The sequence below is a fragment of the Zalophus californianus genome, chromosome 11, assembly GCF_009762305.2.
Source record: "Zalophus californianus isolate mZalCal1 chromosome 11, mZalCal1.pri.v2, whole genome shotgun sequence".
Lineage (NCBI taxonomy): Eukaryota > Metazoa > Chordata > Mammalia > Carnivora > Otariidae > Zalophus > Zalophus californianus.
Window position 1 is genome coordinate 38,073,134 of NC_045605.1, and position 60,948 is coordinate 38,134,081.

General features: G+C 42.7%; 1 protein-coding gene across 2 annotated transcripts; it reads right to left on the minus strand.

Moving 5' to 3' along the window:
* Positions 1-16,664: 16,664 nt before the first annotated feature.
* On the minus strand, positions 16,665-60,728 carry PIWIL4 (piwi like RNA-mediated gene silencing 4). Of its 2 annotated transcripts, none has more exons than XM_027580117.1 (20): positions 60,513-60,728; positions 59,183-59,261; positions 56,229-56,360; positions 54,125-54,339; positions 49,219-49,340; positions 47,689-47,769; positions 45,974-46,171; positions 44,147-44,258; positions 39,760-39,883; positions 36,616-36,733; positions 34,055-34,166; positions 31,365-31,549; positions 28,705-28,777; positions 24,752-24,952; positions 23,665-23,768; positions 21,438-21,508; positions 19,893-20,046; positions 18,163-18,288; positions 17,920-18,067; positions 16,665-17,217 (listed from the first exon to the last, which is right to left on the minus strand). In XM_027580117.1, the coding sequence occupies exons 1-20, from the start codon at positions 60,597-60,599 to the stop codon at positions 17,101-17,103; spliced, it is 2,559 nt and encodes an 852-aa protein (XP_027435918.1). In that variant the 5' UTR covers positions 60,600-60,728; the 3' UTR covers positions 16,665-17,100. The 2 variants fall into 2 exon arrangements, with proteins under 2 accessions (XP_027435918.1, XP_027435919.1); XM_027580118.1 differs by having other exon boundaries at positions 60,477-60,728.
* Between the last annotated feature and the right edge of the window lie 220 nt (positions 60,729-60,948).

Genomic DNA, 60,948 nt, shown 5'->3' on the forward strand with positions numbered 1-60,948 from the left:
CGCACACACACACACACACACACACAAACGCACACATGCACATACAACATGCACCAGTTATGACAACCAAAAGTGTCTCCGGACATGGCCAGATCTCCCCTGGGCAGCAAAAGTGCCCCAGTTGAGAAAAATTCCCAGTGCCAAGGACATGCCTGGCACTGTGAACCAAGCAGAACTTTGTTTGGAGGGATGATGAAAGGCTTCCGATATGGATTTTGAAGGATAAAGAGGAATATTCTGTCAGCACTCTCCTCTAGAACTTTCTGTGATCCCGGGAATGTTTTATACCTGCCCCTTCCAACACAGCAGCTACTACCACAATCCAGACCTAATTAGAAAATATGTGACCAAGGAACTGAATTTTTAAATTCCACTTAGTTTTAATTACTTTACATTTAAATTTCAAAGGCCGTAGCTGGCCAGAAGCTGCCATATTGAATAGCACGGTTCTAAGCGCGGACTAGCCCACCCCCATGTAAGCAAGTTTGGGTTTGGATAATTTCCCAGATATGTAGAAACACATTTACATTTCCAGTTTCTCTGACCATTATCCAACTGTAAAGCGATATAGAATGGAATGAAATTAATATTACCAAGCTTCACTGTACAGGGTGATAGAAGAGGCTGATCCCACCCATTGCAAAGCAACCAGGGATACCAGGGCCTAATGGCAGGTGCTAGTGAAATTCTCAGACCTGCCCAATTCAAAAGCAGCCCATCCATCTACTTACCCTTCCATATATTTATCCAAATGACACATATTGAGAGCCTACCGTATGCTTTCACTGAGATAAAAAAAATATGCAGAACAGCCAGAGACTCAATGTATCCATAACTAACAGCAATACTTTGCCAGCCGAGCAAGAACGGAGCTCTGTGCATGGTATGGTGCGTTCAGAGACAGGGGAGCTCGTAAGTCTCGTAAGTGCCTGAGATGGGTAGAGAAAGCTTGTCAGTGGAGCTGGTGCTGAGTCTCACAGTTTGAGAGAGAATTAGCAGAGTCTCTTTCCTAAACTTATCTGAACAGCCACCACACACACACAAAATAATCACCTGGAGGCTTGTTAAAAAATAAATTCTCAAACTTCTTCCCTGGAAATTCCTAGCAGAGAGCTCAGACTTTGCACTTGGAGCAAGCACCTCGGGCAAATCTAGGAAACAGGTGTTAGGAGGATGGGCCCACTAATTCCCAAGTGCGGAGAAGAACAATGTCAGGTCTTGATGATGAGCCTGATGTCTGGCGTGTGTCCATATATCACGCCTGCAATATAAACGTCTGCCTTCAGCTCAGGTCATGATCCCAGGGTCCTGGGATCCAGACCCGCATCGGGCCCCCTGCTCAGCAGGGTGTCTGGTTCTCCCTCGCCCTCTGCCGCTCCCCCTGCTTGTGCTCGCTCGCTCTCTCTGTCAAATAAATAAATAAAATCTTAAAAAGAAATAAAAAGAAAAAAGAGAAACTGAAAGCCATCCACAGTCCCACCATCCAGACCTAACCATTGTCTGCTATTTCTGCTAAATATTTTGCTTGTCTTTCGGGGTTTTTTACACACACAAACACACACACACACTCACACGCTCACACAAAATTGGAATGATTCTGTACCTATTCTGTTTAAATAAGCCTTTTCATTTATGAGTAATTTTAGATTTAAGCAAAAGTTGTGAAGATGGTCAGAAAGTTCCCAGATGCCCTGTGCCCGGTTCCCTATTCTCAATAGCTCCCACAAGTACGGTGCATTTATCACAATGAATGGGTCACTATTGATCATTACTGTTAACAAAATCCCTATTTTATCCAGATTTCCTTAGTTAGGTCCCATCATCCTTCTTCTGCTGGAGGATCAGATCCACGACAGCATATTACGTTCAGCCATCATGTCTCCGTAGGCTCCTTTTGCCTACCCAGTCTTTCTCAGACTTTCCTTGTGTTTTACAAGCCCATCCGTGCTGAGGAGTACTGGCCAGACCTTTTATAGTGTCTTTTAGCTGGGATTTGTTTGATGTTTTTCTCATTACTAGCCTGGAGTTTAAACATGCACAAATCTTCAACCCAGAATTGCCGTTTGTTACCGTTTTTGTGATATTCAATCCATTTTTTAAAAACGAATGGACGTTAGATCCCTGTTCCCGAGCATCTGCATCTACAGCCCCCAAAACATCCTGGCTGCAACAGCCTTAAACTCCGGGTGTAATGCTCCATCTCCACTTTCCCCTTTTTCCACTGTGGACATGTGCATCTGCACAACCAGGCAAATAGATGTTATGTTATGTGTATTTTAAAACTTTTCCATGAATGGCATCACATGCACCTCATTCATGTTTCACTCAGCATCGTTTCTGAGAACCATTCGGGGAGATCTCCACAGACCTAGCAAGCCCCCCTGTCTTTTTTTTTTTTTTTTGGATTATTTATTTATTTATTTGACAGAGAGAGAACAGCGAGAGAGGGAACACAAGCAGGGGGAGCAGGAGAAGCAGGCTTCCCGCCGAGCAGGGAACCCCATGCGGGGCTCGATACCAGATCATGACCTGAGCCAAAGGCAGATGCTTAATGACTGAACCACCCAGGTGCCCCCAGCCCCCCTGTCTTTTAACTTTGTATTCCAGAGTGTGACTACAGTATACGTTACCCATTCCCTTCCAGTGCACACACACCAGAGACTCTCTACGGTGCACGCCTGGAGATAGAACTGCTGGTTTGTAGAGTGTGAACCTTCCGTTACAATCATACCAGTTCATACTCCAGCAGCAACGTTCCCTTCCCCACATTCCCAGCCACAGGTAGTTTAAGCAGACTTTGACATTTTCTCCCAAACTTCTGAATGTGAAATTAAATCTCATTGGTATTTTATTCTTAATTTCCCTTTTAATTAGTTAATGCCCGTGAACTTGAGCATCATCTCATATATTCACTAACGTTTGGTTCCCTTGACTGTGAATTGCTTGTTCTCCACCCCCATCCCCCTGCCACTTTACTATTGGGTCTCTTTTTCTTTTTTTTTTTTTTTTAAATTAATCTGATAGCATTTTTTTTTTACTTATTTTAGGGAATAATCCTTTCCCGTTGTGTTATGCTACAAATACATTGTGCTAGTCTGCTGTTTCTCTTTCAGCATGACTGTTCTCATTTGTCATTCAGAATCTGACATTTTGACATAGTCAAAATTATTATTCTTTTCCTGTATAATTTATGCTGTTTTGTATATTGCTTAAGAAGTTTTTTCCTACCCTAATATCCTAAAAATAGTCCCTGTATTTTCTTCTAGTTGTTGTAAGTTTTTATATGTTTTTAATGTGTAAGTCCTTAATCTACATGAAATTGCCCCCCCCCTTTTTTTTCTGCATAAGATGAAGATCTAATTTTCTCTGTGCAGGAAGCCCAGCTGCCCAGGACCTTTTTATTGAAGTCATTTATCCTTTTCTCTCCGATCTGTAATGCCAGGTCCATTAAATGACAGCGTCCATAGATGCAGTAACCTGTTTTGGAATTTCTAATCTGTTCAACTGATCTTTTATCTATGGATCAGCCAAAGCCACACTATTGTACTTATTTAACTTCATAATAAACTCTCATGCCTAGTAAAATAAGCATTCCCTTCTAGTTATTCTTTTTCAGAATTGCGCTGGATATTTCTGCATTTTTTTCTGCCACATGAATTTTAAAACAACTTTATAAAGTTTTATAGAAAACCGTATGAGGGTTTTTATTGGCATTGCACTAGTGTTATAGATTTATCTGTGGGAAGATTACCATTCTTACCATACTGAACCTTCCTATTCATAAGACAGTTTATTTTTTAAGAACGTATACATTTTCAATACAAGTTTTTGAAATTACCTCAGCAATAATTTTTACTTTTTTTGTTTTATTGACTTTTAGGCATCAAATTACTTTTATTGCTAGATTAGATTTTTTTCAGTGTCTTTGTGTAAATATTAGCTTGTAAGAATGCTGTTTGTTTTGGGGCCCTTGGATGGCTCAGTCAGTTGAGCTTCCGACTCTTGATTTCAACTCAGGTCATGATCTCAGTGTCATGAGATCGAGCCCCACGTCAGGCTCCAAGCTGGGCATGGAGCCTGCTTGGGATTCTCTATCTCTCCCTCTCCCCCTGCCTCTCCCCTCTACCTCGCTCACACTCTCTTTCTCTCTCAAAATAATAATAATGATAATAATAATAATAAAAAAACTGGTCCCATCAAAACAAAGAAAACTCTGTTTTAAAAAAGCAATGTTATTTGCTTTTGGAGGTAGGTTTATAAGATCTATCTTGTTGAATAATTTTATTAGTTCTGTAAAATTTCTTAGATTTTCTAAATAGACAGTTATAGGGGAGCCTGGTGGCTCAGTCAGGTAAGTGTCTGCCTTCAGCTCAGGTCATGATCTCAGGGTCCTGGGATCGAGCCCTGGGTCCTGCTCAGCGGGGAGTCGGCTTCTCCCTCTGCCTCTGCCCCTTCCCCACCCCCACTCATGTGTGTGCTCTCTCTCACTCAAATGAATAAATAAAATCTTTAAAAAAAATAAAAATGAATAGACAATTATGCCATCAAAAAAATGATAATTTGTCTCTTCCTTTTTTAACTTATTTTATTTAAATTCAATTTGTTAACATATAGCATATCATTAGTTTCAGATGTTGAGTTCAGTGATTTATCCATTGCATAGAACACCCAGTGCTCATCACATCACGTGCCCCCTTAATGCCCATCACCCAGTTACCCATCCCCCCACCCCCTCCCCTCCAGCATGTCTCTTCCCTTTTCATCCATGTTTCTCCACTGCCTTGTTGGCAGTACTGATGATAACCATATTATCAGTGTGGTAGTGGGTATCTTTGTCTTGTTCTTGACTTTCCTAGAAAAGTCTCTAAACACTTATTTTAGGATCTTTGATAAAATGTATTAAGATATGATAGAGATTTTTGTTAGATTTTTTTTTAAGTCCCTTCTATTTATACTTTAAGTATTGTTTTAGTAAATCACAGATGAGTTGTAAATTTTCCTGAATGCTTGGTCGAACCTATTGCAGGGATCATGTGGATTGCCTCTTTTAATCTGTTCCTTGGTGAATGATATTGATAGATTGTCTTGCGTTCAAGCTTCTGTGCATTCCTGGGATAAACCTTGGTCTTATTTTGAAAACAACAAGAGTTGGCAAAGATGTGGAGAAAAAGGAACCCTCATGCATTGTTGGGGGGAATGCAAACTGGGGCAGCCACTGTGGAAAACAGTGTGCAAATTCCTCAAAAAATTAAAAATAGAACCATCTTATGGTCCAGTAATTGCACTACTGGGTATTTACCCAAAGAATATGAAAACACTAGTTGAAAGGATACATGCATCCCTATGTTCACTGCAGCATTAAGCTAGCCAACCTGTGGAAGCAACCCAAGTGTCCATTGGTAGATGAATGGATAAAGAAGATTTCGTATATCTATACAATAGGATATTACCCAGCCATAAAAAGGAATGAAATCTTGCCATTTTCAACAACATGGATGGATCTAGAGAGTATAATGCTAAGCGAAGTAAGTCAGGCAAAAATAAATACCATATGGTTTCACTCATATGTGAAATTTAAGAAATAAAACAGCAAACAAAGAGGGGGAAAAGAGTCAAACCAAAAAACAGACTCTTAACTATAGAGAACAGATGGTTCCCAGAGGGGAGGAGGGTGGGGGGAATGGATGAAATAGATGAAAGAGGGCGCCTGGGTGGCTCAGTTGGTTAAGCGACTGCCTTCGGCTCAGGTCATGATCCTGGAGTCCCGGGATCGAGTCCCACATCAGGCTTCCTGCTCAGTAGGGAGTCTGCTTCTCCTTCTGACCCTCCCCTCCTCATGTCCTCTCTCTCAAATAAATAAATAAAATCTTAAAAAAAAAGAAAAGTATGTATCAAAGTGTTGACAGTATATACTTCTGGCTAGTAGTTGTACTGATGTGGTTGTTTTTCTACTTCATCATACTTTTTTGTACCTTCCATATATTCCATAATGTACATCTATTACTTTTATAATGTTTAAATCAAAGATTAAGAAAACTTCTTGAATTGGAAGGAACTTGACTCAGCCATAAAATCTTCAGTTGTAGGGGAGGAGCAAAATGGCGGAGGAGTAGGAGACCTGGATTTCGTCTGGTCCCAGGAATTCAGCTGGATAGGGATCAAACCATTCTGAACCCCTTACGAACTCAACAGGAGATCGAAGAAGGGAGTAGCAACAACTCTCTGAACAGAGAAGCGACCACTTACTGGAAGGTAGGACGTGCGGAGAAGTGAATCCGAGGCGATATTCGGGAGGATAGACGGCGGGGGAGGGGGCCTCCGTCGGCCGCTTCTGGCAAGTGATAGAGCCGCGGAGCACAAAATCGGAACTTTTAGAAGTTGGCTCCGTGGAGGGACGTCGCTCCAGTGGCTAAGCGGGGGGTGGAACCCTCGCGGGACAGTGTGGTCTCAGGACCCTCGGGGTCACAGAAAGACCAGGGGTGCCTGAGTGCAGCAGAGCTCCCAGGTATTGGAGCGGGGAAGCCGGCTGCAGAGACGGAGCCGAGGCGCGGGCTCTCAGCTCAGGGTTGCCATAAACTGTGATCCGCGCCCCATTCGGGCCACTGCTCCTCCAGCAGGGACCCAACAAGCGGCAGATCAGGGGAGACTCCCCTTCCTCCCCCGGGGAGGAGCGGCGCGGGAGCGCCCCGCAGGGATCTGCTGGGTTTGGAGACTCCACACGGGGTCGGGTGCCCGAGATAGAAATGCTTGGTCACAGGCTGGGTGAGCACGGAGTGCAGCTGGAGACCAGGGAGACGGGAGTGATTGACTGCTTTTCTCTGGGGGCGCACTGAGGAGTGGGGCCCCAAGTTCTTGGCTCCTCCAGGTGGAGATTGGGAGGCCACCATTTTCACTCTCGTCCTCCAAAGCTGTACAGAGAGCTTGCAGGGAACAAAAGCTCCTGAGAGCAAACCCAAGCTGATTACTTAGCCCGGACCAGCAAGGGCGGGGCAATTCTGCCTCCAGCAAAGACATTTGGGAACCACGGCAACAGGCCCCTCCCCCAGAAGATCAGTACGAACAGCCAGCCAAGACCAAGTTTACCGATCAACGAGAACGGGAGAACTCCAGCGTTAGGGGAATACTGCACATAGAATTCATGGCTTTTTTACCATGATTCATTAGTTTTTCAAAGTTAATTTTTTTAACTGTCTTTTTTTTTGAATTTTTCTTTTTCCCTTTTTCAACCAACATCTTATCAACCCCTTTTTTAAAAAAACATTTTTATTTTTCATTTTTAGAGTCATATTCTATCCTTTCATAGTAGTTACCCTTATTTTTGGCATATATATATATATATAAGTTGTTCTCTCTTTAAAATTTTGAGATACAGTTTCTTCTAACAGATCAAAATATACCCTAAATCTCTAGTCTATGGCTTTGTTCTAGTCTCCTGCCTGATGACATTCTCTCCCACTTTTTTTCTTTCTTTTTTTTTGAATCCACTTCTTTCTTTTTTCAAACAACTTCTTATCATATCAATTCCTTTTATAAAATTTTTTATAATTTTCATCTTTACAGTCATATTCCATCCCTTCATCGTATCAACGCTTATTTTGTACATATATAAGGGAGCCACTTTCTTCTAACAGACCAAAATACACCCAATATATAGTGTGTGGCACTGATCTATGCACTAGCCTCATCATATTTGATCATATTCTGTTTTTTTTGTTTTGTTCTGTTTTTGTTTGTTTTTATCTTTTTTTTTTCTCTTTCTTTCCCTTTCTTTTCCCCTGGTTTCAGGTCTTTTCTGATTTGTTTAGAGTATATTTTCTGGGGACCTTGTTACCCTGTTAGCATTTTGTTCTCTCATTCATCTATTCTCCTCTGGACAAAATGACAAGATGGAAAAAATCACCTCAACAAAAAGAACAAGAGGTAGTACCCTCTGCCAGAGACCTACTCAATACGGACATTAGTATGATGTCAGACCTAGAGTTCAGAATCATGATTTTAAAGATACTAGCTGGGCTTGAAAAGAGCATGGAAGTTATTAGAGAAACCCTTCCTGGAGAAATAAAAGAACTAAAATCTAACCAAGTCGAAATCAAAAAGACTATTAATGAGGTGCAATAAAAAATGGGGGCACTAACTGCTAGGATAAATGAGGCAGAAGAGAGAATCAGCGATATAGAAGACCAAATGATGGAAAATAAAGAAGGTGAGAAAAAAAGAGATAAACAACTACTGGATCACGAGGGCAGAATTCGAGAGATAAGCGATACCATAAGATGAAACAACATTAGAATAATTGGGATCCCAGAAGAAAGAGAAAGAGGGGCAGAAGGTATATTGGACCAAATTATAACAGAGAACTTCCCTAAGGTGGGGAAGGAAACAGGCATCAAAATCCAGGAAGCACAGAGAACCCCTCTCAAAATCAATAAAAATAGGTCAACACCCCAACATCTAATAGTAAAACTTACGAGTCTCAGAAACAAAGAGAAAATCCTGAAAGCAGCTCGGGAGAAGAGATATGTAACCTATAATGGTACAAACATTAGATTGGCAACAGACCTATCCACAGAGACCTGGTAGGCCAGAAAGGACTGGCATGATATATTCAGAGCACCAAATGAGAAAAATATGCAGCCAAGAATACTATATCCAGCTAGGCTGTCATTGAAAATAGAAGGAGAGATAAAAAGCTTCCGGGACAAATAAAAACTAAAGGAATTTGCAAACACAAAACCATCCCTATAAGAAATATTGAAAGGGGTCCTCTAAGCAAAGAGAGAGCCTAAAAGCAGCATAGACCAGAAAGGAACACAGACAATAAACAGTAACAGTCACCTTACAGGCAATACAATGGCACTAAATTCATATCTTTCAGTAGTTACCCTGAATTTGAATGGGCTAAATGCCCCAATCAAAAGACACAAGCTCTCAGATTGGATTAAAAAACAAGACCCCATCGATATGCTGTCTGCAAGAGACTCACTTTAGACCCAAAGACACCTCCAGATTGAAAGTGAGGGGGTGGAAAACCATTTACCATGCTAATGGACACCAAAAGAAAGCTGGGATGGCAATCCTTATATCAGACAAATTAGATTTTAAACCAAAGACTGTAATAAGTGATGAGGAAGGACACTATATCCTACTTAAAGGGTCTATCCAACAAGAAGATCTAACAATTGTAAATATCTATGCCCCTAACATGGGAGCAGCCAATTATATAAGGCAATTAATAACAAAAGCAAAGAAACACATTGACAACAATACAATAATAGTAGGGGACTTTAACACCCCCCTCACTGAAATGGACAGATCATCTAAGCAAAAGATCAACAAGGAAATAAAGACTTTAAATGACACACTGGACCAAATGGCCTTCACAGACATATTCAGAACATTCTATCCCAAAGCAACGGAATACACATTCTTCTCTAATGCCCATGGAACATTCTCCAGAATAGATCACATCCTAGGTCACAAATCAGGTCTCAACCGGTACCAAAAGATTGGGATTATTCCCTGCATATTTTCAGACCACAATGCTTTGAAACTAGAACTCAATCACAAGAGGAAAGTCAGAAGGAACTCAAATACATGGAGGCTAAAGAGCATCCTACTAAAGAATGAAGGGTCAACCAGGAAATTAAAGAAGAATTAAAAAAATTCATGGAAACAAATGAAAATGAAACACAACTGTTCAAAATCTTTGGGATGCAGCAAAGGCAGTCCTAAGAGGAAAGTATATAGCAATACAAGCCTTTCTCAAGAAACAAGAAAGGTCTCAAATACACAGCCTAACCCTACACCTAAAGGAGCTAGAGAAAAAACAGCAAATAAAGCCTAAACCCAGCAGGAGAAGAGAAATAAGAAAGATCAGAGCAGAAATCAATGAAATAGAAACCAAAAGAACAGTAGTACAGATCAATGAAACGAGGAGCTGGTTCTTTGAAAGAATTAACAAGATTGATAACCCCCTGGCCAGACCTATCAAAAAGAAAAGAGAAATGACCCAAATCAACAAAATCATGAATGAAAGAGGAGAGATCACAACCAACACCAAAGAAATACAAACAATTATAAGAACATATTATAAGCAACTATATGCCAGCAAATTAGATAACCTGGAAAAAAGGGATGCATTCCTAGAGATGTATCAACTACCAAAACTGAACCAGGAAGAAATAGTAAACCTGAACAGACCTATAACCACTAAGGAAATTGAAGCAGTCATCAAAAATCTCCCAACAAACAAAGACCAGGGCCAGATGGCTTCCCAGGGGAATTCTACCAAACATTTAAAGAAGAATTAATAACTATTCTCCTGAAACTGTTCCAAAAAATAGAAATGGAAGGAAAACTTCCAAACTCGTTTTAGGAGGCCACCATTACCTTGATCCCCAAACCAGACAAAGACCCCATCAAAAAGGAGAATTCCAGACCAATATCCTTGATGAACATGGATGCAAAAATTCTCACCAAAATAGTAGCCAATAGGATCCAACAGTACATTAAAAGGATTATTCACCACGACCAAGTGGGATTTATCCCTGGGCTGCAAGGTTGGTTCAACATCCACAAATCAATCAACGTGATACAATACATTAACAAAAGAAAGAACAAGAATCATATGATCCTTTCAGTAGATGCATAAAAAGCATCTGACAAAGTACATCATCCTTTCTTGATCAAAACTCTTCAGAGTATAGGCATAGAGGGTACATCCCTCAATATCATAAAAGCCATCTATGAAACACCTACAGCGAATATCATTCTCAATGGGGAAAAACTGAGAGCTTTGCCCCTGAGGTCAGGAACACGGCAGGATATCCACTATCACCACTGCTATTCAGCATAGTATTAGAAGTCCTAGCCACAGCAATCAGACAACAAAAAGAAATAAAAAGCATCCAAATCAGCAAAGAAGAAGTCAAACTCTCATTGTTTGCAGATGATATGATACTTTATGTGGAAAACCCACAAGACTCCACCCCAAAACTGCTAGAACTCATACAGGAATTCAGTAAAGTGGCAGGATATAAAATCAATGCCCAGAAATCAGTGGCATTCCTATACACCAACAACAAGACAGAAGAGAGAGAAATTAAGGAGTCGATCCCATTTACAATTACACCCAAAACCATAAGATACCTAGGAATAAATCTAACCAAAGAGGCAAAGGATCTGTACTCAGAAAACTATAAAATACTCATGAAAGAAATTGAGGAAGACACAAAGAAATGGAAAAACGTTCCATGCTCATGGATTGGAAGAAAAAATATTGTGAAGATGTCAATGCTACCTAGAGCAATCTACACATTCAATGCAATCCCCATCAAAATACCATCCTCTTTTTTCAAAGAAATAGAACAAATAATCCTCAAATTTGTATGGAACCAGAAAAGACCCCGAATAGCCAGAGGAATGTTGAAAAAGAAAAGCAGAGCTGGCGGCCTCACAATTCCGGACTTCCAGCTCTATTACAAAGCTGTCATCATCAAGACAGTATGGTACTGGCACAAAAACAGACACATAGATCAGTGGAACAGAACAGAGAGCCCAGAAATGGACCCTCAACTCTATGGTCAACTAATCTTTGACAAAGCAGGAAAGAATGTCCAGTGGAAAAAAGACAGTCTCTTCAACAAATGGTGTTGGGAAAATTGGACAGCCACATGCAGAAGAATGAAACTGGACCATTTCCTTACACCACACACAAAAATAGACTCCAAATGGTTGAAAGACCTAAACGTGAGACAGGAGTCCATCAAAATCCTAAAGGAGAACACAGGCAGCAACCTCTTCGACCTCAGCCACAGCAACTTCTTCCTAGAAACATCGCCAAAGGCAAGGGAAGCAAGGGCAAAAATGAACTATTGGGATTTCACCAAGATAAAAAGTTTTTGCACAGCAAAAGAAACAGTCAACAAAACCAAAAGACAACTGACAAAATGGGAGAAGATATTTGCAAATGACATATCAGATAAAGGGCTAGTATCCAATATCTATAAAGAACTTATCAAACTCAACACCCAAAGAACAAATAATCCAATCAAGAAATGGGCAGAAGACATGAACAGACATTTTTCCAAAGAAGACATCCAAATGGCTAACAGACACATGAAAAAGTACTCAACATCATTCAGCATCAGGGAAATCCAAATCAAAACCTCAATGAGATACCACCTCACACCCGTCAGAATGGCTCAAATTAACGTCAGGAAACGACAGATTTTTGGTGGGGATGTGGAGAAAGGGGAACCCTCCTACACTGTTGGTGGGAATGCAAGCTGGTGCAACCACTCCGGAAAACAGTATGGAGGTTCCTCAAAAAGTTGAAAATAGAGCTACCATATGATCCAGCAACTGCACTACTGGGTATTTACCCCAAAGATACAAATGTAGGGATCCGAAGGGGTACATGCACCCTGATGTTTATAGCAGCAATGTCCACAATAGCCAAACTGTGGAAAGAGCCAAGACGTCCATCAACAGATGAATGGATAAAGAAGAGGTGGTATACACACACACACACACACACACACACACACACACACACACATTGGAATATTATGCAGCCATCAAAAGGAATGAGATCTTGCCATTTGCAACAACGTGGATGGAACTGGAGGGTGTTATGCTGAGTGAAATAAGTCAATCAGAGAAACACATGTATCCTATGACCTCACTGATATGAGGAATTCTTAATCTCAAGAAACAAACTGAGGGTTGCTGGAGTGGTGGGGGGTGGGAGGGATGGGGTGGCTGGGTGATGGACATTGGGGAGGGTATGTGCTATGGTGAGTGCTGTGAATTGTGTAAGACTGTTGAATCACAGACCTGTACTTCTGAAACAAATAATACATTATATGTTAAAAAAAAAAAAAAGATTGCAGGAAGGGAAAAATGAAGGGGGTGAAATTGGAGGGGGAGACGAACCATGAGAGATGATGGACTCTGTAAAACAAACTGAGGGTTCTAGAGGGGAGGGGGTGGGAGGATGGGTTAGCCTGGTGATGGGTATTAAAGAGGGCACGTTCTGCATGGAGCATTGGGTGTTATGCACAAACAATGCATCATGGAACACTACATCAAAAACTAATGATGTAATGTATGGTGAGTAGCATAACAATAAAAAAGTTAAAGGAAAAATAAAATAAAATAGAAAAAAAAATCTTCAGTTGCGCTTGGCCTCTCCCCCTTTGAAATGAGTCCCTATCTCATCTTTCTCGTGGGCACTGTTAGGTTATTCCTGGCCAGTGGACACCGGATCAAATTGAAAGCGAAAAGTGCAGGTTCATCTGAGCAACAAAACTCAAACATTTGACAATAGTTCTCAAAAGCAGTTGACATTCCATGTCTGAGATCTTTAAGTGTGTTAGAAAGGTTTAAGAGTAAATTGTCCCATGGAAAATTGCTAACTCAAAGCCCAATATTTAAAAGGTTGGAAGAGCCCCCAAACTACTGGGCAGTTCTCAGAAAGCCCTGGTTTGGTCAAAAAGGAACACTCTAGCAAAGACTGCCCAACAGGGGATTCCCATGCTGGGCAGAAATGGCCCAAACCTAGTACTTCTGCTGAGCTCAGTCAGCGGCTAGGAGCAGCTGGGGGGATCCTGCTTCATCAACACTGTGGTGGACCCTGTCAGCCAGCTAAGGGAGATCTGAGTGGGGCACCTCTTGGATGCCATGGCAATGTATTTAAAGTATACTCTCTTCAAAGTCTCCTTCTCACCGTTGAAATAAAAACAAAACCAAAAAACCTTCTCCATAAAAGAGCAAGTGGTAGGCTGCTTATATAGAGAGAAAATATTGAGCTTTCCCTTAAATGGGATTGTAGAAGAATTCAGAACTTAGAATGTTTCCTAGCACATTATATATACCCGAGTATTTGTCGACTAAATTGTTATTTGATCCTTTTTTTTTTGCGTATAGTTGACACACAATGTGACATTATTTTCAGGTGTCCAACATAGTGATTTGACAAGTTTATACATATGCTTTGCTCACCACAAGTAAAGTTACAATCTGTCCCATTACATCGCTATCACAATATCATTTACTGCCTTCCTTATACTCATTCTGTAACTAGAGGCCTATATCTCCTTCTCCCCTTCACCCATTTTGCCCACCCCCACCCCCAGCAACTATCAGTTTGTTCTCTGTATTTATAGTTCTGATTCTGGTTTTTTGTTTATTTACTTTTTAATTCCATTTATGAGTGGAATCGTATGTCTTTCTCAGCCTGACTTGTCCTTAGCATAATACCCTCTAGATCCTTCCATGTTGTCTCAAATGGCACCTCATCCTTTTTTATGGCTGTGTAATATTCTATTCTGTACATATACACATTTTCTTTATCCATTCATCTACTGATGGACACTTAGGTTGTTTCCATGGCTATTGTTAATAATGCTGCAATAAACATAGGGGTGCATATATTTTGAGTTAGTGTTTTCGTTTCCCTGGGTAAATACCCAATAGTGGAATTACTGGATCCTATGGTATTTCTATGATTCTTTTCCTCTCATGAGGTGTAATAATATGCTGTTCTTAATTAAAGCCAGATACTTTATTTTTTAAAGATTTTATTTATTTATTTGACAGAAAGAGAGCACAAGCAGGGGGAGCAGCAAAGGGAGAGGGAGAAGCAGACTTTCCACTGAGCAGGGAGCCCGATGTGGGGGCTTGATCCCAGGGTCTTGGGACCTGAGCCGAAAGTAGATGTTCATCCGACTGAGCTACCCAGGCGCCCTAAAGCCAGATACTTTAGATTTGATATTTCTAATCCTTATAAAAACCCTACAATTCGGACGTTGTTAGGTGTCTTTACAAGTTGATACACTAAGGCTCAGCAAGGTTAAGTAACTTGACCAGGTCATACAGCTAGTAAGCGGTGGTTCTGGGATTCAAACCTAGCACTGCTCCAGACCAGAAGTCTTCAACCCTGGCTAACCATCTGAATCACCTGCAGAAATTTAAAATATTCAGATGATCAGGCTGCACGTCAGACTGATTAAATCACTATTTCTTGAGGTGGGCCTAGACATTTGTATTTTATTAAAGAGCTTTTACATGTGGGAAGTTCTATCATTTCCAAGGTTGAGCACCACTGATCTATACCACCCCCTTCTCTTATTACAGATTGGGTAACTGAGCCTCAGAGAGGGGAGATTACCGCATTCCACATTCCACAGCCAAAAGTGTCGGACCCAGAGCACAGATGAAGATTTTTCTAATCCCTTGTTGCCCTGTCCAAGATTACTTGACCGTTCTTCCACTCTCTCTGGCACCACGTGGGCAAAGAGGCCAGGCTCTGCCCATATGATGGTTCTTGTGTGCCCCCTGGTGGGATAAAATGGTATGGAGCCACTGTCTTGGGCAGTGCTTCATGGGTAAGAGAGTAAGGAGTTCTCCAGGCCTCTGTATTGCTAATCTAAACGCGGCATGTTGATTTATACAAGGTGGCTGCTAGGTTAGTGGCACTTTATAGCATCCCCGCACTTGGAAAGAAGAAAACAACAACATCAAAACAAAAACACAGCCACTCTGGATTGGTGCAGTGCTTCCCTCCAAAGACTTGTATATCACGCCAACTTGAACTATATGAGACACTTCCTCACATAAAAACTCAGCGAGAAATTTTTAAGATCTTATAGAACCTGTTATTAAGGCAGTAGGCTTATGGTTCATCTCACAGGTTTTGGAGTCAAACATACCTGAGGACAAATTCTAGCTCTACAATTTATTGATCTTATAAACTTGGGTGAGCCACATGGCATCTTTAGTCCTGTTTTATCACCTGTGAAATGGTCATTCTAGATGATAAGATGAGCAGCCAGCAAAGGAGACAGAGGGAGAATGAGGGACTGATACAGTAGAAGAAAAACCGGGAAAGTGTGTCATCCTAGAGGCCACTCAAGTGTCGCGGATGGAGGAAATGACCAGCCGGGTCAGATGCTGGGATCCCTTAGGAAGGCAAGGCCCGAGAACGGACAATCCAGTTTAGCAAAGAGGAGGTCATTAGTGACCTTGACAAAAGCCACGTTGCTGTAGTGGGTGTGGTTAATTCTGATTGGAGTAAGGAATTTGATAGATGAAGCATCGACTATTCTCTGAGAAGTTTTTCTATAAAGAGGAGCCAAGAAATGGGGTGGTCACTGGAGGAGGAAGTAGTTTCGTCTTTAGGATGGGAGGACTAACAGCCTATGGGTGGTGATACCAGGGATGATCCAGGGTGAGGGAAGAAGGGCTGCTGCAGGAGGGAGAGGAAGAATTCCAGGAGCAGCTCCCTTCCTAGGTCAGCGGGAGCGGGATTTGGTACCCGCACGAGCAGAGACATGGTTCATTTGTGATGACAGGGGCGGCGCGGGGGGGGGGGGGGGGCTCCGCACACAGTTGCCCTGCGGTGGGGGGAGGGGACAGGGCCTGGGCCAGCTCTCTTCTTGTGGAATCCGTTTTCTCAGTGCCGTGGGAAGCAAGGTCATCAGTGAGAGCACCTGCTTTTAAGTGAAATTAAGTACCTTCATGAGAGCAGGTGGTATGTTCCGATTTAGAAATATCACTCCGAGTGGTGGTGGTGTGGTTTAGCGGGTAAGTCTGTGCTGAAAACCAATCATGAGGTTTGCATGTAGCTTCAACTGAAATCCAAACAATGGTAAACACATATACGATGCTCTGAATTTTCTTTATTTTCTAATAACTATTTGAACCACGCTACAAAACGTTCTACAATATTATCTAACAAAACTTCCGCGAAATTTAGGGTGGAAATTAGACCCCATTTCCCTACCATCAAAAACATCTTGCAAACACTTATTTTCTTAGAGGATACTCAGCTTTGTGGAATTACTTACAGATGATGGTACCTTTTAATTCCATCTACCAGCATGAGAATTAACTGCGAGCAGAAAACTCTTCAAAATAAAACACTATACATTTCTCTTGAACCATTTCAGATGAAGCTGTGTTGGGTGTTTTTCCAAAAGTTACAAGTAAGCTCAGTCTCCTTTCCCCGGTCACAGGCTCGCACTTGTGGCAGGTTCACACAAAATCCACCCACTACTCCTCAGACTGCTCATCTAGGGACGCCCGTGGTTCCCGTCATCACAGGTAGAAGAGAGAGTTGGCTAATTCCAGACTCGGTTCTTTGTGAACGCTCTGCGCCACCAGGAAGGTCAGCTTGTGCGCGTACTGACACGGGGCTGGGATACTGATTAAGCCCTGAGGAGAAAACGTATTGACAGCAATTAAGAGGTTAACCTGTTCTTCAAAATAATCTATGTTCCTGAGTTTTAGCCTCTGCTAATTCCATACACAGTCGAAGGCATTCGCGAGTAGACTTAACTAAACCCAGTCGACAAAGGGCAACCGCATCACGGGGAGTACAGGCTCAGCGGGCGAGATGGGGCCAAGGGCCAGTCTGGCTCCAACCAGCTGGGAGCCGTCACACTTAGCGCTAAGTTTCCTGTGACTTGAGGCTCCAAGGGGCTCAGAACAAACCTTGGCCTCGGACTTTGAGAGCAGCCCTGGGCTTCGTGCACGGAAACACAGAACAGACACGTCCTTACGTTCCCACCAGACACAGTGTCTGAGCTGGCTTCGATTTCCTCAACTGCAACTTGGAAATAACACGACCCCGATTTCCTCCCCGGCTTGCATAAGAGAATGCATAGAATAAAGTCCCCTGGAAATGATAAATACTAATGTTCTAAGTAATAATAATAACGTTAACAGTTATCGCTGCTTCGTTTCTATGACAGACTGGGTTTCTCCCACTGTGGACTCAGAACTCATTCATTCATTCATTCCTGCATGCATGCATGCATGCATTCCTCCTTCGTGAAGTCAGGCGCTGTGCTGGGGGAGTTGGGTGACTTCACCGGGCAGGAGCACTGAGCGTCGGCGTCCCACAGCGTCACTCACCGGCCAGTTGTAGTACACGTGGCACAGTTTGAAGGTGAGTCTCTGCATGTGGTCAGGCTTCAGGCCATTGTCGTCATAGATGACGTTGTAGTGGGTGGGAGTAATCGTTCCCCGGCCGGCAGCCTGACTGATCAAGTAGAAGTCGTACCTGGGGGAAAACCGGCAGGAATGTGAGAAAGAGGCCCGACTCGAAGAACACACAGCGAACGTTTCATTGAAAACCGGCTTTCGAACACAACATGCCATTCAGGGCGCGTGGCTTCTGAGTCCACCACGGTGCCAAGCGGCGGGTTCTGCAATGACCGGTTCACTTCGGTGAAGAACCGCGGCGCGCACTTCTTCCTGACCACAATCACCGACAGTTTGGCGCTTGGAACCAGAAAGGCGAAAAGTGAGATGCAGAGAACCAAAACCAAGCTTGCAGCTTTCTATTCATCTTTCTTGGCAATTTCTAGATAAAATAATTCACTCATTAGAAAAACACTGCAAAAATGAAGAAAGTCAAAATTACCCCCAACCTCAACTCCCCCAACCCCCTGCACCGAGATACACAGAGTCTTCAAAATTAGAGATTCTTATTTGTGGCAAAAGTATGGCAGGTCCACTCACCTGGCTGGTTTATATCACTTGAACAGGACAGTGGGGAATGGTTAGTAAGGCAATGAGCTCCAACTAGCACTTCTAAAGGAAGATTTTCCAGAATTTTCCATGGAGACAAAAGATTTCCTTTTTTCCATTAGCAATAGTCCTATTTCACCTTCACCCTTCCTCTCAATTTCTGAATAGCAAGAGACCCACAAGTTCCTCTTACTCCTCAATCATCACTCCTGAATCCTGCAGGACACACGCCTGGGAGGACGGATGGATGGACCAAATGTACATTTGGGCCAAATGTTGAATGACCAAGGATTAAAGTCAGGATTTGGTAAAACCAAGTCCAAATACTGGCCATCTTTCCCAAAGGAACCTCTGGGATGCAAAGACTATGGGGAAATCTCACTTTAAGCATTTTATTTAAAAAATAATTATTGTTTAGAATATTGAAACTTTTAAAAGTTGATGCCATATTGCAAGAAAACTCCTTAGCTCTGTCAGCTGCTAAATGTGTTCCTGCTAGCCCTAAATTGAATGCTTGTGATTCTGAATAGACACAGTCACCTGAGGTCAGTGGGGAGGGAGAGATTTGGGCTGTGAGGGTCTGGATGCAGCTGCAGGCGACACTGCCCCCAAGCCATTATGCTCTCCGTCCTCGCTGACAGTCCCTGATGAGATCCAGGCTCAGCTCCTCCGTGGCTCACGGCGGCAATTTTGATTGCCGGTGGTGCTGACGGTGTCACCCAACAGACGAATGCGGTGCTCTGCTTGGAGTAAGATGCTCTCCGAATATTTTAAGAAGCCAATTAAGATTATCATCCTCCCCCGTTTGTCAGTTCTAATATTTTCCTTGCACCTGACACTTGACACACTCACTGAGGAAAATGTACCGCACCACTGAATCTAGAAACGTGGCGACGGAGCAAGGTGTTTAGGGTGGTCTGATCATCGGCAGCCCAGCTGGACCTGCCCTCCACTGCTTTCAGCACCTCCCACCGACCTTAGCCACACACCAGGGCCTGCACTTGAGGGGCTTTAGCCCTGGCTGTTGATTTGGGCCTTGAATTTCAAACCACAGCTTGTTCAGTCCCGCGGCTTATCAATATGCATGAAGCATCTTCCCCGCCAGCAGCCCCGTGGCCTTCCTGCTGAATCTCCGCGTGAGCTGTTTTGCGGGACACCTGCCTTCCTCCAGGTACCCCCACCCGGGCTCACCCCACCCTATTCACGGAAGAGCAACCTGACTATGCTCCAAAGCCAGGGGAAATCTAACCATCCGACTGTACCCACAGGAAGCAAACACAGAGCCATACTCATTTTAATAGTTATAATCAATGTGCTATCATCGCGAGTGTGGGGAAAGAATGGTAATTGAATACCTGGTATTTGAACTTGCTTCTGTCACACTGCTCAGCAGCTGCGGAACTTCGTATTCAATCAGTGTTTTCAGCTGACCGTCCCCTACCCCATCCCGGTACACCACTATGCGCGCAGGCGGAGCATGGTTGTGCTTGCACCATCTGTTGAGTGCTCCTGCAGAATGTGTTGTTGGTGAGAAGAGAATGGCTCATCCGATGCCAACAAAGAATAACATCCTCTTAGAGTTCAATGTTTTAAGAGAAGTCCGTTACTACGGACCACTATAAAAGAGGGTAATTCCTAACTTGAGTTGTAACTGCAATAATATAAAAGCGGGTAACTTTAGGGAACATTTGGCATCTCAGCTATTTGAGGAATCATAATGGTTTCTATGGTATAACATCTTCCTAAACTGAGCATACACCTCTGTAGTGACATTTTAATATTTAAGCAATAAATGAAGTCATGCAATAGACATACAAATTCCCAAAACCAAATTAATACTAATTTAGTTCCTCCGAGTCTTTTTTAAATGCTATCAATAGATACAGACTGGATAATTTCATGTCATTTTCTTCTCCGAGCATAATTACGAAGACATAAGGAAAGGACATGGCCGCCCCTCTGAAAGCATCTCTTACCATGGACTCACCCAATTCGCTTCTGAGTTGCACCGACAATGCGAATTCTGAGAACATTTCCACCCACTCCAACCAGAAACCGCCCCAAGACAGAGACCTGACAGTAACTCCTACTCAACACAAACTTTTCACAACTACTTAGAAAAAGGATCAAGTTCTGAAGTGAGGGCAAAATAATATAATACTTATTTTCATGTATATTTTGGGCAATTGTTTTAGAAGAGTTTATTGTCTGGGAAATTCATTTTAGTTCAATAGAAGATGATCATATAGGTAAGGCCATAACCAACACATATCACCAAATTCACTTTTTTAGGAAACAATATTTACAACCTCCCCCCGTCCCCGAAGTTTATAGATGGGAAAATGTGCATCAGGAGAGGAAGTGAACTGGAGCTGCACTGCGAGGGAGCGCCAAAGCCAGACCCCGACCAGGGCTGGGGAGCAGACAGGGACGGGAGCTCCAGATGCTCTTCCCACCGCATCCCACCCTGAAGAAGGCGCCCTTCCTCGCCTGCCTTCTTTCCCATCTTCTCCTGTTATGCCGCACTTCATCTGCCATCATTCCTATCCTGGCCCCAAAGGCTTCCTTCCTAGTTCTAGACCTCACACCACTCTGTCACAATCCTTGTTCCTCTGGGGTAGATTCCTTTGGTCTTTGCACTGCTTGCCAGAGCCACTAGCAGCTACAAAGTAGCTTCCTCTTGGCTTTCTGTTTATCACACACAGATGACACATGTAGATTCTACAGCATCTGTGAGCAGGGGGCACAGGACACAGCGTTGGGAATCTCCCACCAGGTGACAGTCGCCTCAGGCAGGCTTAGGGCATCTGCTTCCACCGGCTGGTCTGCTATGGGCACCCAGACTCTGGGTCAGAAAGAATAGTGCTCAGAGCCCACCCCCACCGCCATACTTTGAGTACCAGTCATGAAAACTTTTAAGCAATCTGCAACATCGGTTGTTGTTCTCTGGAGGATACAGCGAGAAAACCACCTAAAGTGAGAAAAACACAAAAGTGAAGTTCAAATTCCAAACATCTTCTATAAACATGCATGAGGATTAAATGAAGAAACAGAACAACCTAAGTGTCCACTGACGGAAGAATGGATAAAGATGACGTGACACACTCGTGTGTGAGCCTGCACACGCGCGCGCACACACAAAATACTATTTAGCCACACAAAAGAATAAAATCTTGTTATTTGTGATGACATGGATGGACCTTGAGGACATTAGGCTAAGTGAAGTAAGTCAGAGAAAGACAAGTACTGTATGATCTCACTTGTATGTGAAATTAAGAAGAGAAAAAAAAAGCTAGATACGGAAGCAGACCAGTGTTTGCCAGAGGCAGGGGGTGGGAGTGGGGGCCTTGGGTGAAGGAGATTGAAGGATACAAACTTCCTGATAGAAAATAAGTCAGTCTTGAGGATGTAATGAACAGCATGGTGAGCACAGTTAATAACACTTGCTGCACATTTGAAAGTTGCTGAAGAGTAAATCTTAAAGTCCTCATCACAAGAAAAATGAATGTTATGACTATGTATGTGATGATGTTAACTAGACTTACTGTGGTGATCATTTTGCAATATGTACAAATATTCAATCAGTAGCTTGAACACTGAAACTGATATAATGTTGTATGTCATTATACCTCAAACAGAATAAAAAGAAACAGACATTATGAGTAGTACTTAATGCTCACGATTTTGTATATGCTATTTGAGCACAATTATATTAAAAACCTCCCCTCCCCAAAAGAAATTTATTAGTAAGAGAAACTAAAGCATGGTGCTGGCATCAGACATAGTTGGGTTCAAATCCTGGCTGGCATACTCACCAGCCATGTGAACCTAAGCCTTGGTTTCTTCATCTGTACCAAGGAAATACGCAAGGTGGTAAGGTAGTTACTACCTCATAAGGTTGTAAAAATTAAATTAGATAATATATATAAAGGATTTAGCACAGTACTTGGCACAAAACAAGCAATAATAAATAGAAGCCACTACATTATTATTATTACAAAGGAATTTATTAGTTTAGCAGATCTACTTTCAAAATATTCAAAGATTTCTCAAGCATAAACTTCGACTCCTATCAATGAGCCTTTTGGACTTGAAATCTGAACATGATTCACTTATTTAAATTTCAGAAGTTCTCCTGCTTAAGTCATTAATTAAATAAAAGCACTTGGAAAATGAAAGTCATGGCTTAGTGGTTAAGTATGCATCGACATTATTATATAACCAATAATGACACAATTAGGAATGTGGCTAACAAACTGGAAATCCCTTATCTGCTTGATTAATGAAGTGACAAATGGGATCTCATACAACCTGGAATGAATTACTGCTACTTTTCCTGTTTCTCACCACCCCAAATATACACCTTACCACAAATTTAATGGAGTAAATCAAATCTTACACCCAGGAATAAAATAGTCACAAACAGTGCCTGCAGCCTCAAAACACACTGCTTACATGCAAATAGTGAAACAATCCTAAGAACTACAATTTATTAAGTACTATGAGTCAATATTTAATGTGTTACCCCTGAACCTTGCTTATGTTTTCAACAGCTGCATGAACAACTACATCAACTCTCTGCAAGTGTTAATAACAACAAGCATGTATGGAGCATATTGAGGCTGTGTTTTAAGCACTTCATCTTAGGTAATTTCCATACATGCCCTATGAAATAGGCATCATTGTCATCCCTGTTTTACAGGTAACTACAAGTGAGGCACAGCAAGCTTAAATAGCCAGATGTCAGACACAGAATAAGTAAGAGGCAGATCAAGATACAAATCCAAGCAATCTGAATCCAAAGTTCAGCTGCTTGACATAATGTATGTAAAGTTCCTAGTATAGTACCCAAAACAGCGCAGATGTATAGAAAACAAATTCGTAAGAATTTCCATCACCCATCATTTTGGGAATGTGATAGGTATACGAGTGACAGCTTGTCCTGATGTATGCATAAATACAGGTTTTTCATAAGGCTACATATTATCTTAATATTATCAATCAATCTATGACTAAAGTTTCATATTTTTAAAATGAGTGAGGAATACAAACTGTTTCCTGCTCTATGGTTTTTAGCTAAACCACAAACAATAATTAGAGAATATGTTGGGGTAATTGTAAAAGTACCTGGTGATTCCGGGGTTAATACTGGCCACAAATCCAACCACCACCATTCCCTTGCTGAATTCATCTTTACAGACATCGATACCGACCACCATCAGGGACTTTAACTGTGAAAGTAAATTTTTCATGTTTTAATGGAATGGGGCATCATTTCCCCAAACGATGATTTAATATCTTTTGAACTTTTAAATGAACTTTTAAAAAAAACCGTCCTTAAGTTATTAAACTGTTTAAGTGAAGCTATATACCAGCGAGACCAAGGGCCTGAGGAAGCAGGCTATTAAAACAGAAAGCAAAGAGACTAAAAGATGGAGGGTTGCCTGTGGTGCACACTTTGCCTCAGAGCCCCACTGTAGTGGCTACCATCCTTTGGGGAGATGGACCCGTGCCATCGGTGGCTGGAGAGGTTCCAGGCGAGTGGTCAGTCATTTATCGGCGCCTCTGGGCTGTGGGGATCTGAAGGGGAAGTCCATTCCCCATTCTTCAGATGTCTAGGGCACCCTCACGGCTCAGTGGCTCTGCACCCCCTGGAGGCAGCTGAGGCTCCCCGCCTACATCCTGCTGATGGAAATGTAAGGGAACGGACAACATTCCCTCACTTCTCATCCCCTCCCCTCCTTCCTCCTTCCACAGTGGCCAATAGTTCAGGAAGAGGAGGACTTTCTCAGTTCCCACCACAGGTCAAGATCAGAGCTCTGCCAGCCGCCCGAGCCCCGGGGAGGCCCCTCCCGGGTGCGGAGCTCCTCTGGGGGCCAGCAGCTGCTGAAAGCTGATAAAAGCAGAGACCCTGGGGCACAGATTTCCTGTAGCAGCAGGGCGGCCCCAGATCAAGGCCCTCCAAGTCTCTGCCAACCCAGATTCTCGGTCACGAAACATGCTGTTAACAGCTCACCCGAAGCTCCCGGACAACGGGAACCACACCTCAGCTTCTGGATGGTGTCCCGAGTCACACCGGAACCCAGAGCCCACAGACGGCAGACCCAACAAACAAAACAAACACTTCTGGGATCATGGGAAAATATCTCCCATTTGTTAAATTAATGAAAGGACTGACTGATTGCTAAAAGGAAAAGAGTGACAGACTGCTCACAGGGATCTCGACAGCCCACAGCTCGCCTCCGAGTTTGCAGGCCATTTGCATGGCGATCCTGGTGGCGATGCTCATCATCATTCCCTGTTTATTCAAGGTCCGAGTGAGCACACACTGGCTTGGCACTGGGCAGACGGAGCTCAGATATTTTTTAATGGAATCATAGTAGCTCTTCTGATTAGAAGGCAGGATACACATTACCTAAAAGGAAAAAAAAGAAGAGAAATGTCAATTTACTTATGCTTAGAAGCAGCTTTACAAAAACTGAGGGGCACCTCGGTCGGTTAAACGCCCGACTCTTGATTTTGGCTTAGGTCATGCATGATTCTCAGGGTTGTGAGATCGAGCCCCGAAGTCAGGCTCCACCCTAGGCTCCAAGGCTGCTTAAGATTCTCTCTCTCCCTCCCCCTCTGCCCCTCCCCCCAACCTCGCGCATGTGTGCTCTCTCAAAAAAATAAATGCATGGATTCTCCAAATATCTCTTGCCCTTAAATTCTGAAGAGGCAAATATTAACATGCCTAAAGTTGTCTTAAATGGCCCCTAACCACTGACAATTGGTCAAAGCCATTTGAAACGCCCTTTTATCAGGCACCTGCTTTGCAGTCCCGCTCCAAAGCTACCCATCCCTCTTGGCTTTCCCTGCCGCACATCTCTTCTGATTTGATTCTGTTAGGCTCCCCAAATTCCCTCCTAACCTAGCTCCTCCTCCAGCTCCCTCCCTGCCCCCTTATTGGCCCTTTCCTGTGGCTCCGCAGCTCTCACTCCCCACCATCTCCTCCCCCAGCCTGACCCACACATAGGCCAAGTGGAGGATCAGCTTACAAAGTGGTCTTTTCTAGGTACTAGACAACCAAAATAAAGAAACAAACAAATATTTGTTTGTTTACTTCAACTCTAGAGTAGGGATATGGGGGGGAGGGAAAATAAGGAGAAAGAAGCTTCAGGTCCCCAGGTATTTTTCACCGCCCCTATTTCTTATCAGGTGTTTCTCTCCAAAGGGCCTCTCCTGGCCTACCTGCATCTTCTTTCCATCTTTTAGCCAAATTATAGAAAAGACAGGCACTGTCATGATTAGCAGAGGACAAATAAAGTGATTTTCCACCTACAGATCTGTTCAAAATATCATAGTGTCAAGGGCTAAAATTTTTACACTTAGTTATATAAAATAGGGACATATATTTGTCAGCAAAATCCTCTTAGAAGTCTTCCTTCCATCCTATGAATTTGGGGCCAAGCCAGGTAGGTGACAGAACAAGGCAGTGGTCCAACGGGGCGTGGGGCCAAGAGAAGGTGGGAGACAAGTGAGATGGGTTGCCTACGAGGGGATGGGGGGGTAGGCGAATAACAGGAGCCATGCTTCCCCCATTAGAGAAGGGAGGTACAAACGTGGACGTGGGGAACACATCCCTGCGCTGTTGGATTGGAACTGGAGGTGTGAACATGTTTTTAACATATACATAGACACACACGGTAATACCATACATGTAAGTGTGTATGTATCTACAGTCGACCCTTGAACAACACAAGTTTAAACTGTGCAAGTGCATTTGTATGCAGACTTTTTGATAAATATAGTCCAGTACCGTAAATGTATCTCCTCTTCCTTACGATTTTCTTAATAACATTTTCTTTTCTCTAGCTTACTTTATTGTAAGAATACAGTATATGGTATATATAAAATACAAAATATGTGTTAATCGACTATGTTATAGGGCTTCCAGTCAACAGTCAGCTAAGGAATTAAATTTGGTGGGAGTCCAAAGTCATACGGGGATTTTTGGCTGTGCAGGGGTCTGTACCCCTAACTGTCACATTGTTCAAGGGTCAACTCTTTATGAGTACACATAGACACATGCTACAAATATTCCTAGCTTTGCCCATTGAGAAAGCCAGGGAGCAGTGACACCCCAGTAACAAATGAGCACACCCAGTTGACCAGATTTTGACTTCTAAATACTGTTCTCTACCAAAAGGCGTCACGGCTCATTGGAGAAATATCTAATTCCCGGGCTGGGCAGCAAAACTTCAAGATTAACTTGGAATACCTTATTGTGCCAGACAGTAAGGAAGTGTCCCAAAAAAGATGGGGACATGTCAAAAAGACACAGAAACCAATCTGAATGGGTCTCCCACTAACAAAATTAGGAACAATTTCAGCATCAAAATAAATAACAGTAGTAATAGGTGATAAGCTGGTAAATAAAATAGGAAACCATGAATCCATAGTGATATAAATAAATGAACAAAGAAATGGGGAGAAGAGAAAGCTCTTCCTTGTAACCTAATGCTACCTACTAAATGTAGAAGGAAATACAATGCTACATACTAAATGTATGAAATTAGAAAGCCACCATTTGGCAATCACCATAGTAATAATGGGTTCAGATTAAGAGTCATCAATGGATTCTGAAACTAGCAGGTAAAAGTTTGATGAGAAACAGGATATTTACATAGTCTCAAAGTATCTCTCTGCAAAAAACAAAAACAAAAACACCTGATTAATTACAAAGAGAAGAGTAGATGTATAACACAGAAACTTGGCAGATACCACCTTAATTAATGGGGTACCTCCCAGTAGGATGTATCAAGAAAACAGGATCATTGCTGTTAATACTCCTGCCGAAAGTGCATAACCTGAATTGAATTATAAAACATTAGACAAACCCAAATTAAGGGACATTATATAAAATAACTGATCTATAACTCTTCAAAACTGAAAGGTCATCAAAACTGTGGAACTGTTCCAGATTGAAGGAGGGTCTAAAGAGACAGGACAATGAAGTGCAATGCACCAGATCTTTTTACTAGAGAGGACATTTTGAGGACAAGTGGAGAAATGTGAATGGAGTCTGTGGATTAGCCGGTCTTACTGTTTCCTGCTTTTGATGGTCGTCCTATGGTCCTGCAAGAGAGTGACCTTGCTTGTAGAGAATATGCAGTAAGTATTCAAGGGCAATAGGGCATCATGTCTGTAACCTACTCTCAAATGGTTCAGGGGAAAAGATGACAGACAGATATAGGAAGGAAGGAAATGATAAAATGTCAACAATTGGAGAATCTGGGTGACCGGTATATAGGAGTTCTTTGTACAATTCTTGCGATCTTTCATTAAGTTTTATTTTGTTTTTAAGGGGAAAAAAGTGCTCTTAGGGTCAGAATTCCCTTCGTTTAATATATCATCCCCACGGGCTTTTGTGTCTGACTAAAAGAGAAACAGACATGGCTAAGCTGCTTTGCGGGAGATGCGGAGAGGCATGCTGGGAGTCCGAACGCATGTGCTAGGGAGTAAGACACTGCAGTGCAGTGAGAGGCTGGGGCCTGGGAGAAGAGGAAGCATTTCCAAGAAATAAGAAAGGCTGAGAGATTTCCAAGAACAAGGATGTCAATTTTAACTTGTCTGCATTGTTGGGGTGTGCTCTAATCATGCCTTGGCCCCAAACCCTCCACCAAGCCAGCTACACCCATGCACACACACAATGTTTTGGGAAATGAGGCAGTTGTGGGGGCTGATGCAGCGCAGGGGGAATGGCACTCAGGAAAGAGGCGAGAACCCAGAGGAAGCCACCATAGGTGACACGGAAAAACCCAAACCTTCCAAGAACCCACTGAAACACTAGGGGCCCCAGCATTTATGGGATACGATGGGAGTCACTTTATCTTAAATCTTAAATAAAAGATGACCCCCCAGCAAGTTAAAAATATGTAGACATCCAAGAGGATGAGATAGGGGTAAAAACAAGTATTTAAAAATTAATATTAGAAATATGAAAGGAAATAAAATATTGATTAAAATACTAAGATTAATACTTTCTTGGGTTCTTGGGGAAATGCACAGCCAGTTGCAAACATATCATGGGAGAATGTGCTCACATTCCTTCTTCCAAGGAAAGAAGACTGTTAGATATAAAGAAAAAAAAATTATACATCAAAACAAAAATTATCCTATACTTACCAACTGAACGTTAGGATCAACATACTTCTGTAGAGCTTTAAGGAACGCAGCTGGATTTTCTTGTACTTTTATGCTACATAAAAAGATTAATTTTGAGGATATATAATTCCCTTTTTAGTAACACATAATCATACAAAGTTAAAAATAAGACAGCTTTTTATAATCCCACTACAAGATACACCAAAACACTTGCTAATCAATTTTCTTAGCTTAAAAATAGTCTGGTGGAAAATGCAATTTTCTCAATTGTATATAATCCCTACAATTAATAATTCTGTTGTTCAAAATGAGGTTAAAAGTGAGCTTTTGAAATCACAAGTCTCAATACCATGTGTCTGAAACTGGTTCGAGTTAAAGTGGGATTAAGATTTCTATAATACTGAATCTCTGTAAGAACTTTAGAAGTCTCAAAAATCATCAGATGAATGAGACCAGTTTACTCAGCTAATCTGAATGGTTCAGACTAAAAGATTTTTTTTCCTTAGTGACTGCTTGTTTGGAGCCTGGAATATTTAGCCTGTATCAATCAGTCAGCAAGTACTTATCTGTTCTGTGCTTACATTATGTTAGGGGCCAGGAGCTACAGAAGTAATTCCCACACAGAGGACTTCATAGATAGTTTATGTAGAATCAGCTTCTGAGAGGTGTATAGGATTGGACTGTCCTAATGCCCAGTGGCCTTTTAAAACTTGCCCAGCAGGTGGCAGGACCACTGTTCCCTGCTCACTGATTCTAACTGAGCTCCAAGAATGGCCCGCAGCTCTGTTAAAACAACTAAATGTTCCTGACTTTTCCAAATCAATCTCTTGCATGCAGGCTCAGCAGCCATCTTACTGTACATTCTTTCCAAACTCGTCAGGCAAATGTTTCAGATAGGAGGAACTACGCATATAAATCCAACAGGTAAGGGGCGCCTGGGTGGCTCGGTCAGTTAAACACCAGGCTCTTGATTCCGGCTCAGGTCATGATCTTAGGGTCGTGAGATCTAGCCCCACACTGGGCTCTGCGCTGAGCAAGGGGCCTGCTGAAGATTCTCTCTCCCTCTGCCCACCCCTCCCTCCCCACTCTCCCACTCTCCCTGTCTCTGAAGGAAGGAAGGAAGGAAGGAAGAAAGGAAGGAAGGAAGGAAGGAAGGAAGGAAGGAAGGAAGGAGGAAGGGAGGGAGGGAGGGAAGGAAGGAAGGAAGGAAGGAAGGAAGGAAGGAAGGGAAAGAAAAAGAAAGAAGAAAAAAGAAAAGAAAAGAAAAGAAAAAAGAAAAGAAAAAAGAAAGAAAGAAAGAAAGAAAGAAAGAAAGAAAGAAAGAAAGAAAGAAAGAAAGAAAGAAAGAAAGAAAGAAAGAAGGGAAATGGATACTTCATGGGAAAGATAAAAGGATGGAATAAAATATGGCCTTTCAAATAAAACAGGCTAAGAACAGAACACGGCACGGGCTTGTGCGTAGAATTCACGTAAGAAAGAGCTTGCACCGTCATCCCAGGGTCTGTGACTTGGGCTTGTTTCATTCATCTTTTCCTGCTTTTTTAGCTCCTGGGTTAAGAGAAATTAGAGCAGGTGAAACTGAAACCAGGTGATTTGTTAACAGATGTGGTAAGAGATGCATTCTAAACTACAGCGTAAAATGAGACTTTGGGGACATCTTTGGTTTTCAACAATGCTTGTACTGCTGATGTAATTAATTAGTAACCACGTGTTTAAAGAATAACTTCCCACCTTGCCAATTAGGACATTTGCCCCTCCACAATAACAGCAACAAAAAGAGTATGCATTCCTCATATCAAGCTCAATAAAACCAGGCATGACCAATTTTATTGCTTTTCTAAAGCAAACAATATCCAATTTTGAGTAATTGTGTATGTAGAGATCCCTTACTAAACTGAAAGCAATTTATCTTTCACATCCCCAACAAATGGCATAGCATCTAGTATATAGTAGACAATAAATGTTCAAAGACTAAATGCCCAGAAACTAAATAATCTTCTATTACAGTAACGGAATCAGAAAAGCTTATTTCAGATCTATTTTTACATTAAATCTTCTAAAAGGGTATTTATTTGAGAAAGAGAATGAGTGGGATACAGGGGCAGAGGGAGAGGGAGAGAAAAACTCAAGCAGGCTCCATGCCCAGCGCAGAGCCCAATGTGGGGCTCGATCTCATGACTCTGAGATCACAACCTGAACCGAAACCAAGAGTCAGACGCTTAATCGACTATACCACCCAGGTGCCCCTCTTTCTTACATTAAATTTTAAAGCATAAAATCTATCAAATAAGTCAGGAAATGCAACTTTTATATTTTTCAATATCCTGTTTCCTATTAAGTTTTATAAACAACTGATATGAAAGAATTAAGGAAAAAAAATTAATGGATTTATTAAGGATTTATGGCCCAACTAGTACTGAAAAGATCTTGGGGGTAACGAGACTATTGCCTAAAGAACTATGAAAAGAGTTTTACAAAGACCAACATAAAATATATTTTAACTGTATAAAACTTCAGTCACTACAAAATCTATCTACTTATAACTATTTTCTTGGTACTTTATATTAGGAAACTTTACTGAGATAAAGCTTTTATAGCTACATCAGCCATCGTTTCTGATCTTCTAACTAAACCAAATTAATAGATGAAAACAGTTGGGATGATTTTCTGTGTATTCTCACATTTTGGGGTAGTCCACATTAAATCCCATGGAACCTCCAACTCTCCTCAAGCAGTGCAGAAAATCCTCGGTCACATTTTCATCTCTGTTGCTACATATAACCAACCATTTATTCAAAGACCGTGCACTTAAAATCTTGCAATTCCGCATATCCTTGGACCACTCAGCAGCAGATCCAGGTTGACACTGAAAAAAATAATGATCATGAAAGAGTTGAACACATTTATTCAGAGAGCAGTTAAGATTGTGCTAAGATGGTCCACATTTGTTGTAAGAGACCTATTTAGTACAGTTTGCTATTCACAGACTTAAAACACTGATCCAAGCACTCCACATCTGGACAGACTACGTGGGCTTCCTGGAAGGGGAGGCATCTGAGCATCACTACAGGTCAGCCACTCTCTGACTGCAGACGGGTGGGCAAATCCCTTTACCTTGTGGGCCTCTGCTGTGTGCAAAGAAAGGTGTCTGGTTCAAAGATCTCTAGGTTCCCTTCTAGCTCTAAGATCGATGCCCTTTAATACAAATGCCTCAGGCAAGTGGGCTGTCTAATTTGGTCTCCTTAGACATAAAGCTATCCGAAAGAAAATGCTGACTGTTGATACTCCAGGTTATCCAACTACAACTCACAAACACTACAGGGCAGTTAAGAACATACCATATGCCAGGAGTAGCTATGTCTAGGAACAAAGATGAGGCCAGGGCACAACCACCTTTCTCATTCTTGGATGGTCCCTCCCCCGCCCCTCCCCCCAAGTGACCAGGAAAACTAAGCTCCCTGCACTGAAGAGTGGAGATTTTAGATTGGTTACTAGCCTTCTGCTTATTTCCACAGACCAGAATTGGATGGAAACGTCCTTGGTATAGTGAGCCAGGAAGAGCCACTGTTAGAATTGAAAAGGACCACACTGTAATCGAATCCCTTGCTGCTCAGCATGGCTATCTACTGAGAGCTTGTCAGAAATGCAGAGTTCTGGGCCCCATCCCAGACCCACTGGATCGGAATCTGCATGTTAACATGTTCCCTGTCATTCATCAGAACATGAACATTCAAGAAGTATTACAATCCCCTTGTTTTACAGACTCCAAAGCTATGGCTGAGAGACATTATGGAGTCAGTTGGTACCAGTGACAGATTTAGATCAGTCTTCCTGACATTGCAATCAAGACCATTGTACTTTCCACCAACACTCTGAAATCCAACCACAGGCACCCTCATAATGCCCTGTCATTAGGTGGCCAGGCAGGGTCAGTTCCGAAGCAACCTTAAAGAACGAAGGGGAAAGTTTAGCCCTCCATCAACGGTTCTCTCTGGAGTCACGGTTCATTCTTTCCATTACAACCAGCATGAGGAGCACCTCCACTCGTACTTGTTATGGGCTGGTGGAAGACCCGGGACAACTGCCCAAGACACTCTGAGGCCTGTCACCTTTAGTCTACTCAGTTCTTAGAACCCAAGTTCAGAAAAGCAAGCATTGGTCCAGAAGCCCATGACCACCGCTAGGGGGCGGGTTCTCCCATTTTAGCGCCCCTTCTCTTAAGAAGACCTGTTTCCATGCTAAAGAAATGCAACAAAATAGCTCTGAGAAATATGATTTTGCTTACAGAGATGCTGAGACAGATCATATTAAATATTTAAATCCTACTTCATATGTGGAACTGAAACTGAGCTTCTCTTTATTGACTCCTGACCAAAATCTTAATGGGGCCTACTTTTTGGTACTTTATAAACTTTGGTTCTGTTTTGTTTTTAAAAGTAGTTTTTCCTCAGCTTCTCCAGTGAGGGTTTTGGTAACTTGGATAGATTATAGAAATGATGAAAAATTCCCATGCCACCAACACGAAACTTCCGTCGCTCAGTTACATTCGTTCAGACATGTCAGCTTATTATATCAGAGAAAGATGAGAAGAGGGCCTTTAAAAATGAAATATATAACTGGCTTTAAAAACGAGCAAAACAGAGGGGAAAGGAGAAAGATAATGCCATTTTTGCACAAAATAGGTTCATTTCTTCAACTGAAGCGTGAAAGAGGTGTCTCTTCAGGTTTCAGAAGCCCCTCTCCCTGGGGATGGGCTGGGGATGGGCTCTGGGTGCATTCCTTCATGTTGATGCCAACCGAGCAGCATTTTACTTTGGAGGGAAAGAAAGAACCCTGGTATCAGGAAACATAGTCTATTGGAATTAACTCTCACCAATTAAAACATTTTCTCAGGTACTATGGATTGTGTGTGTGTGTGTGTGTGTGTGTGTGTGTGTGTGTGTGTGTGAGAGAGAGAGAGAGAGAGAGAACTACAACACCTAATAATAGGTGGGCGTGTTTGAAATGTCATAGCTTGAAATGCCATTTTTCTAATTCATCATTAAATGAGAAACTAAACCACACTGACCTAAATCAGGTCCAGTGGGTGCTAAGTCCTCACAAGTACACTCAGATTGAAAAGGAAAACAAAGGGGACCTCAAGGTTTAGGACCTTTAGGAAGGACATGGACATGGAGAAACCAAATGACCATTAGAAGACCACTAGTCACTCTTGCATATGGTCAAACGTACACATATTCAAGCAAATACTTTACATGGACATGGAGAAACCAAATGACTATTAGAAGACCACTAGTCACTCTTGCATATGGTCAAACGTACACATATTCAAGCAAATACTTTTAAATGAAAACAGAATCACAGTACTTACTACACGGTCTTGCATTAATATTTTTTCTGAAGGCAAAACCCGCCCAGTCAGAGACATCTGGCAACCAAAATGCAGCCCCCAGGTCTCCAGTTCAAAACGAGCATCCTTGTTTCTGTTGATAGAGTTGAGTTTTAAATCATTAATCATTTTCTGAAGACTTTAAACCATTAGAGAGAGAATTATAACTTACTGAATTATTCAGAGACTAATTTATTTTTTTTAGGATTCCTGACTTCTATTTCTACTCACCATCTTTTTCCCCTGCTCAAACGAATGATGGGACAACTGAACCCATTTGGGACATGCAGAGATGGAGAAGGTTTCCAGTGTGGTGCCTTGGTCGGCAAAATGGGCCTATGAGCCAGACAGACCGGGGTTTAACTCCTAGTGCCGACATTTCATAACACGTAACCTTGAGTAAGATCAAATCCTTTAAGCTATGGTTTCCTTACTGGTAAAATGTAGGGATAATAATCCTAGCTACTTCAGAGGGTTGATGGAAAGATTAAGCTGACATGGAAACTGCTACCACAGTTTGTGTGCTCAATAAATGTTAGTCATTTTTCCCAACAGTAAACGTGTTAATAAAGAGATATTATGGAGACTCTGCATGTGGAGATGTCTTCCGGGAATATCTGAATTAGCTGGCTTAGGAGTGGTGTGCTCAATAGATGTTAGTCATTTTTCCCAATAATAAACGTGTTAATAAAGAGATATTATGGAGACTCCGCATGTGGAGATGTCTTCCGGGAATATCTGAATTAGTTGGCTTAGGAGTGGATGAAAGATGACAAAGGAAGGGAACATATGGACTTGGGCTTCCGAAGGTTCATAGGAGAGACAGGGCAGGAGGAAGATCGTGAAGAGAAGATTAGTGTCAGTAGTAATCACTGATTTATATTTGTATGGTACTCTTAAGTTTATAACTTAGTAAACCTTGATCATAGTTGATGTGTAATCTCATTGGATTACGATATATGGTCATCTCTAGTAAGCTGTCAGTTCCTTCAGGAAAGCAAGCATGTCGACTTTGCCTCCTGGCCTCCATTATGGTAGCTGGCACACGGGGAGCCAGGCACTCACTAGAGAGACTGACGAGACCCGTGCTTTACTGCGCAAAGCTTCCCCTCTCTCTTTAGGGGAGCTCAAACCTCTTTACACGGACTCTCTGCAACAGCTCGTTATTTCCATCTAGTAATGCTCTGTCTGGTCCGGTCACACGGAATACTTTGAATTAATTATTTTGCTTCAGATACTATCTGCTCAAGATGAGACGGGTGAAGTGATCACAGGTCAAGAAACTGGGTTGAAGTGAATGGGATTCCTGAAAGGTGGCAAGGAGAGGCGTCAGGAAGAGTCATCCACAGCCCAGAATAAGGGGGAGAGAACCAGGAAATGTCTCAAGTAGGCGTTAAGTCTGGGAAATGTCCAGGATAAATGACATAAAGTGTAGCCATAAAATGGAAAACTATGAGTCCATGAGCATAACAGAGATGCACATTTAACATGTGGAAATATTCAAGAAAAAGCAAGCTACAAAACATGATGTACGGTACTATGCCATTTTCCTAAAAAGAACATGATTATACATGATTATATGCATTTGACAATATCTGAGACAATATACACCATTCAATTATGATTCATTCATGCATGAGACAAATATTTACTGAGTATACATACACATGCATTTCTTTCTGTTTATGTAAGTTTCCAAATGTGTCCTCCAAATTTTTTATCTTTAAAGAAAAAAGACCATTCTACGATGTTGTCCAGCAAAATATAAAGCAACCCACGTATGTAATTTTTAAATTTTCTAATAGCCGCATTAAAAAAGTAGAAATTGTCAAGTAAAATTATTTTGAAAATATATGTTCTTTAACCCAGTAAATTCAAAATGTGACCATTTCAAGATACTAACCACACTTCAAGGCACTAACCACATTTCCCATGTCCGATAGTTACACGGGGCTAGAGCACTGGACAGTGAAGTTTTAGTACGTCAGAAGGAAGAACCAAGAGCAGCTCAGTATCAGCATTCCGGGTGACATCAAACTGTCAGAATGAGGACAGGAATTCAGTGTGGGGGTAGATGGGCTAAACCAAAGGGCGCAAAGGTATTCCTAAGTTTAAGGACTACACAGTAGAATTTTTCTAATAATCAGTGTGCTGAGGCCACTATATTAAGATCTGAACATTCTCGACCCCGAATATGGGGGGCTTGGTGTGGTTGTGTTTTGTTTTTTAAACTACAACCCTTTTCTTCATTCAGTTGTTTATCCAAAACCTCCATGTATTAAAACAGAGGAGAGCAGGGTCATCTAGTTGAAGCCAGATGGTACTTTGGCCAGCATGGGCTCCAACCACCTCCGCGCAGTCTGTGGTCCTGAGGCATCAGGGATGAACCTCTGGCTCTGGACTACACAATCCAAAAGTGCCTTGCTCTGAGTCAGTAGCAAAGAGGCATTCCATCAAGGAATGAAACATTCTGTAGACGATCCAACTCCATAAACCAGGCCTTAGGCAGGATACACTCTGGCCCCAGCAAAGCAACCCAGTACCTCTGAATGTCGTCAGCAAGCCTGGCCAGGCGCTGCTGCCTTCCCAAAGGGCTGAGGCGTGTTTCTTCAGCCACGGCCTTCATCAGCTGGAAGTCAGAGGTTGCCTGGCGGGTCAGCCCTATTAATGGAAATGAAAACAAGGGGGAAAATGAACAGCATGCAATGTAACCCAGCCCAGCTCAGGCAGATTTTAAGCTTTGCACTTAAATTGACTCAGATCTAGCATATGGATAGCACTGTCCCAATAAAATGCAAGCCACTCATGTCATTCTAAATTTTCTGGCAACCACATTTAAAAAAACCAAAATGAGGGGCACCTGGGTGACTCAGTCAGTTAAGCATCCGACTCTTGATCTCAGCTCAGGTCATGATCTCAGGGTCGTGAGATGGAGCCCCGCATCTAGCTCTGTGCAGCGTCTGCTTGAGATTCTCTCCCTCTCCCTCTGCCCCTCCCCCTGCTCACTTTCTCTCACTCTCTAAAATAAATAGATCTTCTTTAAAAAAGCCAAAAAGAAACAAGAAGTTATTTGAATAATATATTACTTAATATATCTAAAATGCTATCATTTCAACATAAAATCAATATTAAAAAATTAATGAGCTATTTTCCTTGTTTTTTTCACACTAAGTCTTAGAAATCCAGTTTGTATTTTACACTCACAGCCCTCCCCACATTTTGAGGGCTCAATAAACGCACAGAGCCAGTGGCTACCGTACAGGACTGTGCAGATCCAGAATATCAGAATACCATTAAGAATGAGCATCCCTCCCTTCAAGAATTATATCCTTATTAATTTTTCTAATTATGAAATAAATATATACACACTGATAACAAAATGTAAAAGTCCTCCTTGCTTAGTCCCAGCTTATTAATCAAATGAACATGATTAAAAGTGCTCGAGACAGTTACTCAGATTCTACTGTACAGTTAGAATTACCTTCTAGAAAGAACTCATGCAAAAAGAAAACAAGGATCATTTTGGCACCACACAATGTACCTGAAGAAAATCAAAGTCCTGTTGCTTCCTATACTAGTGAAGCTCAAAAATGCTGGAGAGAAGCTTGGTTTAATATAATCCAGTAATTCCACTAGTAGGTATTTACCCAAAGAAAGGGAAAACACTAATTCAAAAACATATATGCACCCCTATGTTTATTGCAGCATTATTTACAACAGTCAAAATATGGAAGCAAATATCCATCAACAGATGAATGGCTAAAGAAGATGTGATACACACACACACACACACACACACACATATATATACATGCATATATATATACACACACACATACATACACAATGGAATATTATTCAGCCATAGAAAAGAATGATATATTGCCATCTGTAACAACATGGATGGAGCTACAGAGTATAATGCCAAGTGAATTAAGTCAGACTGAGAAAAACAAATACCATATGATTTCACACATACGTAGAATTTAAGAAACAAAACAAAACAAACAAAAAAACAAAGAAAAAAAAGAGACAAACAAAAGGACAGACTCCTAAATATAAGGAACAAACTGGTGGTTGCCAAAGGGGAGGTGGGGGATGGGTGAAACAGGTGAAGGGGATTAAGAGCACACTCATCATGATGTGCACTGAGCAATGCATAGAACCATGGAATCACTGCATCGTACACCTGAAACTAATATAACACTGTATGTTAACTGTACTGGGATTAAAAAGATAAATTAATAAATTTTTTGGAAAGAATATTCAGGCACAGGGAACAGCTAATGCAAAGGCCCTGAGGTAACAGCACACATGGTGTTACCATTTTTAAACTACTCCTGAATTAGAAAAGTTTAACCTGGAGAACTTATCTCTTATTAAATTACTAGCACCTCTAGAGTCTCTCCCAAATAAAGTAACTCAAACTGGTTCTTTGGCTACTCCCTTTTAGCTCAATCTAATTAGATAACACCATTGGAAAGGTTTCTGGTTCCAAGCTCCACCGACTCCCTAGAAGCCCCTTGCTTATTCTGGGATAAGAAGTACCATAAGAAAGAAATTAAGATCTGAAGTTGGACAGGTAAAAGTTAATCCTCACTTCTGAGGCGCCTGGGTGGCTGAGTCAGTTACCCTCTGCCTTCAGCTCAGGTCATGATCCTAGACTCCTGGGATCGAGCCCCACATCAGGTTCCCTGCTCAGCGGCGAGTCTGCTTCTCCCTCTCCCTCTGCCCCTGCTCCCCTTCATGTCTATGTCTCTCTCTTCTCTCTCTCTCTCTCTCTCTCTCTCTCGCTCACTCTCCCTCTGCCCCCACCCCCGCTCATTCTCTCTCTCTCTTACTCTCTCTCTCAAATAAATAAGTAAAATCTTTCTTAAAAATCCTAAATTCTGCCTATTAAAAGGCATAGGACTAAGAGCAAGCTGGAAGCTTTGGCTCCCTCAACTATAAAATGGAGACAGTAATTATACCTAAATCATAGGAGTTTTCATAAAGATTACATGGAAGTTAAATAGAATAGTGTGTGTCAAAATAATAATAATAATAAATAATTGGGGAAGTAAGAAACTTTGGGAGGTGAAGGATAGGTCTACGACCTTGATGAGGATGATGTTTTTCTAAGTGTACACTTACCTCAAACTCGTCCAGTTGTATTCATTAAATATGTACAGCTTTCATTAGGTATTTTTTTCTTTACTAAGTAGGCCCCGCACCCTGTATGGAGCCCAACACAGGGCTCAAACTCACAATCCTGAGAACATGACCTGAGCTGATACTAAGAGTCAGATGCTTAACCCCCACTGAGCACCCGGGCTCCCCTAAATATGCACAGCTTTCGACATGTCAATCATTACCTCAATTACGTGGTTTCAAATACATAAATAAAGAAGTGAAGAGTGCACGTTAAAAAAAAAAGAGAGAAGCTTCGTTTTAGGAACATCTCTGGGGGCCTATTTTATGTCAAAGTAACAAATGGAAAACATGAAATAAGGAAAACGTATCACTCTTCCTGTGCCAAACGACCCCCAAAGCGCTCTCTGTCCTCCCACTTCCTCTGTCAAACACATCACTTCACAAGCCCACCTGCATGGGTTAAATGAATGCTCTGGCACCCCGAAAGCTGGGGGAGGTTCTGCCGCGCCTGGGATCAAGAGCCTGACCGCTAGAGTGTAAAGCATAAACGTTACCTGTTAGAAAGCAGAGCTCGGGGATCAGGTGGGCCACCCGAACCTCAGGGTTGTCATTTCTCTTGCTTTTCAGCAGACTCACAAGCACTGGCTGGTTTAGGTTGGATAAAGTAATATCATATTGCTACAGGATGCAAGATTAATGAGGGAAAAGTTAATATAGAAACACTGTAAAATGAGCATCCTCGCTTATAAGCAACAAGCTAATCCCAAAATGAACAGATGAGCAAATCTCCTCAATAAAGAAAAGAAAAATCCCTACCAATCCCTACGGTTACCCACTCATTTCTACTTCCTTCCCAGGACTCATCTTTCATTTCTCAGGGTCTTTTTTATGATTTTAATGATTAGCCTTTATAATGCAACACTTTTTAAAAAGAAAAAGAAAAAAAGATTATTTCCTTGCTTCCTCCCAGGTCCAAATCTCCTCCAGCCGGCTCTGTACGTAAAAGGCCCCCCCTGGAGCTGAGTCAGTGTCAGCATCCCCACTACTGATGACTGAGGCGGACTGCTCCGTGCATAACCAACCTGCTCCGGGCATCTGTCTTCATTCTGAAAATCTCTAAAATTGGAGGCAAGAGTTATATTGAGTCACCTCCACTTCCCAAAAAAGCATGACTGCCCTGATTTCCAGAACTGCGTGATGTTATTAGGGAAGCAGCTCTGAAAGTCTGACGAATGTAAATCTGGTCCTTGGCTCTTCTACTTCATTGGACTGTGACACTGGGGAAGCTTCTTACCTTTCCTCAGGCATGAAATGAGGGGGACAGTAGCTCAGAGGCGTCTGACATAAACCACTAGCATGGCGTCTGATTTATAATGAGCCCTCTGCTGTTCATCCCCATCCCACCCCCCTTGAATTTCCACATTCTCACCTTGCCAAAAGTTCATTTCCTTTCCAACAGCAAAGGTTCCAATTAACACTCATTTCCAGTATAATTAACTCAACATTCATGACAGAACAACTGGAATTATAATTTACAAAATGTCTGGGCACTATGTGATGCTGACATCAATAATTATAATTAAGGAAGCGAGAAGTGAGAGTTTCTCCATTCAATAAGGACTTCTAGTCATTAAAATAAAAAACAGTTCAGGAAATTGCAGTTTGAAGGGCTGATTGCAACTAATGCTCCAGCTAAAAAGCTTGGGGAAGTCTTCATCGAAGGAGAGTTTTTATACATGACTTCATTAATTCAGTACACATCTCGTGTGTACCTCTTGTCGTGTTCCAGGAGCTTTTGGACACAAGGATGAGAGGTACAGCCCTACCTTACACATAACTACACTCTCTGCGAAGCAAAGGAGATGAGGAGCACCAATAATGATATGCTAAGCACTTGTGTTTTTCCTCATTTAATCTTAACGCCACACCTATGAGTCAGATACTATCATCATCCCCTCCACAGATGAGGAAACCCACGAGAAATTAAACAACTTTCCCGAGGTCCCATAACTGGAAATTAGTACAGCCAGGATTTATCCCATAAGACTTGGGAACTTCTGCTTGTTCACCATTCAGTACTGGGTGCCTGGGGAGGAAGGTGGGGGTGGCAGTGAAACAATTTATAGCTGGTAAATCAGGAAAGGCTTCGTGAAGGAGGCAGAGTCCAAAAGAGCACCTTGAAGAAAACATGGGAGTATAAAGAGTCCCGGTAGCAAAGCTGGGACATGTTACAGAAAGAGGGTATTGTATTCACCCTGGGACACGGCCAAAAATTCTGTCCCCTAAGCTATATCATAAAGTAAACTTTACTCTCTCCCTTGTCCTAATTTTCTTAGCATTTGAAAATGTTTTTCACAAGATAAAATAGGGAAATATAAAGGCTAATATCAAGATGTCCACTGTGAGAGTTGACTACGTAGTAATTTAGTGTTCCTTCCTTGAGACAGAGAGGAAGACATTCTAGAATTGGCACAATTTCTTTTTTTCTCCCTAATTACAATAAACATGCAGTGAACCATAACTCATTACAAAGTGAGTGGGATTTTACCATGGATTCCCTTTTCAGAATGTCACAGATCCTAAAAATACCTCTGTTCAAAGAACACATTTACCCAGGCAAGAAAGAAACCGATATGTTCAACAAACTTGGTGTTTAATAAACAAACACTTATGGAGCACATTATGCACAAGATGCTTTGGTAGGCACTATTCATCAGGGGTTAGCCAAACACCATCCCTCTTCTGCAAGGCAGACATTCTAGAAGCAACGTGCAATGTGTGGAACAAGTGCTCAGAGAAGAGAATGGCTAGCTCTTCTGTGAATGTGACAGGAAGCAAGGTCAGAGAGGACTTCACAAATGAGGTGACATTTGACCTCAAAGCTAGGGCATCAGCTGGTGCTGAAGGGGAAAGGTGTGAAAGTGTGGGCTGGTGCAGATGTCTAGCAAACATGAGCACAGGCTAAGAAACGCTTAGCGACAGCGAGTGGATGGGGGGACAGCAGCATGGGGTGCCTGGTGGCAAGGCGGGGAGAGACGAGGCTAAAAGGTGAGCCAGGATCAAAGGGTGTGATGCTAGAGGTGAAGAAGGGGAGGCTAGGAAAAGAGGGGCGGGTCTCCTCCATGTAGCCAGTGCTCACCGTGTGCAAGTACCCCGCTAAAAGGTCTGTAGGCATGGTCACCTCACTCAGGTGTTTGCGCTGCACCACAAAGGCAGATCAGTGGCTCCCTTTTACATAGGACACTCCCAAGTTTAGTGCTTTTCTCCAGGTCACACGGCCAGTGCCAGGACTACCTTATTCCATTGCTAATGCTCTTAACCACCCTTCTGGGCGGCATTTCAGGAGGATCCCTCTGGTGGCAGTGAGGATGATGGTCACAGTGCAGACAGAGCTGGGGCAAGGACACCAAAAAGGCGTGACCAAAATCCCCCAGATGGGAATCGGTGAGGTGTCCTGTATTCCTGCAGTGGTGATAGGGCTGGGGAAGAGGGACGGGTTCCAGGGAGAATCCAAGCACAAAGGAGGCAGATGAGAACAAAAGAGGCTGAACTCCCAAGGAGAAATGGGAGTGGGAAAGAGAATGAATTCAGTATGAATGATGCTAATCTGAGATGCCTGCAGGTCATTCATGCAAATGTGGCCTGAAAATGGAGATGAGTCTATAATTTAGGAATGAGGGCAAGGCAAAAATACTCTGTTTGAGAGGTCTCGAGATAAGATCAGATCTATATGAGGGAGTCATAGTGAATAACAGTATTTACCAGGTGGGGAAAAGGAAGGGGAAACAGCTCAGGAGGCTGAGACTGAAACAAAATCTGGCAGAGAGCCACCAGGGGAGCTGCTCCAGCCAGGTGGGGGGGGTCATTGGTGTCAAGTGCCACCAAAAGCCCCTCAGAATAAGAATGGTAGCTGAATTTGACCTTCAGAGAGCTATTTCCATAGCAGCAGACCAGATGCCAGACTACGGAGGTTTCAGGGAGAATAACAGAAGAGGTGCTTGGAGCTAATGAAGATGACCTTCCAAAGAAATCAGCTAAGGAGAGGGGGTTAAAAGCTTTTCTGGAAGGTGTAGAAAGGAAGAGTTCTTGCTATGTGTTTGTTTTTGTTTTTGAAAACATCTGTGAGATTTTGGAGACTGAAATACGACTGTACGTTAAAGAGAAGGAGCCTCTGGAAGGAACTGCGGATGGAAGGTGGAGGCAGAGGTAATGGTGACAAGTCGTGAAGCCAGCTCCCAGAGGCAAATATTTGAGTCCCTGCTATGTGCAAGGCGCTGTGCTAGCCCCGAGTATACCGAAATAAAGAGCTCCAAGTTCAGGAGGGAAATCAGAACATTCACATCCTGCCCGTGATAATGTGATGCCACCAACCGCAGGAAGGGGCCCCTGGGGAGAGCGCCAACGGGCTCCCTTAAGAGTTGACAGCTGAGCTGTGGATGGAAGGGTGGTCAGTGACTGGCTGGCTGTGCAGGGGTGCCCAAGAGGAGGAAGGAGCGTGAACGGGAATGCACAGGGGAGTAACTGACCCAAGGAACCAGAAACGGGAAGCACAGCAGAGCGTACAAAGGAAACCCAAGTGGTAAGAGGAGGTTCAGGAGGCAGGGAGTGGCCAGATCATAAAGGGGCTCTGCCTGGGAGTTCAGATCCAGCTTCTAAAGCACTAGAGAGTCGCAGAAATATTTTAAGCAGGGAGGGACATTATCAGATATGCTTTGAAGGGAAATTCCTCAGACTACAGGAAGAAGGACAACAGGAGACAGGATGAGGGTCTGAGCCAAGCCAGGGAAGGTGCGGGCGGAGGGGAAGGGACAAGTCAAAGAATGATGTCAGAAACAGACTCAGACTGACAGTTTGGGGGACTTGTTAGGTTTGGAAAGGAACGGGGAGACTTCTCTAAGCAAAGAGGAAGAGAGATGAGAGTAAAATAAAAAAAAGTCCAACCTGTTTATAGTAATCCACGTAGGTGACCTCAGTGCCGTCCTGCTTCTGAAAGGTGTGAGTGGGCTTCACCGACCAGTCAATGTCATCGATGCGATAGGTTTTGTTATTGTATCTGGGAAACGCAAGGACATCTTTAAACGTTTTTCCCAAATCATACAAGACAAAGTGGCTATTTCACTACAGTTATAATTCAAAGTATTAGACCCCAGAATTTCAGAAATTACAACAATAATACACGAATAGTCATTTTTTTAATGACCAGCTTTTAACTGAGAAAAGCATTCATTAACTCTTCAGTATACAGGAAAACCTCCACATTCCAACAAAACTGGTGAGAAAGTCATTAGACCACAATCTTTCTCACTGAGACACTTTAACTTCATTATAACATTATTCTTCTATGTTCAAAGGCTGAAGGATTGCTCAAAATTTTCCCATCAGCTTCTGGTGCCATTCAGAGTTTTTCAGCTCCCAGATAGTTGTTCTGATAAAAAGGACCCAAACAAGGGGCGCCTGGGTGGTTCAGTCGGTTAAACGTTCAACTCTTGACCTTGGCTCAGGTCATGATCTCAGTGTCCTGGGATCGAGCCCCGCATCAGGCTCTGCACTCAGTGGAGAGTCCGCTTGGGGATTCTCTCTCTCCATATCCCTCTCCCTGTCCCCCTGCCCCACTCCGGCTCTTTCTCTCTCAAATGAATAAATAAATCTAAAAAAAAAAAAAAAAAAAGAAAGAAAGAAAGAAAGAAAGAAAGAAAGAAAGAAAGAAAAGCACCCAAAGAAGACTGATCAACCCTGCAATCTGAGTATCCCACTTAATCTCCCATCTGGGGCTGGCCCTTAGTGAAACTGCAAAGTAGGCTGGATAAAATCATTCTAAGCTCTATTTTCCCCTACGGCACTGTGTGGCCTGCAATATTCTCACACGCTGCCCCAGCCTTGGGACAGAAACCTCCTTGTCAGGTTTCTCCTAGGTTCTGGGTACTTTGCAAGGTTACTTTGGAACAGTGTGATATGCTAATTCATGACCATCTGGACCGTGGGACACGAGGGTGGCCTTCTCATCCAGGATAGTGCGCAATTCAACCAGTCCCACCTCCCTGCTGTATAACCCAGAAAAACAACTTTAAGTGGAAATTCCAAACCAGATTAGGAGAAGGCTAGCATGTCCTCTAAAAGACCTATCTGTGGACTAGCCACAGTATATGGTGAGCTTTCTGGTACTCAGGAAGTAACCTAATTTGTGTTTAATTCAGTTCAATGTGCACTGTGGGCAAATTATATATAGACAAGTCTAAGGACCGGAAAGGTCTCAGCCTTAAAGATCTCATACTCTACAGATAAGAAGAGCCGTGGACCTAATGTTCTCACCTGTGATGTGATAAAACAAAATAAAATGGCTATAAAGAGGGGGCTGTGAGCCATCAGAACAGCACAGGGGAGGGAACTGAGTACTTCCAACTGAGTGGACAGGCAAAGGCTCCAGAAAAGCAGTAAGGTTTGAGCTGGATTTTGTCAAGTAGAAATTTAAAAGTCAGAATTCGGGGTGGAAAATCCCAACAGAGGCACTGAAGCAGCAAAATGCAAACTACTGGGGGTGGGGGAGGGGTGCAGCAAGAGATAACGCAGGACCATGTCAGATGGTGGAGGGTCCCCAGAGGCCACTCCTGGAAGTCTGAACTCTAATCAACAGAGAACGGCCAGGTCTAAACAGGTGAGTAAACTGATCAGGTCTGTGCTCAGGACAACGCCCCGATGCTATTCCTGTTCCCAAAGAGCATAAAGAATGCATTCCATAGGGAAAAGTTTTTTAAAAATGCATGCTTTTACCTTGTTAGGACAATGAGCCCAAGGAGCTGTTTTTCACACGTCTGGGTAAAGCAGGACATACCAGTTTCCTGGCAGATACCAGTCATGAATTCTAGAACAGTCTCATTCCGGAGTATTTTATAACTCACATCAGCAGTAAAGAGGAGCCTGCTTTCAAACTGTGACACAGAAATTGCAAACCCAGGCCAAAGGGACAACCTTCAAATAAGCAAATATTTAAAAACACATATTTTAAATGTCATATCATAAAACAATTATTATTTTTACATGCTGATTTTACATTCTAATTTTCCAGATTTTATGAAACAATTTTTCTTTAGTCTGATTTCTTCCACTTGCTGATTAAAACTTTAGTTATTTCTAGCTGGAGTGCCTTTAAACATACATTTGTGATAAACACATTCCCACAGAGCAGCATGTCTCCACCTTGGCACTACTGAAATTTTGTAGGTACTTAATGTGCGCTCTAGATCGTTCTCTGTTAGGAGCTATCCTGTGCCTTGTAGGATGTCTGGCAGCACCCCTGGCCTCTACCCCCCAGATGCTAGTAGCAGCCTCCAAGCTGTGACAACCAGAAACACTTAGAGACATTGGCCAAATGTACCCTAGGGGGGCAAAACTGCCCTTGGTGGAGAATCACAGCTGTAAGATTGATAAGTTTATACAGTGAACTATGCCAGCATGAAAACCTCTAGGTTCAGAAAAGCACACAGACTCACTGGCGTAGACAGTGCAGAGACTTCATGAGAGTAAGAAATAATCTAAATGGTATCATGTACAAACACACAAGGGAAACTGTAGCAGAGGCTACAGCCCCTTTTCACATTTAGGGCTATCACGGGACTGAAGCCCTGCATAAGAAAAACTTATGGAAATGACATGAAAGAAAGGGCAAATTTTTTTTTTTTTAATTGTGTCAGTTTATTTTGTGGACTTCATTCAGGGTGCCACTGAGCCAGCCTTTAGGACAAGCATATGCACTGGCGTCAAGTCCAGCTCACAAGAACTTCTCATCCAGGTCGGGGGATGAGGGACAAAGATGAACCAGATGCTTTATACAGACCCCTGTGACACACTCACTTACCATATGGAAACCCTACCATTTTCCCCCTACCTGGCAGAAGGCTAAACAGCCTACCCCTCATTTTCTATCTTTTATGCACTCCTTCCTTTGTTTACCTATCTGTCTTTGGGTTACCATTTGCCTCTCCTGTCTTTAGCTTGACCACATATTTTGGAAAGCTAACAACCCATCCTAGACACAACTGGTGGCTTTCCCTGAAGCATCTACTTCCCATTTAGAGTGGAAATTCCAGTTTCGTTTAGTTGACTTGTTTGTCTGGCCTCTGCTTACCCAACATCAACCATCTTTGGCTGTGCTAATTTCCCGTCAGCAAGAAAACAGAGTTTCAACTAAGTGGTATAACATCATCCTTATTTTGCTTTCATTATTACTTGTCACACACACAGAAAACACAGTTTCTGAACTCCTTCTAGGATTTATGGTAATGATCTAGCACACTAATAGAAGAAAACAGGCTGCTAGCTTCACACTGACGTTCTCCATTCTATAAAAACTTGAAAATTAAAAAAATCCATTACTTTTCATAACACAGAGGCTCTCATAGGAGGCATAATGGTATAAGATTGCATTGTAAATTATGTTCTTCACATTATAACAACTTCAGAGTAACAGAAAATATAAATAAACCTACTTGTGCTGGGGAATTTCCACTGATTCAGAAGGTTTATAGAAGTTCCGTCCAATTTGGTACATGGCCAACTTTTTTAAGATCCTGCAAGTATACGTTTTTTTTTAAATCTTTGGTCAACATCAGGTAATAACAGTGTAATTCTAAGTTTGTCCCCATGCTGAACATCTGATAAAAATATGTCGAAACTATAGAACTCTCATTCTTCTAGCACTGGAAGGTTTAGATGCTAAATATACATATGAGCATATACGTAAGAACTATGACTTCTTTCTATTCGAGAACGATACAACTGAAATTATTTTTGTCTGTTTGCACTTAACTGCAATGATCAATACATGGTCACAATATGACTGTGGTTGTCACATTCTGGTTAGCATGGATGGGGTGAGGCAAGCCATGGCTGAAGGTTCTTCCTGGCCTCTTCCCTGTTTTGAGATGGGGAGGCTTTTTCTAATGAGGCTACATAGCATGGCTGCCTCTTCAGCAGCTAATCCTGGCCACCTCTGGAACTGGACACATCACTGATCTGAGGCTGCCCACTGCATGAGGGAAGTGCAAGCATTTCAAGTCAGGAAACACAGATAACCACCGCATGATTTTGGCTACCAAATGTCATTGAGCCTCAGCCTCCATATCTGATGATATTGAATATGATCTAAAGCTACTTAGCAAGACTTCTGACTAGAATTAAGAAATAACATATCTGGGGGCGGGGGTGGATTCCTTTTATGTGTCCTACAGAGCAAAACCCAAACCCCCTGCCTTCCTCCTGTGCAGAGGCCGTTATTGAGGAAAAGGCTGGCATCGAAAGTTTATATCATCTTGCTGGTCCACACTAGTAGTGTGGAAAATACTGGTTTACGAGCCTCTGTGTTCCCACTGGTCATCAGGGAAGCGTGCTAAAAATGTGGATTTCAGGCCCCACTCTTGAAATTCTCTTTACTAGGTCCAGTGAGGTGCTAGGAAATCTGCATTTTATGGAGTTCCACCCAACAACCCGCGGATGATCCTGAGGCAAGTGATCCCCACATCAGTTTGAAGGACACCGGGCAGTGTAGTCACAACCTTCCTTCTGCCCCAGGGGTTCATGTGGCAAGGGGGTGAGGGTGGGCGGCAAGGGCAGAGAGCAGCTGGTGAGGCTAGGAAAGTAAAAAATCTTTCAGCTGACCAACCCAGACATACCTGATTTTTCAGTCTGGGTGGAGGGTGGGAGAGGGTACAGAACGAGAAGAGAAAGAAAAGGCAGCCCTGCCCCACTCCCCCCACCCCTGCTACCATTGAGACAGCACAACCCTTGAGTTCTTTGTCCCAACTCAGAGAGCACTGGATGACGAGGCAGGAGCCCGTGAGAGGCTGTGAGGGACTGCGGGGCACATCACCGCACGGCTGCGTGAAAGCATGGGGAAACTGCCCTGCAGACAACACTGCTGCAGGCACATGGCCCACAAGATGTTCGAGATTTGTCATACGCAGGCCCTGTACTGAACGGCATCGCTAGCCTCAACGAAAGAGACGTGTGAAGCGCCTCACTTTCTGAAGATGATATTGAAGACCTGGATGCACACGGGGGACCTTGCTGGCAGCTCTCTTGTCAGAGTGATAGTCATCTTCACAGTCTTGCCTCTCGAAGTTTCACTTGACAGTTCTGTGACCTGGGAAAAGAGGTATTTAATGTGCACTCTAGATTTATCCTCGAGTGTGAAGAGTTAGAGATGATACAGCCATCACAATTTAATATGCATTAACAAAACAAAACTGCAGGTGTTAGTATGTAACAATCTAATCACATTACACTTGGAGGGTTTTCCTATCTTGCTAATCCTAGAAAAGTAACACATCTCTCTCCTAACTTCTTTCTTTCCTTTTTTTTTTTTTTTTTTTTTAGGATTTTATTTATTTGAGAGATATAGAAGGTGAGTGAGAGAGAGAGTGCAAGCAGGTGGAGCAGCAGAGGCAGAGAGAGAAGCAGGCTCCCCGAGGCTCGATCCCAGAACTCTGGGATCATGACCTGAGCCCAAGGCAGACGTTTAACCTACTGAGCCACCCAGGAGCCCCTCTCTTCTCTAACTTCTTAATGGAGAATCAAAATCAGATTTAGGGTACAGAGACTCGATCCAAAGATAAAGTGTTTCTTGACCTTATTTAGCTGAGGGGGGGCGGGCAAGGTCACAAATTACTTTGAGAGTCTGATAAAAAGTTATAGGCATTATCCCAAGAAAACTTCACATACGTATATACCACAACGATTTACCCATTTTCAGGGGGTTCACGGACACCCTGAAGCCTATTAGTGGAGCGTCCAGCCCATTCTGGGTTCTTGGATTCCAGAGGACAGCCTCTCAAAAGTTTATTCATAAAGAGAAAAGCAGAAGGGTGCACGGGTAGCTCAGCTGGTTAAGCGTCTAACTCCTGATTTTGACTCAGGTCATGATCTCAGCGTCCTGGGATGGAGCCCCGAGAGGGACTCCATGCTCAGCAGGGAGTCTCCTTGAGGAATCTCTCTCCCTCTGCCCCTCCCTCCACTCACGCATGGGGGCACACTCTCTTTCTCTGTCAAATAAATAAATCCTCCTAAAAAAACCAGAAAAGCAGAGAAGAAGAGAGGAAGGAAGTTAAGGAGAGGGGATTTGCAAGAGGGCAAGTAAACGTGGGGAAAGTGGGGAGAAATCAGTAGACATTAAAACAGACAGGAATTCTGTTTTATTAAATTTTGAAAGGTCTAGAGAAATTTGTAGGTTTCTTATAATCTGGAACAATGTTCTAACAATAGAATGAATGCATGAATAGGTTCCTATACCAGCTGCCCAATGAAATCTGAAGCTTGTTAGACCAGACAGGACTTGGTCCAGGCTTTCGGAACAAAAGAATGATCAAATCAGACAATAAAAATCATGACCAAGGATTTTTCAGAAGGGTAAGGAATCAGAAGAGGCCAGTTCATTAGCAAGTACTTATGTATTTCATCCCTACTTTCTGTAAAGTGTAATTGTAATCACTTTCAAGTTGAACCAAAAATGTAGGGCAGGAATGGCTCATTGCATGCAAACAGAGAGAAATGGGTCCTTCCACAAGGTGATTTCTTACTCAAATTGTGAGAAATTCAGAGGTGGATAGCTGTAGGAAGAGCTCATCACCATCTGGGAGAAGTCTAGCAGGCAAAAGAGGTGAGATGCTTTCAAACTGCTGTAGGGATTTCAGGACAAAGGCTTTAGAGAACAAATGACACTGGGCTGAGGGGGTGGTGTGCACGTGGCAGCAGCGGTCCAGGACCTGCATTCCTAACAGCCATCTGAGCAAACTCTTCAGGGCTCCCCGTGCCTCCCCCACCCGACGCCAAATCCTCTTGGGTTCCTGTGTCTGTTACTGCCCCCCAGCCCCCGCCCTGGCGCACCTCCAGTCCCAGGCTGCTAGCATCAGTGTGCTTTCACTTCTCAACCCACCAGCTACCTCACTGTCGTTTGGTTGGCAAGCCTTAGCATTTCTACACCAGCAGTATCTTTAATCCATTTCCGTGGTTCCAGGTATTTGCCACAGGGCTTAAGAGGACATGACTGGGAATCGGACAAACCCTGGTCCTCTGCCTCTTGAAGGCTGTGTGATACAGAACAGGCCCCTTCATTCCTTAAGACCTTTCCCCATCTCTAAAATGGGAGGAAGTGTCACATAAGTCGCGGCGTTGTGAAGATTAAAGGGGATAATTCACTGATCTCGTCCTTATCCACAGCACATGCACTCAGCAAGGTCAAACAAATTGCAGCGCTTTGTCCCTCGGTTCAAGCCCCTCTGACATCCTGCCCAGATGGTTCCAGGGGCGCGTTATTAATCTTTCCATTTTCTCCTGTCAACCATTCAGTAGGATGTGATCAGAGTAACTGTAATCTAACACAGCTCTCCTGGAAGCACTTTCTCAGAGGCTTCAGTGGTTTGTGGAGGACGTCCTATTCCCCAGCAGCACATTTAAGATTCTCCCTACCTTTGGAGCTGCAACTTCCATTCCTTCCTGGCTAAACCTGAACGATCAGAAGTTTCTAAGATACACGCCCCTCGCCTTCTATCATTGTACCTTTGCTCCTTCCCGTGCTCTTGTCTAGGAATCCCTCCTCTCCTCATCATCGCCTTCATTGACCCAAATCCTACCTGAAGAGCCTGTATCAGCTCCCACTGAAGTATCCTGCTAGGCAGGATCTTTCCTTTCGTCAAGCTCTGTATGAAGACCTGGGACAAGATACTTAACCTCTAAGGCTCCAGGGGTGATGAGAGAATCAAGTGAGCTCACACCTATGAAGAGCCTGGCAGAGTACGGTACTCAAGAAATGTAATCTTGTGCTGTATTCATTTGTAAATAACTTTGCACTGTATTTAGTAGTAAATAACTTTAGTACTGAGTTGAAATGTTTTGACAAGGGCCTTGTTTCCTCCATGATGGTAGCACCTTGGCAGTCAACCACAGGCTCTTTGTAAGTGCAGAATGAATGCATACGAGTGGCAACTAGATGTGACCAGTAAGGGCAAGCCGCGTGGTGGCCACAGATACACAGACGGGGTCTACAAGACTAGTGGACGGCCAGGAAGCAGCAGAATAAGACTTCTAGAACTGCACTTTGGAGGGCTGCAATCAATGTATTAGTGGAGGGGCTTTCTCAACAACAATAAGGATCCTACAAAGTGTGTAGAGGATGGACGGGAGTGCAGGATTAAGCCTGAGTGATACTAAGACCAGAATAAAAAGATAAGCATAGTAACATGTTTGTTGGGACACTATTTCTTTTTACTATTTCTATCTCACCGTCACTGGGTAGGAAGGACATATGTCCACAAAGTATAAGACAATACTCTTGCAGAAACCTAGTATCACCTGTGTCTGAGAAATAAAGGCAACAGGCCTGATTTGTCTCACTACATTTTGTTTTGTTTGTTTTTAAAGATTTATTTTTTTATTTATTCGAGAGAAAGAGAACACGCAGAGAAGAAGCAAGTTCTCTGCTGAGCAGGAAGCCCAATGCGGAGCTCGATCCCAGGACCCTGGGATCATGACCTGAGCCAAAGGCAGTTGCTTAACCAACTAAGTCACCCAGATGCCCCATTATCTAACTGGGTTTTTACAATCTCTGCTCTTTACTCACCTGCCTCTTCATTAGATTCCATCCCTAAGGTGCATACTACATGCTCATTTTGAATGAGAAACAAATAATATGATTATTCTGAGCATCTGTAGAGTAAAATTTCTCCATTTTGGTTAGGTACAATTGAAGTAAACTGGACCACTCAAGGGGATGTATAATATTAACATATTTAATTTACTGTTACTGCAGATGTATCTGCAAGAACAAGACGATCTTTAATGATAACAATACACCTGAAATATAGCATTTAAGTATGAGAGGTACAATATTAGCATGCTATCGATGACTGGTCATAGGACACAATACTGAAGGATCGATAAGGACTTATGATGAATTAAAATGTTTCTAAATTTACAGATCCAGATTTTCCAAGCCCCTAAATTTAAGCTTATGGTATGATTTTTAAATTCCATATCCAGAGAAAATAATCACTCAAGCGGCTCCTATAAATCTCAGACTCTCATAAAAAGACAAAGGCCCCAAGAGTGCTCAGAAATGCATTTCTTGAGGAAATTCACAGAGATTTATGTTGAGTCAAGAAATTTAAATTTATGCCTGAACTAGAGGATTAAGCTTTCTCAGGGATAGAAGCATAAAGTTTTAATTCAATGCTCTATTTTAATTTTTTATAAAGAAACTGGTTCTTTTTTCCTTGTAGTAATTTAATACTGCCTTAGAACAAAGCATATGATAAAAACATCAGTAACAATATCTTTATTTTAGGATTGAAAATGTTGAGGGTATAAAAACATGGATAAAGGCATATGAATCATGCAACTGCCATACTCAGCGATCACACCATTAAAAAATATCCTTAGGATTGATATCAATAACCCATATTTCATATGATGAAAGAAATGACAGTTTTCAAATCAAAGATTGATATAAAGTTATTTGGACACACAGGTACAACTGTGCAGGAGCAAAAGAAAAGGAGAGCAAATTTAAGGCTCTGAAGCCATAGGCTAAATGGTGTTTCTTAAAGTCTTGCCTATTTTGGGAAAAGTTTAAAAAAGATGCCTATTTCAAGGACACTTTGCCTTAAAAAAAAAAAGTAGTAGTTGAAAAAGCAGTGTTTGTATTACAGCTCTTATTTGTAAAATGCCACATCATCAGCTTCTTAATTAAGAAATCAATTACTGATGAGGTCTTAATTAACAAGTCTTTCTGCTCTCAGGCCTGGGAACAGGCAAGGGGAAAGGAGTGAGACACTCATTCCAACTGTTACAACCATGAGCTAACCTCTTAACTACACCCAAATGAGTGTAAGTACACACATGTGTATGCAGGGATAAAAATTAACCATACTGTACCTTTTCTTCCAGTTTTTGCGAGAGAAAAAGGATGACGCCATCAAATGCTTTTGCTTTGTTGGAAAGTTCCTTATGACTATAAAGCAAAGCAATTCTCAGCCTTCTAGATTCTATATCTGGGACATATGCCACATGATATTGGTATAGCTGCCAGTCCTGGGGCAAATCTAAACTAAAGAGATTTGTGACCAGTTTCACAGGTACTCCACTGGAACCTGAGAAGGCAAATAAAAAAAAAACATTTTTTAACCAAAATAAAATCACACAATGTTAATATTAATCACATCATTTAAAATTTTTATTTGCCTATGCATAGTTGTTGCTGTAAAGCAAGGATTCTTGTTCAGTGACACAAGACAGGCTCTAATAACCTGTAGCCTGATAACCTTATGGAATCCTACAAACACACATTTAGGAATTAAAAAGGGATCATGTGATCATGTGTAAAGCAGGCCTCATAGGAACATAAGAGAAGACACTGACATTCTTGTCCTTGATAGAAGAGAAGCCTCAGAATTCAATTACCATAGGACTCCTCCCAAAGCCTACCTTCCAGCTCTGAGTCTGTGCAATTAAAAAAATGGCTCAACTAATATTTTCAAATGCTGCTCTTAGATTATAAAGACACTGTCCAGTTCTTACCATGAGCACAGCCCCTAGCCCCTTGGAAATGCAGATAATCAAAAGTGAACCATACTTCTGAAAACTCTGAAATAGTTCAATCAGGGAAAATGGAACGCCCTCAGAGACTGAGAGGAGAACAGGGAGAGAGAAAGATATTACACGTATCTTTCATGCATAAAAACAGACAAGGCTTCTGGGCTTGTCTGCTGCAGACACGGGGAGGCTATGTGTGCTTCCAAAAATTCCGTCCCCTACAGAATTTATTCACCTCTTCAAAGTCTACCAGACAAATTCAGAGGTGGCCTCGATATGGTTGTTCAGTGCTCAAGATGGCATAAGCTCCCTCCAGGATAGGATCTAGGAGGGCACAAAGGAGGTACTTCTGACTTCTTCTTGCAGGGAATCATCCAGTGTTTGTCTGACAGAAAAGACTTCTACTAAATGGGCACTATTTTGCTTCCTTTCATGAAGGAGGTGGAAACACGAGCCCCCAAGGTTGTGAGAAAGAAAAAGAGCATCATGTGTGTTAATATTTCCTCAGTTTCTATGTATGGTAGACATCTGTTAGGAGCAAGGAATTCTTGTGCTATTTTAATTAAAGAAAAGCTTCCTTTTGCTCTCCTGTATCCTGGAAAAAGGCAACATATTTTAGCTGTTCATATTCATGGACAAAGAGCAGTCAGCCCAGAATGTCAGAGCTGGCAAGACCCTTGGAAATCACCTACACCAGTGTTTGCACACTGTAATCATGACCCATTAGTGCTGAAGTTAGGAAAATATATGAGATGACCCAACACATTTTATACAATGACTAGAATGCAACAGAACCGACCAGAGTGACTTGCACATAGTAAGTGCAAGCACTGTTTCATAAAACTTTGTTTCAATTTTGTGTGTTAGTGTGTGTATGGTAGATAACAATATATCTATTCCTTATTTTTTGCATGGTTGCAGAAAGTTTGAAGAAAATTGATCTGTATCAGGGAGTCTTTCTCAACTCTTAGGAGGGTGTCACAAAGCCTTTCAAGAATCTAATGAAAACAACAGACCTACCTTCTTGAAAATGCATATGCCCGTAATTCTGGGTGCAATTTCAGGGGTGACCTTGGAAACTGGGTTAAAAATTCCAAAAACAGACTATATCTTTCTTTTTACAGCTGAAGTCCAGAGACTTTATTATTTCCCATATAGGAAAAGTATTGGAAAAGAAAGAGAGCATCTCTTTCAACCCCTACCCCAAGTGTAAGGAGAAAATCTTTTCAACAAGTTACATGTTTGGGGGAAATATTCTTACTTCTACAAATAAAGGAGAGAATTAAGGCTAAAAAACTAGTGTCTAATAATGCCTTGAACATAACAGATATTCAATAAATGTCTTTTAAGTCAATATATAAACTTGTTTATTTTAGATCTAGAAATTAAAATTCCTTAAGCAAGATTTGGTAACATTAAAAAAGTAAGTAACATGAAGACTACGTACCTCTTTTGCAATCTCTCACGTGGGCCAATTTCTCTCTAGTACAGACACTCAGATCCGTGAAGTCCCATCTGATTTTCCCACCTCTTTCAATGAAAGTACATCCCGCATCACCAGAAGGTATAACATCTTCACCTAAAATGTGAAGAGAATGCCATAACATCTCATGTTTCATGCTAATGATACTGTTTACAACTACTCTAACAAAACTGCATCTCTAACCAAAGCTCAGATTTTTGTGGCTTTAATTAAAACTGGCCCATACTGCTGAAAACAATCATGACTATACAGAAGTCTTCAGCCTAAAAATTGAAAATTGTAAAGGAAGCATGGTACATTTTGTTAGAAATAACAAACTATGAATTCTACCTCATAATATTTTTGTATAGTCTGATTCTCCTCTTGGTTAAAGAGAAAAAGCCCTATCCCCTATGCCCTGCTCCACATTCATGTATGGAGGGTAGCTCTCCCCCCTTCCGCTCTTGCATAATACCCTGAAGACTCACAGACAAAGATAGTCCACACCAATTTCTCTACAGATTGGGGCTGAATCTCTTACCTCTCTCAATCACGAGAAGAGAACTGCCCAGAACACTGATATTAGTTTTTATGCTAGATAATTCCTTTGAAGATGAAAGCCAGCATTTCACCTTGGGGCATATTACTTACTGTTAGGTTCTGGCAAATATGAAAGTAAAATCTGTTTCCAAATACACATTTTTTGTTTAAACAAGTACAGAGATGTTGGTTTTTTGGATACAACTTTGGCACTTTTGAAGATAATGTGAAAATAAGAAAAGTACAGAATATTACTACAAAGCAAGTGTAGTAATAATATTACTATGAAGTAATAGTATGACCAATCTCTAACACTCTGACTTGACCTCTGTCCTTTGATACAGCCACTGCAACTCCCTCAAATGACACCATCACTTGCTCCAAACTGCTGTTCAGACCCTTTCAGTGGAGTCTGAGTCTCCCAGCAAGGTCACAAAATTTAAAAATGTTTAAAAAATTATTCTTACTAGATTATCCATATCACCCACTGCTTTTGGTTTCAAAAGATGTTGGGTGGTTTCTAAAAAAGCAATCTACCATAAGATGGTAGTTGCCAGGGGGCACCTGGGTGGCTCAGTCGGTTAAGCGTCTGCCTTTGGCTCAGGTCGTGATCCCAGGGTCCTGAGATTGAGCATGTTAGGCTCCCTGCTCAGGAGGAAGTCTGCCTCTCTCTCTCCGTCTGCCACTCCCCCTGCTTGTGTTCTCTCTCACGGGCTCCCTCTCAAATAACTAAACTCTTAAAAAAAAAAAAAAAAAAAAAGATGGTAGCTGCCAGGGGTTAGAGGGATGTGTTATTGTTTAATGAGTACAGGGTTTCAGTTTTGTAAGATAAAAAAAGTCCTAGAGATGATGGCGTGAGTTGGTGGTGTTAGTTGCACAACAATGTGAATGTCCTTAATACCAACAGACTATACAATTGAAAATGGTTAATATGGGGCGCCTGGGTGGCTCAGATGGTTAAGCGCCTGCCTTCGGCTCAGGTCATGATCCCAGGGTCCTGAGATCGAGTCCCGCATCGGGCTCCCTGCTCAGTGCAGAGCCTGCTTCTCCCTCTCCCTCTGCCATTCCCTCTGCTGTGCTCTTCTGTCTATCTCTCTGTCAAATAAATAAATAAAAAATCTTTAAAAAAAAAGAAAATGGTTAATATGGTAAATTTTATATTATGTATATTTTACTATATTTTTTAAAAATAAATAAAAATTCAATCTCCAACCCTTGCTAGTCACAAGAATGTGCAGCAGACATGGAATGCAAGTCCCAAGAGAAGCTGGACTAGGCTGTGCGTGGTGGCAGTAGTGCTGGACCTGATGCACGGCCTCTCAGAGCAGGTGTTCTGAGAGACCACATGCACTTCTGTGAGCTCAGATCACAGAGGGTGCTTGAGGAGAGTTAGAAAAACCCCGGTGGACAATAAGAGAGCCCAGCAGACGATGGTGGAAGGACTGATGATCCACAGAGTCTGGGAGAACCTAAGTGCTTAGAGCTTACATCACTTAACTTCATAGTCAGAGCAAGGGAGATGGCTAACAGGTTTCAGCAGTGGTTACTGGGTGAACTATGTGTCCCCCAAATTCATATGTTGAAGATCTAACCCCTCATATCTCAGAATGTGACTATATTTGGAGATGGGGTCTTTAATAAGGTAATTAAGCTAAAATGAGGTCATTCGCATGAGCCCTAATCCAATTTGACTTGTGTCCTTATAAGAAGAGATGAAGTCACAGACCAATACAGAGGGAAGACCATGTTATGACACAGAGAGAAGACAGCCATCTATAAGCCCTGGAGAAAGGCCTCAGAAGAAACCAACCCTGTGGACACCTTGATCTTGGACTTCCAGCCTTCAGAATTATGAAACACCACATTTCTGTTGTTTAAGCCACCCAGTCTATGGTACTTTGTCATGGCAGCCCTAGCAAACCAGGGTACGGGGAAGGCCAACCCACACTGCGATAGCAGCCACTTGCGGTAGCATGTGGACACGTATCCTGAGTCCAAATCTGGATTTGCAGTGAAGACACCTACCATCAGGTGGTGGGGACAAAAGAAGAGAGCATGGCAGCTGGGGTGCCAGGTTTCTACTACCCCTGCAGGGTGGGGCACTGACACTTTCATGCCATAAAGAATTTCTGAACATTTTTCAAAATTATTCAGTGAACAGACAAAATCAGAAGACTGGATTCCTGGTGCCTGTGGATGCCCAACTGCCAAGCAGTATCAGCAAATGCAGTGGCAGACTGTGTTTGGGAATCCCAAAGAAACCTCACACACATGGGGAATCCTCCAAGAAGAGGTAAATGGGATGCTCAAGAAGTGACCCTGCTGCTGTAAAGCTTAGCAGTCACTCCTGATCCATCCGGATGGAATGGAACGGAATGAACAGACAGAACTGCACTTACATTTCTCAGACATCCTGCTTGTTCCCACGAAGCCACTGGTAGACGATGCTTCACTGTTGCCAAGATCAACAGATGCAGGCTAAAATGGGGGGGGGGGGTGTAAAGCTTAGTTAGATTTAAGTCATAAACCAAAAGGTTATCACAAAATAAGAACGGTATCATGTCCTAAGTCATCGGACTACCCTGAGCTAATGTTAAGAGGTAAAATGCTTACAAGATGATGGGAAGAGACTGCCCATTCTAGAAAAAAAAGGATAAGGAGCAGCTATAGTTTTCCCCCATTTATCAAACTTTAATTTTGACTGTGAGCCAGATATAGCTGTTACTCCTGGAGGTGTAAAGAGGTAGAGTTACGATTCTCATGCCCAGGGAGCTCATCAGAGGGAAGGCGGTAGAGATGAACACAGACCTCATGCTTCTGCTGCCTCCAGACATGGGGTCTCCGATGTAAACACGTTTGTAGCAAGAAAATAAATTGAGCCCAGGGGACTTGGGCCACCAGCTCAGGTGATAACTCTCCTGAATAAATGGGTCCCAAATTAGTTCGTGAAACAGACCAAGCGAACCATTAATATTTCCTCTTTTCACAGTAACTACTTCTCTTTGCTCAAGAAGTATATGTTGGCCTGCTAAAAAATGCATGAAATCAAGAGAAAACAATGACATGAAAATAAAGGCACAATGACCACAGCCTACTCACTTGAGAACTTTTGGTCTAAGAGACCGCTCCAAATCCTGATAGGTAGGAGTAACATCACTCAAACGTTGCTGATTTGCCAGCCAATTTAATTTAATCTTGTCTAAGTGTAGCCAGGAGCCCTACCCACCGTGGTTGGTCAAGAAACAGCGGGTGACTCTAAACCACATCTGTGTTTGAGATTACTTATGCGAGTGTATGAATTAGCGAGACAAATCGCATTTGAGCATATGCCCTACAATGGTACAACAGTTCTTTCCAGGAGACTTAAAACAGAGTCAAGTAATTAAACTCTCAGAAAGCAGAAGGGAACGACGCACTTGCCTCCAATCTCCAGGACTCTTCACCGGCCTATCTTACTCGATAAGCCCCCCAGAAGGGAAAAAGGTGAGAAACCCTGGGAAGACCCGAAGCCGAGCGGCAAGGTACCCCACTATTCCCCCCTAAGAGAGGAAGAGGTAAAAGCAGAGGAAGGCGGTGTGCGTGAAGGCCACGGAGGAGGAGACCGAGGCCCTGCGGGCCACGTGTCCTACACACCGAGGCCGAGGGCGACGGGGAGGCCGAGGGCGACGGGGAGGCCGAGGGCGACTGGGAGGCCGAGGGCGAGGGCGAGGCCGAGGGCGAGGGCGAGGCCGAGGGCGGCGCCAGTGCGCGCCCGGCTCCCGCGGCGCTGGGGCTGCGGGCCATGCCTCTGGCCCTCACGCGGGCGCGACCACTCATGTTCCCGACGAGCGCAGGGGCGCTTCCAAGGCAGCGAGCTCTCAAGGAGGGTACTTTCCCCTCGGCATCCGGAGGGCGAGGCTGTGACGCCAGGCAGCGGACACGGTGCGTCCCGGGCTCCGCAGCGGGAGACACAGCGGCGGTCCACGCGTGGGTGGAGGGGCGCGCACCGCCCGCCGGGATCGCGCACCCTCCGGGGAGCACGTGACCGGGGGCGGGGCCCAGACTTCCCTTGGCCCTCCATCCGCCGTCCCCCCTCCAAATTTGGCGTCGTCCAACGCCCTGGGTTTTGCGCATCTCATGTGTGTGAGCTTGCAACAGGCTTGTTCTTCGCCGTTTGTCTTCTCTG

Excerpts from the sequence above, each read along its gene's own strand:
- PIWIL4 (XM_027580118.1), bottom strand. The coding sequence starts at position 60,599 with ATGAGTGGTCGCGCCCGCGTGAGGGCCAGAGGCATGGCCCGCAGCCCC. Across the intron at positions 49,341-54,124 it reads CGCAAAAACTGGAAGAAAAG|GTCACAGAACTGTCAAGTGA; the intron begins GTACAGTATGGT and ends CTCTTTTCCCAG. Across the intron at positions 36,734-39,759 it reads CGAGCTCTGCTTTCTAACAG|GGCTGACCCGCCAGGCAACC; the intron begins GTAACGTTTATG and ends TTCCATTAATAG.